This window comes from Ovis canadensis, chromosome 4 (assembly GCF_042477335.2).
Source record: "Ovis canadensis isolate MfBH-ARS-UI-01 breed Bighorn chromosome 4, ARS-UI_OviCan_v2, whole genome shotgun sequence".
Classification (NCBI taxonomy): Eukaryota; Metazoa; Chordata; class Mammalia; order Artiodactyla; family Bovidae; genus Ovis; species Ovis canadensis.
Genome location: NC_091248.1, coordinates 121817582 through 121881794, shown reverse-complemented (window position 1 = coordinate 121881794; position 64213 = coordinate 121817582). Strand labels below are relative to the sequence as shown.

The window sequence follows — 64213 nt, the reverse complement described above, 5'->3', positions numbered from 1 at the left end:
GGAAGGAATGACGCTAAAGCTGAAGCTCCAGTACTTTGGCCACCTTGTGCGAAGAGTTGACTCATTGGAAAAGACTCTGATGCTGGAAGGAACTGGGGGCAGGAGGAGAAGGGGATGACAGAGGATGAGATGGCTGGATGGCATCACGGACTCGATGGACTGAGTCTGAGTGAACTCCGGGAGATGGTGATGGACAGGGAGGCCTGGCGTGCTGCGATGCATGGGGTCGCAAAGAGTCAGACATGACTGAGCGACTGAACTGAACTGAACTGAAACATATATTATGAGAGGTTTGAAAGCCATTATTGGAGAATAACTTTTGGGTCCAGTCATCATAATGAAACATTAATATCCTACTAAAATAAGGAACAGAGAGTGTGTACAGCAACAGATACTGGGTTTTTCCAGTAAGAAATGTCATCTCTTGCCTGAATACATGAGAAATGGGACCTGTTTGGTCAAAAAATATTTTTGAAAGTCCACAAGGGCAGGCAGTCAACACATGGGAAAGGAAGATCAAGCTACTGGCCAGCAAACCACTTACCTCTGCCTTCAGGATTGTTTTATTTGTAGAAAAGGTATTTGACTCACAGGTCTGTGAAGTTCATTGTAGCCCTTGAGCTGGATCATGCACTGCATGGATGATTAGCTGACCCCTCTTCTCTGAAACAGTCATGAGGAAAACCAAGAGACACAACAGCAGGGAGGTGAAGGGGACACAGACATGGGTCTTGGAGGTCAGAGGACTCAAGGCCACACCATGGGGACAGGTAGGGGTCCTTAGAAATGCCCAGGGGATCTTGTAAAAAGGGGCTTTGGGTAAAGATAAGGCATTCAGACCCTTATACCTGGACCAGTCTTTTCCACCTGAAAACGCTTTTCACGACCAATGAACTCTCTAGTCTAGAACACTCTAGAACTCTCTAGAACTCAGAAGTGGAATCTGTGTTCTTCTCTTCAGCATGGCCTTGGAGGACTAGGATAGATTCTCTTCCACGGGGACCTCATCAGGAGGTGAAGCCCAGACACACAGCTCTCAGCAGAGAAGTTTATGATAGACTTGCTTCTGCAAGTCAGGGCTTTTGCCTTCATTTGAATCCAACCTTCCTCCTGCAGACATAAATCACGATCAGGGTATAGAACTGTGTGTATCACCTGGACCGACCCTCTCCCTGGAGATTTTAGTGTTTGTTGTTTCCCTATCGGCGCTTCCCTGGTGGCTCAGAGGGTGAAGCGTGTTTTTCCTATCTGCAGGTGAACCAAGGAATGCATTTCCCATGTTTACTCATTAAGTTCCTTCAGGATACCATGGGAATTGTTGTGTCCAATTGCTTGGGATTTGTGTGTGTTTGTGTTTGGGACTGGGTGAGTCACGATTTCTCTGAACTGTATAACACTCTGGCAAAGAAACTAGAAGATTCAATTTCATATTATAAATTGATTTCTTTCAATACTACTCTAATGGCAAAAAGTGAAGAGGAACTAAAGAGGCTCTTGATGAAGGTGAAAGAAGAGAGTGAAAAAGCTGGCTTAAAACTCAACATTCAAAAAACTAAGATCATGGCATCCTGTCCCATCACTTCATGGTAAATAGATGGGGAAAAAGTGAAAACAGTGACAGATTTTATTTTCTTGGGCTCCAAAGTAACTGTGGACAATGGCTGTAACCACAAAATTAAAAGACAGTTGCTCCTTGAAAGAAAAGCTATGCCAAACCTAGACAGCATGTTAAAAAGCAGAGACATCACTTTGCTGGCAAAGGTCCATATAGTCAAAGCTCTGGTTTTACAGTAGTCATAGATGAATGTGAGAGTTGGACCATATAGCAGGCTGAGCTCCAGAGAATGGATGCTTTTGAATTGTGGTGCCAGAGAAGACTCTTGAGAGTCCCTTGGATAGCAAGGAGTTCAAAGCAATCAATCCTAAAGGAAATCATCCCTCAATACTGATTGGAAGGACTGATGCTGAAGCTTAAGCTCCAATATTTTGGACACCTGATTCATAGAGCTGACTCTGGAAAAGATCCTTGCCGGGAGCCAGTGTGAGGAATCCCGCCCGTGACAAGGTCATGAGGAAGGAAGCTGACATACGCAAGGCGTGCTCAGACTTCAGGGGCCCCTCTGGAAATTCCTAAGCATGTACCCCAACAAAAATCTGCCGGCTTTTGTGCTCTGCTTTTCCACTCTTCTGACATTTTCTGGAAAAAGTCAATTCAGGGCTTTAGTCTTCTGCATTTGAAAGAGTGTTTCAATCCAAAAAACCCTCTGATGGCTTTCTAGCCTGCCTGCAGGACTCCTACAGCTGCGCATGTGATTGTTTGAGGCCTCCTGACTGCAGGAGGCACAGGAAGCTTAAAACATCCTAGGAATGTAGGAGCTTCCGAGGAGTCAAAATCTTTTTAGGACTGATTAAAGGTTTCATTTGTTGAGTCAATATTTGCTGCCAAATTTTCACATCCTTTAGTTGTAGATATAGTTAGAAAAACAAGTAGTAGACCTTGTGTTAGCAACATTAGATCTTTGAGTTAAGTACCTTCTTTGTTATATCCCACTGCACCTTTGTTCTATAGAGATGTAACTTTAATGTTAATGCTTTAAGGAGATGTAGATTAAAGAAAAACACTTCAGGGGAAACAAGATTAACATTCATTAAGGAAGAGAGCCAAAAAGTGTTAACAAGCCTCTTGGCCAGAAGATAATGTAAATCACCTGAGACCTTTTGTATACAAAATGATGTATAGAAAGAGCCTGAGCTGCGAACGCTACATAATCTTGTGTTACCCATTGATCTCCGTGTTTTACCAAAAGTATAAAAGGCCTTCTGAACAATAAAGGAGGGGGCCAGTTTCTGGGGGGCAGCTTCTGGGGCCAGCTTCTTGGACCAGCTTCTCTAACTAGTCTCCCGGCCTGGTTTCTTGGGGCTCTGGCTCCCCCCGTGTCTCTCTCTCTCTTTCTTCTTCTCTCTCTTTCCCTCTCTCTGCTCTTTACTTTAACTTCAGGCTGAATCTCCACCTGGAGCGCGGAGGCTCGCCAGGTCTACTTACTTGCCCCGGCTGTTAAGACCCGCGAGAAAGGGAGCTTAAGGCGAGGCACCCTTAAATATTCAAGCGGGCGCCGGTGGCCCAACGTAGATGGTGCAAATTCCTTGTCTGGAATTTTATTGGCCTTCCGCGTAAACCAAGCTATTCAGCCCTCTTCCTCCACTTAATCTTCTTACTACACTATAGTTTCTTAATCTAATCTTACATTAATAAATAAACAAGTCTTTCCACGCCGTCCACCCTTCGAATTCCCTGGATCCACCGGGGCTGGACCCCAGCAGATCCTGATGCTGGGAAAGACTGAAGGCAAAAGGAGAAAAGGGTGGCAGAAGATGAGATAGTTACATAGCATCACTGACTTAATGAACATGAATTTGAACAAACGCTGGGAGACAGTGAAGGACAGGGTAGCCTAGTGAGCTTCAGGCCTTGGTGTGCCAAAGAGTTGGTCAGGATTTAGTGAACAGCAACAACAACAACACAGGTGTATGTGTGACTGAACCACTTTGCTGCACACCTGAAGCTAACCCAACATTGTTAATCAGCTATACTCCATGGGTAAACCTATGGCTGATTCATGTTGATGTTTGGTAGAAACCAACATAATACGTAAAGCAATTATCCTTCAATTAAAAATAAATAAATTTAAAAAACTACACTCCAACGTACAATTTTTTTTTTTAATAAAAAATATAGGAGACAAAGTTAGTCAGCAAAGATTTCCTGAGGGCCTTGTCTGTACTTAGTTTTGCTCTAGATATGATGAACACAGCAATGAGGAAGGCAAAGTTAATGCTTACCAGTGATCTTTCGTGTTAAAAATAGTAACTTTACAGGGAGGATAACCTCAGTTAGTGTATAATGCTATGGAAAAAAGACACAATGGACTGAAAACTTAGATGTTGTTCAGTCGTGTCCAACTCTTTGCAACCCATGGACTGGGGCCTGCCAGGCTCCTCTGTCCATGGAATTCTCCAGGCAAGAACACTGGAGTAAGTAGCTGTTCCCTTCTCCAAGGGATGTTCCTGACCCAGGGATCAAACCAGGGTCTCCTGCATTGCAGGTGGATTCTTTACCAGCTGAGCTACCATGATGGAAAATTACCTGGTCAAGACAAGTAAGACTCTGAAATACACTGGTTTTTGAGGAAGTGATGTTTGAGACTTGATAAATCAGAATTGTTGAAGACAATTCCATGTCTTCTCATTCTTTTTATGCTCCTTGTTGATTAACATGCATTCTTGATCTATCTAAATCAATCTATTCAAATGTATTAGTGTTTCTCTGGAGACTAACAATTTTGTATATTAATTTAAAAATCTTTCCCTTCCATATTTCCTAAGAGCTTTATAGTTTTGCCTTTGCCATTAGGTCTTAAAAACACTGAGCCTGAGTTTTTCATGCATGAGTATCCGCATGGTTACTCAGTCATGCCAGAGCTGTTTTCTGCAACACCCCTCCCTTTCCCCAGTGGTCTACCAAGCCACACCTTCCATACAGCCAGTTTCTAATCATAGACATCAGCATCTATGCTCTGTTCAGTTTGTTTATTGGTCAACCCAAGGATGAAGACTGCACTATTTTACTTATTGGCACTCTGTAGCAGATATCGTTATCTGCAGAATCAATTCCTCTCACCTTATACTTAATCTTTTTTAAATGTGTTTGGACTAGCCATGGCAGCATGTATGTTAGAATCAGCTTGTCGAATTCTAAAGTGTTCTGCTTATACTCACATATTCCACTGGGATATTGTAAGATACTAACATTAAATATGTTAATCAGCTTGAGGAGGTTGAATCGTTTAAACATTATGTTTCTCAGTCTGAAACCTTGGCATATCTCACATTTCATATCTGTTTAGTTAGCACAGTGCCTCAATAAATTTTTCTAATTGTCTCTTTATAGATTTAGTACTTGGATGGTAAAGAATCCGCCTGCAATGCGGGAGACCTGGGTTTAATCCCTGGGTTGGGAAGATCCCCTGGAGAAGAGCATGGCAACTCACTCCAGAATTCTTGCCTGGAGAGTCCCATGGAAAGAGGAGCCTGGTGGGCTACATCCACAGGGTCGCAGAGTTGGACATGACTGAGTGACCAAGCACACACTCTTAGATTTATTCCTAAACATTTAAAAATTAAGTCCTGCTTTTAGCATTTTGGAAAAAATTTATTTTAATTATTTGTTATATAAATATATAATAGATATTTATATTGATCTTATATCAAGTTATCTTGTTTAAATTTCTCATCATTTCACTAATATACAAAAAGATTCATTTGGATTTCCTACAAATGCCATCACACTATCTGCATATGATCATAATTCATTTGGGCTTCCCTGGTGGCTCAGTGGTAAACAACCCACCTGTCAATGCAGGAGATCCAGGTTCAATCGCTGGGTCAAGAAGATCCCCTGGAGAAGGAAATGGCAATCCACTCCAGTTTTCTTCCCTGGTAAATCTGATGGACAGAGGAGCCTGGAGGGCTACAGTCCATGAGGTCATAAAAGAATTAGACATAAGCTAGCCACACAACAAAAACACATAATTTATCTATTCCTTCTCATGTGGGTATCTCACGTGACAGATACCCACATACACATATATCTCTTCTTTTTGTTTAACTGTACATATTAATATATCTAATAAAAATCTGAAAAATAAGGAAAACAAGTGGTGATGATGTACATCTTATTTTATTTTTTATTTTATGGAGAAAGATACTAGCATTTTACCATTAAGTATAATGTCTGATATGTGAATGTTTATGGTACTGGGGTTTTTAATAAATTTTTTTCTAGGAATGTGTATTGTTATGCTAGGTTGTAAAGAGCTTTATCATGAACTGATGTTAAATTTTATCAAGCACTTGCTTTGATCTACTGACAATGGATACTTTAATTTGTTAATGGGCCAATTTTTTTTCACTCTTTGAAAGTTATACAATTTTTGCATTCTAGAGATAAAAATTTTATCATAATTTAGTATTTTTTATTACTTGATTTACTAATATTTTAAGATATTTGCACCTGTGTTAAAGAATAGGATTAGATTATAATTTTCTTATTTATGATGTTTATTTCAGGTTTGCTATCAATGACTAAATATGAGTATTTATTTTCACAGTTTTTAAAAATTTTGAAGATAAAGGGTGCTAATTTGTTAAATTAATGGTTTCAAAAGAGCATTCAAAGGTCCAGACTCATGAAGACAGGCTTACATAGGACACTCCAAACCATCCCTCACACTGACCTCTTCTTCCCTAGAATTTTCCTCAGGGCACCCTTCACCTCTGTGTTTCTCAAACTATAGATTAAGGGATTCAGCATAGGGTTGAAAAGGCTGTAAAACAACGACAGAATCTTCCTTTGTTCCTGAGAATGGCTGGATCTGGGGGTCATGTACAAGACGATGGCAGTGCCGAAGAAGAGCCCGACCACGCAGAGGTGGGAGGAGCAGGTGGAGAAAGCCTTCCTGCAGCCCTCAGCGGACTGAATCCTCAGGATGGCGTCCAGGATGCGCGCATAGGAGCCCAGCACCAGGCAGAGGGGCCCAACTAAAATGCAAACACAGGATGCAACGATGATAACTTGGTTCAGCCAAGTATCTGCACAAGCCAACTTGAGGACAGACAGGATTTCACAAAAGAAGTGGTTGATTTCATGAGGCCCACAGAAGGGCAGCTTCAGGATGAGAACTAAGTGGACAAGATCCCATAGAAAGCTAAATGCCCAGGAAGCGCTGGCCAGGACAGTGCACACTCTCCAGCTCATGATGAGAGTGTAATGAAGGGGGTGGCAGATGGCCACATACCTGTCATAGGCCATCACCACCAAAATCAGGCACTCTGAAGCAGCAAAAGCCAGGTACAAAAATGTCTGCATAATGCAAGGAACAAAGGAGATGGTTCTTTTCTGACTCACAAGATTTGCCAGCATCTTGGGGACATTGTTGGAGGCATAGGACATGTCGATGATGGCCAAGTGTGAGAGGAAGAAGTACATGGGGGTGTGCAGTCTTGAGTCTAAGCAGATAAGCCCCAGGATGACTGCATTCCCCAGAAGGGTGAGGGTGTAGAAGAGAGAGAAAAGTCCAAAGAGGAAAAACTCCAGTGCTGAATCGACCTGGAATCCCAGGAGGGTGACTTCTGTGATCCGTGTCTGGTTGCCTCCCATGCTCCTGAGCAGAGACAGAGAAGCCCCAAGCTTCAATAGAAGGTCAGAGCTGTAGGGAAATCATGACACAAAATACCTTCTGAGTGTAACAAAGTGAGCATTTGGAAATGTATTACTTTGAGTGGGTTTTCTATAATTTATTAATAGATATACTGTTTACACAAACTTGGTATGATCATACAAGTCAGAAACAAATTCCCCTTGTATCAATGGATAATAAGGTATGGAAAATATATTATAGATAATAAAATATATGATAACAGGAAAAATGCATTATTATATACTCTGTGTAATAGTATACATACAAATACAGACATGCACTGTTTTGTAAAATTCAAGTATCCTGGCTTCCCTTCAAAGGTGTGAGTGTTGATTATTAATGTGCTTAGAAGAGAGACAACCCTGACAGGCCATATGTAGTAAGAGGTAGTTTCATCTCCTAATCTTGCTCATCTTCTTGGTTCAAGAAACAAAATGTTTATGATACTTTGTTATTTACATGTTGCTTATTCCACTTACCTTCTCATATGCTTTTCTATCCACTTATTTCAGATTTGAATTCCCTTATTAAATAACCTCTTAATTTTTTAGTATTTCAAACTTTGCGTAAGACTCCTCTCAACAGTGGACATCTTCTGCCATTTCTTTCCCATCTCCAGAGTTTGCAATTTTATTTTTATTGTCTTATTTACTTTTTTGTCAGCACCTGATCCTGAAATTTAAGCCTAAGTGAAAAATTATTAGAGTAGATGAACACAGGCACACATATTGTCTTAAATTCAGTTAAGCAAGGCAACATTTCTGCACCCTTTTAAAGTATGCAATTCAAAACGTGAAAATGAATTTACATTCTCTGTGGGTGTATTTAAAGATGACTCTTGCCTGTTAATTACATTTTATTCACCTCTTTTCTCTTTTTCCTTTATAACATAACACAGAGGCAAATTTGAGAATCTGTCGTGAAAAGAATCTTTAGTTGTTGCAGTATCTTCCCAGTTATGGCAACTATCATTGCCATCATATCTCCTGAATCCCTTCCTCATCACCTGTTACCATGCTGACCACCTACTGCTGTTCTGTTGGATTCTGAGTCAGTCACAGGGAGTAGGGTCAGCTGGAGCATCCATTGGTTAGTCTCTCTAGGGAGCTTGTCCTGGGCAGTGCCTAGGTCTATCCATAGGAGAGTGGTCATGAAAGGGATGGATGGCAACATCACACTAAGAAGTCTTGTAACCAGGTGCCGTCTCTTTACATTTCCTCACATTTTTTTCCAGAGACAACCTAACATGAAGCAAAGAGATGTCGTGGTTAATTACCACCCCTAAAACACCAAAAGTACAAAAAAACATAAAATAGGTGTTGATGGAAAAGCATTATGATGGAAAAAGAACAGGGAAAAATAATAGAAAGTGACTAGGTTTGGAGAGGCTCCTTTAGCTGGGATTGTTGGGAGAAGTCTTAAAGAGGAGACACATGGGTGGAATCTAAGTGATAAAGTGAGTGCCACCTGACAACAGCCCAAGTGGACTGCTTCCTGCACAGGGAAGAGTAACGGCAGAGTCTTGGGCAGAAAGAGCTTGGTGAGTAATGGGAACAGAAAAAAGTCTAATGTTCACGAAACATAGTGACCAAGAGGTTGGAATTATTCACTGTTATCCAGTTTACAGTTTTGAAAATTTAGAATTGACTTAAAATTTGAAAGCTGGAGATGAACTGAAATTTTGGCTAATTTTATAATATATAAAACCATTTTATAATATATAATACCATTGTATATTTTTATTATATATTATTTATGATATATTGTAATATATGTTATATATTATAATATATAATACCACTGTTGTTTTTTAGTCACCAAGTCATGCATGTCTGACTCTTTGCTACCCCATGGGCTGCAGCATGCCAGGCTTTTCTGTCCCTTACTATTTCCCAGAGTTTGCCCAAGTTCAAGTCCATTGAATTGGTGATGCTATCCAACAATCTCATCTTCCTGTGCAGTCATTAAAAAGGATAATACAGATCTTTATAGGGTGGAAGAAAAATTTTTTCACATAAAGTCAAAGGATATGTAATATGATTATATTTTAAAATACTAACGTATCTATACACAATATGTCTTTGTTGCTAAGTTGCTTCAGTCGTGTCCAACTCTGCGCAGCCCCATAGACGGCAGCCCACCAGGCTCCCCCGTCCCTGGGATTCTCCAGGCAAGAACACTGGAGTGGGCTGCCATTACCTTCTCCAATGCATGAAAGTGAAAAGTGAAAGTGAAGTCACTCAGTCGTGTCCAACTCTTTGCGACCCCATGGACTGCAGCCTACCGGGCTCCTCCGTCCATGGGATTTTCCAGGCAAAAGTACTAGAGAGGGTTGCCATTGCCTTCTCTGAATATGTCTTTAGGGCCTATTTATAAACATGTAGGAAGATTCTTTAAGTTATACATGAGATCTCAATTGATAACTCTAGAGAATAGCATTATGGAGGGTCTTACATTTTGTATGTATTGTTTGTTTACTGTAGTTTTGTTTGTTTTTTTAATAAACCTGTGCATTATCACAGGATAAAATAAGACATTCATTTTTTAAAATCTAGTATTTAATATCAGTTGACTGGTTCTAGGAAGACCTACAAGATCTTCTAGAACTAACACCAAAAAGATGTCCTTTTCATCATAGGGGGTTAGAATACAAAAGTTGAAGTCAGGGGAAACCTAGAGTAACAGGCAAGTTTGGCTTTAGAGTACAAAATGAAGCAGGGCAAAGGCTAACAGAGTTTTGTCAACAGAACACACTGATCATCGTAAACACCCTTTTCCAACAACTCAAGAGAGGACTCTACAAATGGATATCACCAAAAGGTCAATACTGAAATCAGATTGATTATATTATTTGCAGCCTAAGATGGAGAAGCTCTATACAGTCAGCAAAAATAAGAACTGGAGCTGATTGAGGCTCAGACCATGAGCTCCTTATTGAAAAATTCAGGTTTAAATTGAAGAAAGTAGGGAAAACCACTAGACCATTCAGGTATGACCTAAATCAAATCCCTTATGCTTATACATGGTTGTCTGATGAAGCTTTACAAATAGCTGAGAAAAGAAGTGAAAAGCAAGGGAAAAAGAGAAAGATCTACTTAAGTGAATGCACAGTTCCAGAGCATAGCAGAGAGAGGTGTGAAGACCTCCTTAAATGGACAATGCAAAAAAAATAGAGGAAAACAATAGAATAGGAATGGCTAGAGATCTCTTCAAGAAAATTGGAGATATCAAGGGAACATTTCATGTAAGGATGGGCAAGATAAAGGACAGAAACCGTAAGACTTACAGAAGCAGAAGATATTAAAAAGAGGTGGCAAGAATACACAAACTATACTGAAAAGGTCTTAATGACCTGGAAAACCATGATGGTGTAGACACTAACCTAAAGCCAGACATCCTGGAATGTGAAGTCAAGTGGGCCTTAAGAAGCATCACTACGAACAAAGTAATGGAATTCCAGTTGAACTATTTTGTATCCTAAAAGATGATACTGTTGAAATGCTGCACTTAATAGGTCACCAAATTTGGAAAATTCAGCAGTGGCCACAGGACTAGAACAGGTCAGTTTTCATTCCAATCCCAAAGGGCAATGCCAGAGAATGTTCCCATTACCAAACAGTTGCACTCATTTCACATGCTAGCAAGGTTATGCTCAAAATCCTTCAAACTAGGCTTCAGCAATATGTGAACTGAGAAATTCCAGATATACAAGCTGGATTTAGAAAAGGCAGAGGAACCAGAGATCAAATTGCCAACATTTGCCCGATCATAGAAAAAGCAAGGGAATTTCACAAAAACATCTACTTCTGCTTCATTGACTAAGCTAATGCCTTTGCCTATCTGGATCACAACAAACTGCGGAAAGTTCTTAAAGAAATGAGAATACCAGACGATCTTACCTGTCTCCTGATTAATCTGTATGCGGGTCAAGAAGCAACAGTTAGAACCTTACATGAATCAACTGACTGGTTCAAAATTGGGAAAGGAGTACATCAAGGCTATATATTGCTGTCTTGCTTATTTAACATCTATGAGGACTACATCAGGTGAAATGCCAGGCTGGATGACTCACAAGCTGGAATCAAGACTGCTGGGAGAAATATCAACAAGTTCAGATATGCAGATGATATCACTCTAAAAACAGAAAGTGAAGAGAAACTAAAAAGCCTCTTTATGAGGGTAAAGGAGGAGAGTGAAAAAGCTGGCTTAAAGTTTAACACTCAAAAAACTAAGATCAAGGCTTCTGGTCTCATCACTTTATGGCAAGTCGAAGGGAAAAAAGTGGAAGCAGTGACAGATTTTCTCTTCTTGGGTTCCAAAATCTCTGCAGATGGTGACTGCAGCCATGAAGTTAAAGGACGATTGATTGCTCCTTGGAAGGAAAGCTATGACAAATTCAGACAATGTATTAAAAAACAAATTGGGAACACATGTAAGAATTAAAGATTTTAAAATTTAAAAAATAAAAAAAATAAAAATAAAAGTAAAAAATAAATTAAAAAATAACAAAAAAACCCCCCAAATATATCACTTTGCCAATATAGATTGGTATAGTCAAAGCTATGGTTTTTCCAGTAGTCATGTATGTATATGAGAGTTGGATCAAAAAGAAGGCTGAGTACTGAAGAATGGATGCTTTTGAACTGTGATGCTGGAGAAGACTCTTGAGAGTCCCTTGGACAGCAAGGGAATCAAACCAGTCCATCCTAAAGGAAATCAACCCTGAATATTCTTTGGAAGAACTGATGCTGAAGCGGAAGCTCTAACACTTTGGCCACCTGATGTGAATAACTTACTCGTTGGAAAAGATCCTGATGCTGAGAAAGTTTGAAGGAAAAGGAGAAGGCAGAAGAGGATGAGATAGATAGCATCACCGATGCAACGGACATGAATTTGAGCCACCTCTGGAAGATAATGAACACAGAGGAGCCTGGCGTGCTGTAGTCCATAGGGTCACAAAGAGTCAGACATGACAGCGACTGAGCAACAACAATAATAATATAAGGCATTATATTCCTGCTGAAAACAACTAATACCAAGTATAACCAAAATCTCAAGTTTGAGCTGATTTTCTTAGAGCTTCAAATGGGAGGAATAAGTCATGACATTATGATATAGTTAACTTTTGGCAAGAAAGGAGAAATTGAAAACCTCAATCTCATTTTTCTTTAGAGACATTTTTTTCCTGAATTGTCCAAACAGAGAAAAAGATCAAGATCTTCTATTGAATAAAAGGGGAAACAGATTATAAATCAGCTTGAAAATTATTGCAACATCAACCAAATTGCGAGGAGGAGCACAGACAAAGCTAAGTTTTATTGTTGCACAGATCAAAGAAAGTGACCTTTGTCATGCAAAGTATATTTCAATGCTCTTTTTATCTGTAAGGTAGCTTCTGGGGATTTCAGATTTAAAAACCAAAACACTGAAAACAATAATAAAACCAATACATGTAAATTCAGAATGAGAAGTTACAGGGAATTTAGCAGTCCTCTAGTCCAGGAATTTTTATATCAATTACTTAGAAAAAGTCACTTAGTATCAAACTGCTTCCTAGAAGGACTGTGTATCTAAGATGGACTCATGAAAGCCTCCACTTTCCCTGCATAGAACTCGAATGACACAGGCCAGTGTTTGCCTCTGTGAATGCCTCTTATTTATATTCCTGGGATTGACCAATATGCTCACTAGAAGACACATGTGATCAGAGTGCTATGAAACTGCAGATTTCAGAGACATTTACCCTCCTGCATGTGAACTTCTGTGTCTATGCCTACACGGATTTGGTGTTTCTCTTTCACTAATTTCCAAAGTTATGAGTATTCACTTCACTAGAGTTTCCCAAATAGCAGCAAATTATGGTCAATAAAATATCTTACCAAGTCACTGAACTGTTATCTGATTTGAGCTGAGAGAAATTGTTTGGCTTCTTCTTAACTGATTTATTTTAAAATTCACACATACGGAGCATAATTAAAGGATATATATCCTAGTTGAATTAGTCCCATTAGCAAATATGAAATGGGAAACTGCCAATTTCCAGGACAATACAAATTTTAAAAATCTCTGGACTGCTCTGTGCAGCCTTGCAGGATGTGGTATCTTAGTTCCCTGACTAGGGATTGAACCTGGGGCCCCTGCAGTAGAAATGCAGAGTCTTAACCACTGGACTGCCAGGGAAGTCCCTGGACAATACAAATTTAATGACAGGATGGAATATGGCACTTTGGGGAGACACCAAGTACTGTGTGGATTGCTCTCACTGGTTCAAGCTGAATAGGAGGGTTTCAGAGCTCTTAATCTCTGGGATACCTACAGGATGAACTTCTTGTGATATTTTTTTTAAAGTTCATTTTTAATAAGAAAGAACAAAAGTAATAACCAAAATTTTTAAAATAACTTCAGAAATAGTCTCATATTCTAGTATTAGGGCTAATATATACACAGGAAACTGTGTATTTCTTTCCAAGGAGAGTGTTTGAATGAGTCATAGGAGACCTCCGGCAGGGGAAGTGTGAGCAAGAACCTGAAGGACAGACACGATAAGTCAGGATTTGGGCCAGGAAGCCTGTGTGGGCCTGAGATGGATCCTGGGAGAGCAACAAGGGAAAAGCCCAGTGGGCTCAGCTGTGTTGTAAGCATCTGTGCTCCTACTGTACCCAGACCAGGGACCCAGGGTAGCAGGCACAGGGATAGGCAAGTCATTAGCCTCCCTTTCCCAAATGATTAGAATTGTTGGACAAATCCAAGTTGGTCATTCAAACAATCTGAAATTATAGTTTTACATGCAATATTTTTGGCAAGAAAAATTTTAAAGAAACTATTATCTTAGAAGAAACCTATTTTCAAGAGGCAGCAACAAATAAGGAGACAAATCCCAGGGATGGGGGAGCCTAGTGGGCTGCCGTCTCTGGGGTCGCACAGAATCAGACACGACTGAAGTGACTTAGCAGCAGCAGCAGCAGCAGCAGAACGAATTATGACACAACATTTTTCATCAGGTGTGAAATTCAGGCAGACCACTGATGTCAAGTGCACTTCTCACGGTTTTGTAGGAAAGTCATGAGGCGACAGCTCTACCATGGTGGCTGTCTATACATAATAGTTGTTTATCAACTCGTTTGTCAGGACAAGAAAAGTACAAAAATGTAGTGTAAGGTGAAATTGATTTTTTTCCCTTTAAATATTGGTATGGTTTTGCATTTTGAATTTCACAGTTCAAGAAGCTAGAGTTTTTTTCCTATGAGAGAAAGGCTGTGACAGATACAATAGAGATACAAATACCTGAAATGAAGATGCCTTTAAGGGTCCATCTTGCTGCCCTGAAGGAAAAGTCTTCAATGCACAGAATTATGCAAAAGGTCTCATGGATACATCTCTCTGTTCTTCCATAGCATGAAAATCAGCAGGAACTGAAAAGAGCAAAATCCCTGAAAAGGGGTGAAAAGAGCCGGGCCAGCAGCACTGCCAGCAGCCCACCACTGCCCTCTCTGCAGGGGGACCAGTGACCCTGAGCCACTGATTCTCAGCATCATTGTTTTCATCTGGAAGATGGTGACAGCAAGGTCTAAGGGACTGATATAAGAAAAAATACCATTAAACAGGTACACAGTAGGAGTTAAATAAATGTTGGGTGATGGTGGTTTAGGTCATTTCTGATTCTTTTGTGACCCCAAGGACTGTAGCTGACCAGGCTCCCTTGTCCTTGGGATTTGCCATGCAAGAATACTGGAGTGGGTTACCGTTTCCTTCTCCAGGGGATCTTCCCTTCGACCCAGGGATCAAACCTGTGTCTCCTGCGTTGCAGGTGGATTCTTACCCACTGAGTCACCAGGGAAGCCAGAAATAAATGTTAGCTTTTACTAATTGTATTAAAGGGACCACAGTTCCAAGAGAATATAAATCACTGGGAATGTAAATCAATTATAAGGGGGCAACAAAATTATGGTATGTACATTCTTTCACACTTACCTTGCTTGTTTTGGTTACTTTTTATTTTAAATAGAAAACACACCACTTTATTCTCATTTCTATTAATTTTTTATATTATGATTTTTATAATTAAACTTAGAATAGAATTTTAAAAAATAAAAGAATCCTGGAAAGTAATCTCACTTCTGGATTGAAGAAGAACATGCAGGTTTTAATAGTTATATTGCAGTTCTGCTATGCCAAAATACCAATGTGAGAGAAAGTAAATCTTACGAAAGAAAACAGGGCATAATTTAGAATACCACACTGACTCCAATTAAATGTTTCTGTAGATCACTCTCTCGGAATACAGGTTGTCAAAGCCGAAGCACCGAGGAAGTACAGATCTGTCCAATTTTCACAATTACTCAGATTTAGTTATTCTCTCTGTTAGTAGCTTCAACATAGCTTAATCTTCATGAGTTGCTAATTTAAAAAAATAAAAAGCAGACATGGTCTCCGGTCCTGACCGCATGGGTTCAAGTCCTGGCTTTGTTGTAGGCTAGGCTGGTGATCTCTTTGTTCCTCTCTGTCCTTTCATTTCTGCAGCTGCAAATTGGGGTGGATAAACCTTAACTCATAGGATGTTTGAAAAGTTAAATGAGTTAACTCACATAAGCCACCTTAGAATTTAAATATTTACTATAAGGAGTGGAAGTCAATACTGGAGAGCAAATTCTGGATCTAATTTCATAAAGAGGCAGGTTAGAGGTCATAACATTTCTCTGCTAAAATAAGGAACAGAATCTGTATGCCAGGAGACACCGGGTAAGCGGACCACGGGCCTCTGCCTTCAGGAATTTTTCTGTGGAGAAGAGGCGCATGGGCCATGTGTCCTCTGATGTTCTCTGTAGCCCTTTAGCCAGATCCTGTCCTACATGGAGCTTACCCCTCTTGTCTGACACAGTCGTGACAAACCCAAGAGTGGCCTCAGAAGGATGATGAAAGGGACATGGACAGGAGTCCTGGGAGGTCAGAGGCATCAAGGCCACAGCACGGTGCTAGGTAAAGTGAAGCGAAAGTGAAAGTCGCTCAGTCGTGTCCGAGTCTTTGCAACCCTGTGGACTGTACAGTCCATGGAATTCTCCAGGCCAGAATACTGGAGTGGGGAGCCTTTCCCTTCTCCAGGGCATCTTCCCAACCCAGGGATTGAACCCAGGTCCCTGCATTGTGGGCGGATTCTTTACCAGCTGAGCACAAAGGAAGCACAATGGCGCTAGGTAGAGGTCCCTAGAAATACCCTCAGGATCACAGTCTAAAGTTAGGCTTAGGGCACGGGGAAGACTTTGAGTCTCTAACACCTGAAGGCAGTGGTTTCATTCACTCCCCCTTTCCTGTTTCCACCTGCCAAGCTTTCTCATGACTAATGAACCCTCTTACCGTGTGGAATCTGTGCTGTCCTTTTCAACGTGGCATCTGGTTGAGAGGAAACTTCACACGGAGGGCGGGTGACAATTGATTCTCCTCACAGAGGCCTCATAGAGGGGTGAAGCCCAGACACAGAATTCTATGATAGAGTGAAGGCTTTTTCTATCATTTGGACCCAACCCCCTCCCTAAAGACATGAAAAATGATCAGGGGACAGAAGCCTGTGTTTCAGCTCTACTCATGTCCTCCCCAAAGAGAATTAAAGTGTCTGCTGCTTCCCCATTAGTGAGTGAGCCAGTGAATGCATTTCCCATGGTTATTCACTTAGTTTTTTCAGTATGCCATTGGAATTATTATAGGCATTTGTTTGGGATTTGTTTGTGTGTATTTGTATTTTCCTGAGACTGAGTGAGGCTGTTACTCTACTATGTTAGACTCAGCTCAGAAAACTAAAAAAAAAAAAATCAAGATCATGTCATAAATTAATTTGTCTCAATGCTTATGTTATTAGACTCAAAGTTGTTCTACTTCTAACTCCCCTTGTTCGTAAAGGAGAAGCTGTGATTTCTTGATCTCTCATGGGAGGAGTGCTATGGACCCTGTTAAGACATCATCTCAGGGAGACAGGCACCGCCAATGTAGAAAATATTGCCAAGTAATCACTGCACTTTTATCACTTTCAAATATTTCTGACTTGGCCATTTAGCTATACCTCTCCTTAACCTTCTTTAGTTGGTCCTCCTTTCCAAACATCTCTAGATTTCAGAGCTACATTTTTATTTCTTCATTGCAGATTAAGGCCACACAGTTGAAATTTACACCTTTCTTTTAATCTCTGTCTCTTTCAATTGTCCTCCTTCTGACACTCTAAGTGATACTGTTTGATGATTACAAAGCCCTTATAGTTCTGTCTTCCTAGGTTTTGATCTTAATTTAGTTTTCTAGAGTGTCTTAGTTCTTAAACTGAGTTGGAAGCAGTACTTTAACATAGAAGATATATATTTAATGTAATACAGAGCAGACAAAAAAATATTTAAGAGGAGGTAAATTGTTTTTTTTTTCTTCTGGTAATCTTGTGTGTCCAGTAGAGCCTCAGTCTACTTACTTCCTTATTCTCTAATGCACACTCTGTTCATTCAAGCACTACTCCCCAGTGAAAGTGAAAGTGTTAGTCACTCAGTCGTGTCTGACTTTTTGTGAACCCATGGTCTGTAGACTTCCAGGTTCCTCTGTCCATGGATTCTCCAGCAAGAATACAAAAGTGGGTTGCCATCTCCTACTCCAGGGGATCTTCCTGACCCAGGAACTGAACCCCAGTCTTCTGCATTGCAGGCAGATTCTTTACAATCTGAGCTACCAAGGAGGCCCCAGGAAATTCCCCAGTACTTCTCTCGAATTCTTATTCCTTGTTTCAAGTCAATTTTATCCTTGTATTACCCACTTGACTCCAAACACAATACTAATCCTTCAAAACACTCATGGAGCCTCTTCAACTATTTCAGACCAAATTGGACTCCCTTCTTCGGGTCTACTAAAAACACTGATTGCATCCTTTAAGGTTGTGTTTAATTTCTTTTTACATTTTAGTAATTTTACTATCTTTCCTATATTTTATAAGTGAAGCCAGATTATTACAGAAAAATCAATTTTCTTCGCCAGAAGAAACAGTCAGATAGAGCCTCTGAATTTAGGGCCTCCCAGGTGGCGCTAGTGGTTTAGAATCTGCCTGCCAATATAGGAGACAATGATAAGTTTGATCCACAGGTTGGGAAGATCCCCTGGAGGAGGGAAATGGCAACCTGCTCTAGTATTCTTGCCTGAAAAATAACATGGACAAGAGGGGCCTGGTGGGCTACAGTCCATAGGGTTGCAAAAAGTTGGACATGACTGAGCACAATTATAATGTTATTTCTTTTGATGAAGATAGTATGGTGACAGGCATTGTAGCTTTGTGGATACAAAAAGGTATAACCATCTGTCTCCATTTTTTTTTTTGACTTTTAATGTTTGAATTGGCTAGGGCAAAAATATTTATTCTGAAAAGTCTTAGACTTCATGTACTTATTTAATATTTATGTTCATCAATATTTTATATTTTAGTAGGAATAAATATTATAAGGCATACTTGGCTCAATCATTAATGGACACCTATTAAATGAAAGTCAATTTAGAGATAGAAGTGTTTTCAGATTACAGGTAGATACATATCTACAACTGCACCTAAATATCATTTTATTGTTTTGCTATCTCTGAGACAGAAATTCTCCCTACACAGGATTGAGTTCTTTCTTATTTTTTTAAGTCCTTTTAGCATGTACTGTTTCAATGGGGTATTTGAAAAAAGATAAATGTTATAAGAAATGATGAGAAATTATAAGTGTTGATAACTCTTTTTTACCATAACTTCTGTCATGCAACACCTTTTTAACTAGAGGAACCTATTGTAGGATGTGCTTCACCAAAACAAAGGAATAAACCTGGAAAGAGAAATATATGAGATTAAAATACTAAGGCGTACAACACATAGTAAAGGCAGATGAAGTGCCTAGAAAGCATCCAATCCAGACAGAAGGAAAACGGAATCTCTGCAGAGATCGGTATATCATCAGAGGTGGCTGAGGAGGTTTGTAAAGTGTAGAAAGTCTTAGCCATTGGCACAAACAATCCAAGCAGAGGGGCAAAAAGTAGGGAACTGGTTAACATCACCTTTATTACTTGCAGCTGTAAGCCTTTAATCCCTCCGTACTTCTGGCTTAGGAAATCATGTGACAGAAAATATTGCTAATAAAAGGCTTTCTATTCAAACTTGCTGTCATGGCTGATGTGCTGTGGGTGAATGGGCTTCAAGTGGGGGTGCTGCTTCCCACTCCAACAACCATGGATGTCTTCAGGGATTTCTCCTCCTTCACTGGGCTGATTAATGGGAACACACACTGTTGCACTTTACTCAGAAGCTGAAGAGTTGGTGCTAACCCTTATCAAGTGTTTATCATGTGCCATTAACATCAGGCACCCTTTAGGTTAAGGTATTAAGGGACATCACTGATCCAGAGAGCCAAAACCTGCATTCCTCTGACTCACATCCTAGGGGAGAAGGCGATGGTACCCCGCTCCATACTCTTGCCTGGAAAATCCCATAGGCTGCAGTCCATGGAGTCGCGAAGAGTTGGACAGGACTGAGCGACTTCACTTTCACTTTTCACTTTCATGCACTGGAGAAGGAAATGGCAACCCACTCCAGTGTTCTTGCCTGGAGAATCCCAAGGACAGGGGAGCCTGGAAGGCTATGGTCCATGGGGTCCGCTGAGGGTCAGACACGACTTCACTTTCACTTTCACTTTTCACTTTCCTGCATTGGAGAAGGAAATGGCAACCCACTCCAGTGTTCTTGCCTGGAGAATCCCAGAGATGGGGGAGCCTGGTGGGCTGCCATCTATGGGGTCACACAGAGTCGGACACGACTGAAGTGACTTAGCAGCAGCAGCAGCAGCAGCAGCACATCCTAGGAGTAAACAGGAAAGCTGCATTCAAGTTGCCTTTTTTCTTTAAATTCGCCACCATTCTTTACCTTTCTCTCTCTCCACCCACTTTTAGGGGAAAAAAAATGTAGTGTTTTTATTGTAAAAAGGACATAAGCTCCATAATACAAAATAAAGCAATTCTGAAAAATTCTAAGGAAAAATCTATAAGTGTTCCATATCAGATCAGCTAAACTATCCATTATGATTAACAGCTCAGCATCTCAGTGATTTCTTCATGAATATGTACAGACTCCAGGCTAATAGGACAGATGGATGAATAATTTAACACCATGTAATCATAGGATATTTTAGAACAGTAATTTGACATTTTTATGTGTAAAGGGAATATTTTCCCAATATGAAAATAAGCAATTCAGAGAATTACAACCGTATCACTCACACATTGGGTTACTAGAATCCTACATTTCTTTCGCTCTTAGAAAAATATAGACAGAAAAAGGTAAACAGATAATGAGAAATATTTTTATAAAAATTGATTCATGTTCCTCATCCTTTGTTAATATATATGTATGTATATATATATTTTTTAATATAGCAGAAGGAAAAATATCTATTATGAAACTAAAATGCTTAATTTACTTCAGAATCCTTTAACTACAAAAATTCTTAACTCAATCTTCTTGATATAAGTATAATTCTTCATTGTATTCAGATTGTAGCCGTTAGGTCTCTTACCATACTGCCTTATTTTGAGAGTATCAGCTGGATCTCTAAAACTGAAAGATGAGAACGTTAGCATATTTCAATTTTCTACTCAAGATTTAAGAAAGTTTGCTTCAGAACTGAAACTGGTTAGCAGATACTGCCAGTTGTCTGCCCTATGGCAATTATCCCCTTTTGCTGTCCTAGCAATGATCTTCCTCAGGTATTCGATGGTGAAATTATCAGAGAAAGGGGCCTCAATGAGTCACAAGCCTGCCTGTGCTTAGTTGTTAAGTCCTGTCTGACACTGCATGTAGCCCACCAAGTTCCCTCTGTCCATGGGATTCTCCAGGCAAGAATACTGGAGTGGGTTGCCATTTCCTTCTCCAGGAGAGCTTCCCGACCCAGTGATTGAAGCCAGGTCTCCTGCATTGCAGGCGGATTTTTTACCATCTGAGCCAAGGAAACCCCTGAGTCACAGGGAACTGATCTAAATTAAGCTCTCAATTTCATCCTCTTTTTCAGCGATTTGTTTAGAGATAGCTATTTGACCCAACTTGGCCAATGGAATACAATGAAAAATCTGCTGAGAAGAAATAGTTCTGGAAAATTCTTTCCTGATGAGAAGAGAAAGACATACAAAAAGACTTTCTCTTTCAATTCAGTTCAGTCACTCAGTTGTGTCTGACTCTTTGCAACCCCATGGACTGCAGCATGCCAGGCTTCCCTATCCATCACCAACTCCCCGGAGCTTGCTCAAACTCATGTCTATCGAGTTGCTGATGCCATTCAACCATCTCATCCTCTGTCATTCCCTTTTCCTTCTACATTCAATCTTTCCCGGCATCAGGGTCTTCTCCAAGGAGTCAGTTTCTCACCTCAGGTGGCCAAAGTATTGGAGCTTCAGCTTCAACATCAGTTCTTCCAATGAATGTTCAGGACTGATTTCCTTTAGGATGGGCTGGTTGGATCTCCTTGCAGTCCAAGGGACTCTCAAGAGTCTTCTCCAATACCACAGTTCAAAAGCATCAATTCTTTGGTGCTCACCTTTCTTTATAGTCCAACTCTCACATCCATACATGACTACTGGAAAAACTATTGCTTTGACCAGACAGACCTTTGTCGGCCAAGTGATGTCTCTTCTTTTAAATATAATGCCTAGGTTGGTCATAGGTTTTCTTCCAAGGAGCAAGTATCTTTTAATTTCATGGCTGCAGTCACCATTTGCAGTGATTTTGGAGCCCCCCAAAATAGTCTGTCACTGTTTCCATTGTTTCCCCATCTATTTGCCATGAACTGATGGGACCAGATGCCGTGATCATAGTTTTCTGAATGTTGAGTTTTAAGCTAGGTTTTCCACTCTCTTCTTTTACTTTCATCAAGAGGCTCTTCATTTCCTCTTCACTTTCTATCACAAGGGTAGTGTCATCTGCATATCTGAAGTTATTGATATTTCCCCTGGCAATCTTGATTTCAGCTTGTGCTTCATCCAGCCTAGCATTTCACATGGTGTACTCTGCATAGAAGTTAAATAAGCAGGGTGACAATATACAGCCTTGATATACTCCTTTTCCTATTTGGAACCAGTTTGTTGTTCCATGTCCAGTTCTAACTGTTGCTTCTTGACCTGCATACAGTTTTCTCAGGAGGCAGGTCAGGTGGTCTGGTATTCCCACCTCTTTCAGAATTTTCCACAGTTTGTTGTGATCCACACCGTCAAAGATTTTGGTGTAGTCAATAAAGCAAAAGTAGATGTTTTCCTGGAACTCTCTTGCTTTTTTGATGATCCATCGGATGTTGGCAATTTGATCTCTGGTTCCTCTGCAGTTTATCAGTCCAGATTGAACATCTGAAAGTTAACAGTTCATGCACTGTTGAAGCCTGGCTTGGAGAATTTTGAGCATTACTTTGTTAGTGTGTGAGATGAGTTTAGTTGTGCAGTAGTTTGAACATTCTTTGGCATTGCCTTTCTTTGGGAGTGGAATGAAAACCGACCTTTTCCAGTCCTGCTGCCACTGTTGAGTTTTCCAGATTTGCTGGCATATTGAGTGCAGCACTTTAACAGCATCATCTTTGGGCATTTGAAATACCTCAACTGGAATTCCATCAGCTCCACTAACTTTGTTTGTGGTCATGCTTCCTAAGGCCCACTTGACTTTACATTCCAGTATGTCTGGCTCTAGGTGAGTGATCACATCATCATGGTTATCTGAGTCACGAGGATGTTTTTTGTACAGTTCTCCTGTGTATTCTTGCCACCTCTTCTTAATATCTTCTGCTTCTTCTAGTTCCATACCATTTATTTCCTTTATTGTGCCCATCTTTGCATGAAATGTTCCCTTGATATCTCTAACTTTCTTGGGGAGATCTCTAGTCTTTCCCATTCTACTGTTTTCCTCTATTTCTTTCTTTCTCTTTGCTTCTTTATAAATTCTAAATATTGTTATGCCAGAAAAGTTCTACCACCAAAACATCTGAAAATAGTTTATCAACCATATTGCTCCCCTAAACAAATATTCATACTGCTTTCTTTCTTGAAGATTGTTTTGGGAATTAAATATCTCATTTTCTTTCTACTTTTGTCTTATCTTTATTCTCCTTTGGTAATTTTTGCTAACTTTTTCTCCTTGGGACAGAGGAGAGAAATATCTATGTATTGTGTGGAATCATTGGATTCTTGGTATAAACTACACCTGCATATATAATTAGATTAAGAATACAGGCTCTGGATCTAGATTACCCATGTTTTAGTGAGGGAGGAAAGGAACAGGCTGAGCTGACTCCATCTTGAAAAAGAAGGAAACTCCATCTTGCACTTTCAGTGAGCTTTGGACCATGTGCCTGGTAGCCATGGGGATAACATACCTACAGCCAAACTGGCCTCCCAGACTGATAAAAACCAGATGCCACACCAAGATTTCCCATCACCAAAAAGAATGCAATAATCCCCTATGTAGTCAGTCACCTTTGTAATCTTTATGGCACCCATTGGTGTATGCTACAGTGTATAGCCAGCTGACCCTTCTGATTATGAATCGTGGCTGTAACCTGATTGTATCTCCCTTTAACACTTTCCAGGCTAGGTTCAAGGAATTTGGGGATGTGGGCATAAGCAGTACACTTAAGGTACATAAGGTTTTCACAAAAGTCGGTCGGGGTCCTTGACTAAGAGGAGACTCCGCCTTGGGCCCACCAGTGTAATAAGCTGCACTCCACTATCTGGATTGTCCCTCTGAGGGGATTTGTCTCCTGGAACAGGTGGCTACAACATTTGGTGCACTGACCAGAAAACTCCTCACTTTGAGGAGACAAGTCTCATTTGGGACTACTCTGAGGCCTTGTGACTTGAATCTTCTGGAGAGGGGAAGGCACCTAGCCCTTCTGGAAGGATTCTGCTTCTCAATGCCCAGACCTTTCACGTTAGCAGTTAGTGGACGTCAGCAGGGGAACTAAGCACTCAGGTGAGGAGGAACCCACCCAGCAGGGTGAAAGAAGGGGCCTGATCACCCCCCTGGGAGGGACTAAAAGGGGCACGGACCTGCAGGAGACTGGAATAGGCAGGTGGTGGCAATTGCTTGGTACACAGGTTGACGAGTGTGTTAGGGCTTAGGAAGGAAATTTGTGAATGTCATTTAGGAGGTGGTGTCCATGCCATCTTGGGGACAATTATTACCAAGCAATCGCCAGGGGGTTGTTAGAAGAAACTTGGTCTTCTGCCATCCCCTAGGAAGTGTCCCATCTGCCATGAAATTCCTCAGAATTGTCAGGCTAGAAGGAGGGGAGGGGAACATATAAGTGGGTATAAATTGGCTTTTCTGGAGACAGCCTGGGACGAGGGCTATTTAACCCATCTGTGTTTTCATCTGCACCTGATCAAGACCACCAAGGCAGAACGGACTTTAAAAGTTAAGGGAGAAACAGTCTTGGATCATGTGGTGTTCTGGTTTGCCCATGCCAACAGGCAGGTGAAGACACGCTGATTCCCCTTCTCTCTCTGGGATCTGGCAGGTAAGGCTCTTCTCACCCCAATTAGGAAAGAGGTGATATGGCAATTTAAGTGTTTCATTGAGTGGAAATATCAGAAGTGCATAGGGTACCGAGAACTTCGTAGACAGAACGAGAAGGAAAAGTAGAAGAAGGTCCGAGAAGGTAAGCAAGATGGGAGGAAATCAATCTAAGGCAACCGTACTGGAGTGCATGATTAAAAATTTAAATAAGGAATTTGGAGGAGACTATGGGGTGAATATGATGCCTAACCGCCTCCACATACTCTGTGAGGTCAAATGGCCCCCTGCGGGTGTAGGATGGCTGCCAGGAGACACTGTGAACTTAAAAAGCAGTCTATACAGTAGTCAGAGAAGAGCTGGGACACCTGGATCAATATCCATATATTGACTCATGGCTAGGGTTAGCTCAAGACCCTCCCACTTGGACAAGGTTTTGTATGCAGAGGGAAAGGGAAAAATATAAATGGCATAAAAATTGACTGATGATAAAAAAGAAATTCTAGAGCATTTGGATGGGGATGATCTCCCCCATACTGGATGATTACACGCCCACGGCCCAGTGCACCACCAGGACCGGAGGCCACCTTACTGACCGATCCAGGGCCAGGTGAAGTTCCTGCAGCAGCCGCTGCTCCTCCGCCAGCTCTCGGGGAGAGCGTAGAGCCACAGTTTCGGCAGGCTCCGATCTCAGCGATGGAGACCTCTGGTCAATGCCCCCAGGATTCCACCTCAGCCGGATCACCTAATTGTATCCACCCCTCCTGGAGAGTACTGATGGGAAGGGGGAAGAAAACACAGGAATTAGAGGCTGCGCTCCATCAAGGAACAGGGGGAAAGAACCCCACTACAGGTGCCCCTCAGAGAGCTACAACAGCCTCCGGTTCAGGACGCATGGGGCACTACCATCAGCCCCCTGTAGCCTATTATTACCAGCCATTTTCCTGTACAGATATATTAAACTGGCAGAGACACACTCCACTGTACTCGGGGGAGCCACAAGCCATGATTAGCCTAATGGAGACTATTTTTCAAGCCCACCACCCTACATGGGATGACATAATCCAACTACTAGTCTCCCTTTTCAGCACTGAGGAAAGACACAGGCTCCTAACAGAGGCCAGAAAATGGTTAAGAGAAACGGCACCTGAGGGTACTGCACACCCGCAGCCGTGGGCAGAACCAGCCACCTCGATGAGAGGCCCGGTGGGAACTGTAACACGGAGGAAGGGAGGGGCACCTGGAGAGGTATCGGGTGGCTATTTTACAAGGTCTCAAGAGCGGGGCCTGAAAACCTATGAGTATGGCAAAACCCTCTGAAGTGATTCAAAGGGAAAGTGAATCACCCTCTGACTTCTACAAAAGACTGTGCAAGACCTATAGACTTTATAGATCCAGAGGCTGCTGGGTCTCAGATGGTGATAAATGCAGCCTTTGTGTCTCTAGCCTACCCCGAGAATGTCAGATGGGGAGACACCAAGGGATTCATGAATTTTTATACATCCCTGAATGCCCCATACCTTAGTTTGGAAGAGACTTACTGTCTAAATGGGGGACATGAGTGACCTTTCCCCCCACGAAAGACCCACTCTTCAAGTGGGCTCAACCACCTATTTACTCTTCCTCTCAGTAACCCCTCAAGATGAATGGAGATTGCACGATCTCCCAGAAAGGAAACCGAACAGGCTAAACAGTCAAGAGAGAGAGTTAACTCAACAATTCCCTGAGGTCTGGGCGGAAACCCCCCAGGCTTGCAAAACAAGTCTCACTGGTAATAGAACTCAAACCTGGTACAATGATGTCCGCACCCGCCTTGGGCCTGCCAGACCTTGCTAAGCCGTTGACTCTTTATGTAACTGAAAAGGACAAGGTGGATATGGGAGTGTTGTCCCAGAATATGGGGACATGGGACAGACCCATGACTTATCTCTCAAATCGGCTGGACAATGTTGCCCCAGGGTGGCTGGGATGCTTACAGACAGTTGCTGCGGTTGCCTTACTGGTCCAGGAGGCAATCAAGCTGACTTTGGGCCAAGATTTGATCATAAAAGTCCCGCATGAGGTCAACACTCTCCTGTGAGGGGACCCCCATAAATGGCTGTTGACATCCCGGATTACTCAATACCAGGGACTGTTATGTGAGAATCCCCAGGTTACTACTGAGCCTTGTCAGGCCCTGAATCCGGCCACTCTCCTTCCTGTGGGAGAAGGTGGGCCCTCACACGATTGCAAGGAAATCCTAGAAGAGTTTTTGCCAGCAGACCTGACTTGAGAGACCAGCCAATCCCAGACCCAGAGTGGGGCCTGTACACAAAGGCCCCAGCCTGGCGAAACAAGGACAACGACTGTTGGGATGCGCAGTCGTCACGGAAGAAGCCATCGCTGAGGCCAGCTCTCTGCCATCACACTGATCTGCTCAACAGGCCGAACTATGTGCTCTAATCCGGGCCCTCCAGCTCTCAAAAGGCAAGAAGACAAACATTTACACAGACTCCACGTATGCTTTTGCTACTTTACATGTACACGGGGCTTTATATAAAGAGCGAGGTCTCCTGACAGCCAACAGAAGGATATTAAAAACAAGAAATCTCCACTCTATTAGATGCTGTATGGGAACCTGAAAAGGTAGCAGTGATGCATTGTTGGGGTCACCAATAGGAAGACACCCACAAACAGGGGGAAACCAACAAGCAGATAAAGCCTCAAAACAAGTGGCTGAGAAATGTGGGCCTGCTGGTGGGGGATCTATCAGAACCTGTGTACTCTCAAAAATGCCTGAGTTAACTTTAATTCTCCCACAGTATACCCTGGCCCAAGACCAGCTGGCTGAAGCAGAAAGGGCCACCAAAAATGAGGAAGGGCAATGCTGCCCCTGGACATAAACAAAAACCTCCAGGAATACAGTTAAAAGGCAGTCTAAGTGGACTTTAAACCTGCTGACACTCATGGTATGTACCTTCTCAGGATGGGTGGAGGCCTTCCCCACCCCAGCTGAAAGAGCAAATGAAGTGGCTTGCTGTCTGCTTTGAGAAATAATCCCCAGCTTGGGTTTCCAACCAGTATAGGATCAGACAATGGCCCTGTCTTTGTAGCCGACTTAATTCAACAAGTATGTAAAGCTCTAAATATCAAGTGGAAATTACATACAGCATATAGGCCCCAGAGTTCTGGAATGGTGGAATGAACCAACTGGACTCTTAAAAGAGACCCTCTCCAAGTGGATCATAGAGACTGACTGCTCCTGGGGGGACTTCCTTCCAAAGGCTCTGCTCAGACTCAGGATGACCCCACGGTCACATGGCTATTCTCCATACAAAGTTGTGTATTGGAGGCCCCCTCCCATTGTAAAAGCTTCCCTGGTGACTCAGATGGTAAAGCGTCTGCCTGCAATGTGGGAGACCCGGGTTCAATCCCTGGGTTGGGAAGATCTCCTGGAGAAGGAAACAGTAACCCACTCCAGTACTCTTGCCTGGAGAATCCCACGGACGAAGGAGCCTGGTAGGCTCTAGTCCATGGGGTCACAAAGAGTCAGACACAGACTGAGCGACTTCACTTTCACTTTCTTTCACTTTTCCATTGTAAAACAGGTGTCAACAAATTTGCCTCGGGTAAGGGGAGATGAGATTTCACAGCAGATGGAACAACTGGGTAAGGTAATAAGTCAGGTAACTAAGTTTGTACAAGAAAGGGTGCTGTTCCCCCTTGGGGAGCAGATTCACGAATTTGTGCCCAGGAATCTGGTGTGGGTCAAGGGCTGGAAACACGGCTCCTTGGCCCCACATTGGAAGGGTCCATATACTGTTGTTCTGACCCCTCCTATTGCAGTTAAAGTTGCAGGTGTCACTCTCTGGATCCACCACACGAGGCTGAAGAGAGCGTACGATGCAGACCCAGAGGACACCAAGTGGACTACACAAAAGGACCCCACTGATCCCCATGAAACCAAGATTATCTTAAAGAAGAAACAGAGATGAAGCTCTACAAGCAACTGCTGCTACAAGGACTTGCTGGTATCATCTTGAGACTGACCATAGCGTCAGCACAAGGAGGGACCTGTGCTATAATTAAAGTTGAATGTTGTGTATATATTCCTGATTTATCTGGCAATGGTAAATAGACAACATGAAAGGTCAGGTGAAAGCTATGTCTGATGATAATCTCCCTTTTCGGACTTCTATTCTATCATGGGTAAAGGGTGATTGGTGAAAACTATATTAACCATTGTTATAGTTGTTCTGTTGATTCTGTTATGTGGACCTTGTATTCTCCAATGTGTCCTTAACTCTATCACAGAGGCTAAATTCATTTACCCAAATATATACCAGGAAACCTAAAATGCAGTACATCCTGATGAGTGATGCTCACACTGGAAGTTGAGAGCATCAAGAGGGCGGGGAATGAGGGAGGAAAGAAACAGGCTGAGCTGACTCCATCTTGAAAAAGAAGGAAACTCCATCTTGCACTTTCAGTGAGCTTTGGACCATGTGTCTGGTAGCCATAGGGATAACATACCTACGGCCAAACTGGACTCCCAGACTGATAAAAACCAGATGCCATACCAAGACTTCGCATCGCCAAAAAGAATCTAATAATCCCCTATGTAGTCAATCACCTTTGTAATCTTTATGGCACCCATTGGTGTACGCTATAGTGTATAACCAGCTGACCCTTCTGATTATGAATCGTGGCTGTAACCTGATTGTATCTCCCTTTAACACTTTCCAGGCTAGGTTCAAGGAATTTGGGGATGTGGGCTTGAGCAGTACACTTAAGGTTTTCACAAAAGTTGGTCAGGGTCCTTGGCTAAGAGAAGACTCTGCCTTGCCCGCTGGTGTAATAAACTGCACTCCACTATCTGCTCTGTCCTTCTGAGTGAGTTTATTTCCCAGAACACGTGGCTACAACATTAGCACCAACTTTTTCATATGCTACCTCAACAATGACTCTGGGTCAAATTGTTGACTCTCTGAGTCAAATTACTAGGCCTCTCTATTCCTTGGTCTTCTCATGTTTAAAAAATGAGAATTAAAAGTATAAAATAACAGCCACTATGGACAACAGTGTGGAGATTCCTTAAAAACTGAAAATAGAACTGCCTTATGAACCAGCAATCCCACTGCTGGGCATACACACCAAGGAAACCAGAATTGAAAGAGACACGTGTTCCCCAGTGTTCATCGCAGCACTGTTTATAATAGCCAGGACATGGAAGCAACCTAGATGTCCATCGGCAGATGAATGGATAAGAAAGCTGTGGTACATATACACAATGGAGTATTACTCAGCCGTTAAAAAGAATACATTTGAATCAGTTCTAATGAGGTGGATGAAACTGGAGCCGATTATACAGAGTGAAATAAGCCAGAAAGAAAAACATCAATACAGTATACTAATACATATATATGGAATTTAGAAAGATGGTAATGATAACCCTGTATGCAAGACAGCAAAAGAGACACAGATATATAGACCAGACTTTTGGACTCTGTGGGAGAGGGAGAGGGTGGGATGATTTGGTAGAATGGCATTGAAACATGTATACTATCATGTAAGAAACAAATTGCCTGTCTAGGTTCTATATAGGATACAGGATGCTTGGAGCTGGTGCACTGGGATGACCCAGAGAGATGATATGGGGAGGGTGGTGGGAGGGGGGTTCAGGATTGGGAACTCATGTACACCCGTGGCGGATTCATGTCAACGTATGGCAAAACCAATACAGTATTGTAAAGTAAAAAAAAAAAATAAAAAATGGCAAAAAAAAGAAATACATAAATAAAAATATTTTAAACAAATAAAAATAAAAAAGTAGATTGAACTAGTTTTAATTCAAAATACTAACAATAGGCATATTTTAATGCTATCTTAATCAGAACTATTTGTTATAAAAAACTATTAATGAATGAATTTATAGAACTATTTATTAAATGTTTATTTCATATGCAGTTCATCCTTTTAAATTTTCCTTTGATTGCAACTCAAGTATTTTTATTGTTTGGGTGCTTTATAAGAAGTTTGGGGTCATTGCTGTAGAATTCAGGGATTTATTTTTAATTTCTTTCTTTTTAACTGGAGGATAACTGCTTAGAATGTTGTGTTGGTTTCTGCCATACAAAAATGTGAATCAGTCACAACTATCTCTATATATATATATCCTCTCCCCCGTGAGCCCTCCCACTCCTCCCATCTCATCCCTCTAGGTTGTCACCTACAAACCTTGGACAATCTTATTAGAATTCTCTTGTAGGAATTCTGAACCAGATATAAGAAGAGATTGTTGTAGAAAAGGAGGAGAGAGGAGAGGTGTCAGAGAGGAAAGAGAAAGACTTTTGTTCTAATATGACTTTCAAGTTTTTCTAATTATCAAGAACAACACTGTACAGTAGAGAAGAACATGCTCTGTAGCTGTGCTGTCTGACACAGTAGCCACTGTGTGTGTACTTGAGATATGGCTTACTAATGCATGTATATGGAATTTAGAAAGATGGTAATGATAACCCTGTATGCGAGACAGCAAAAGAGACACAGATGTATAGAACAGTCTTTTGGACTCTGTGGGAGAGGGAGAGGGTGGGATGATTTGGGAGAATGGCATTGAAACATGTATAATATCATATAAGAAACGAATCGCCAGTCCAGGTTTGATGCAGGATACAGGATGCTTGGGGCTGGTGCACTGGGATGACCCAGAGAGATGGTATGGGGAGGGAGGTGGGAGGGGGGTTCAGGATAGGGAACACGTGTACACCCGTGGTGGATTCATGTTGATATATGGCAAAACCAATACAATATTGTAAAGTAAAAAAAAAAGAATAATAATAAATAATAAATTTAATTTTTTTAAAAAAGTATAAAATAAAAATTTATCTGTCTCTACCCTAACTTGAGTGCTCCTTGGTTTCAAGAAGAAAACTTAGGGATGCCTTTTGGTCAGTTTGTCTACAGAGATTTAAGGAGGGCTTTCTCTGTGTCTTGTCCTGCTCTAGCTGCTACAGGCACAGCTATGAGGAAGACAAAGTGGATACTTCTGGTGGTAGTGATTTTGTTTGTTAGAGATTGTAAACTGTAAATAAACCTATGAACAAATACAGAGGAGGAAAACTTCAGATAGTTTAAAATGCCATGACAAAGAGACACTTCAGAGATATGTGATAGAAACTCACTTAGTTCTGACAAGTGGGGCTCTGAAATATGCTGGTCTTTGAGGAAGCAATTTGAAGTCTATGATGTTTGAGACCTGATGAATTAGAAGATCCAGTAAAATAGGAATCTCTGTCTTGTCTTCTCAGTCTTTTTAAGCTCTTTGTTGGTTGATAGATATTTTTAATTCCCACCTAGTCAAATTTATCAATGTTTTCTCTGGTGGCTCATTTGTACATTGGTTTAAAAATCCTTCCCTTTCATACTTTCAAAAGCTTTATAGTTTTGCCTTTGACACTTAGGACTTGAAAATGCTAGGAATGGTTTTTTAGCATGCTTGAGTATCTACATGGTTACTCAATAGTACCAAAAGTATTTCCTGCAAAGCCCTTCCTTTCCGCAGTGATCTTCCATGCCATATATGGACTCATAGAGCAACTGTTTATAAAGTCATGAGTCAGCTTCCTTACTTTTTTTTTTTTCAGTTTGTTTATTGGTGAATCCCTGGGTAAAGACTACACTGTTTTACTTATTTGCACTTTATAGTACATTTTGTAAAATCCTCTCACCTTGTACTTCATCCTTTTAAATGGTGCTTGGTCTACCTGTTGCTCTTCATATTTTAGAATCAGCTTTTCAAGTTCTTCAGATACCCACACATTTCTGAGATATTGTAAGATAGTTATTAGAATTACACTTAATATATTCATCAGTTTGGAGATACTAAATATTTGCAATATTATGTCTCTCAATTCAAGAGCCTGATATATCTCATATCATATATATGTATATTTAGTTACCATAGTGCCTCAGTAATTTTTCTAATTGTCTCTTTATAGTTTTGTACATCCTTTGTTAGATTTATTTCTAAGCATTTCAAATTTGTTATTTATGGTGACGTTTTATAAATTTTCATTTTAATTATGGATTATATTAAGAAGTTAATTTATTATTCTTATTGTTTTATTTACATTTTGGAAGTAAATCTTCTTTAGGTTGAAAGGAGTTTTACCATTAATTGATGTTAAATTTTTTCAAACAATTTCTTCATTGCATATTTTGTTAACGTGACAATTTTTTTTTTCATTGTTTGAAAGTTAAACAATTATTGACGTTTCACAATTATTGACTTTATCATAATTTACTTTTATTTTTATGGACTTGTTTAACTAATATTTTAAGATATTTGCATTTGTATTCATGAATAGGATTAGACTGTGTTTTCTATTTTGCAATGTTTAACTCAGAGCTACTATCAAGAGCTTAAACAGTAAAGGTATTTATTTTTTCATTTTATAAGAATTCCAAAGATAGAGAGTACAGGGTTTGTGAAATTAAAGGACTCAAAAAGACATTCAAGGTTTCAGAGTCATGAAGACAGGCTCACACACCACACTTCAAACCGTCTCTCACAATGATCTCCTCTTCTCCAGAAATCTCCTCAGGGCACCCTTCACCTCTGCACTCCTCAAACTGTAGATTAAAGGATTCAGCATAGGGTTGAAAAGGCTCTACAACAGTGACAGAATCTTCCTTTGTTCCTGAGGATGGCTGGACTTGGGCGCCAAGTACACGAGGACGGCAGTGCCGAAGAAGAGCCGGACCACGCAGAGGTGGGAGGAGCAGGTGGGCTGGATCTCGGCGGGCTGGATCCTCAGGACTGCGGCCAGGATGCGCGCGCAGGAGCCCAGCACCAGGCAGAGGGGCCCGACTAAGACAAACACCCAGCCGACAGAGAGGACGATTTGGTTGAGCCTGGTGTCGGCACAGGCCAATCTGAATACTGATATGATCTGACAGAAAAAGTGGTTTATTTTTTGTGGCCCACAGAAGGGTAGCCTCAGAATGAGAGAAATGTGGACCAGAGCCAAGAGGAAGCTGAAAATCCAGCACGTGGCAGCCAGGACTGTGCACACTCTCCAGCTCATGATGACCGAGTAGTACAGGGGGTGGCAGACGGCCATGTACCGATCGTAGGACATCACCACCAGAATCAGACACTCTGTGACGGCAAATGCCAGATACAGAAACGTCTGAAGTATGCATGGAGCAAAAGAGATGGTTTTCTTCTGCATTATAAGATTCGCCAGCATCTTAGGGACAGTGCTTGAGGCATAGGCCATGTAGGCGATGGCCAGGTGTGACAGGAAGAAGTACATGGGGGTGTGCAGTCTGGGGTCCAGGCAGATGAGCCCCAGGATGACCGAGTTCCCCAGCAGCATGAGGCTGTAGAATAACGAGAAGAGGCCAAAGAGGAAAACTTCAAGTTCTGGGTCAACTTGGAATCCCAGCAGGATGACTTCTGAGATCCATGTCTGATTGCTTCCCATGCTCTTTTGACAGATAAATAAAATGCTGCACTTGGGACAGAAATTTTAGAGCTGAGGGGCAGAGAAGGAAAAAAGTTGATATGCTCATACAAAGTGAGAGGTCACAAATCAGTAATTCCTGGATCCAATCAGCCCAAAGTCCTGTGATATTGATTAGACAGTTTGCTTTTTATTGACATTTTAAAAATTTTAGTTATTGATCAATTTTTAAAATTAGTAGATTTTGCATAAAAATTGGGATCTCTGTCTTCTTTTCAAAAAATAAAATATTTGTCATTTCTTAAAATTCGTTAGCTGAAGCTAATGAGAAGATAGCGGCAGATTGTTTCATTTACCACTATTTTCACTAATCTCTATTTTCTCACAGAAAATGAAGTTTAATGATGCTGAACAATTTTATCAGTATACTTAAACTATTGATTTATATTTTATTAAGGAGAAAGTAAATATTCATCCTTAAGATGAGTTCTTAGGTTCTCCTGTACTTCAAACACATAGAAATAAAAAATAAAATGAAACCCTCCAAATACACAACCAGAGTTTAAAGCGAGACAATTCTTCAAACAAATTAATCAGAAACACGATATGGTCCAAATATGAAATCAGAGAATCATACCTGGAACTCAGCTGGTATGTGGTCAGGATAGGTTTTGGGATATGGGGTATGAATATGGTTGATTGAAACTACAGGCTTGGGTTGGGCCCATAAAATGAGATAAAAACAAAGCAAAACAAAACACACTGCTGTTGGGCTGCTAGATACAGTGATTCTAAGGAAGCCAGTATGCTTGCTGGCTCTGGCACTAGATCATTAGCGCCTGAGACACTATTATGTAGGACCTGATTCTATGTAAAGGGCCCATGAAGTCATCTGAAGAGCAAAAAAAGCGTAAAACCACAAGAGAGGAAGAAAGAAAAGGTGGAAAGACCAAATCAAAATAAAAATACTGGCAAAAACAAAAAGACTTTTACTCAAAATATGTGCCTAAAAAGCATACCAAAAAATTTCATGCTAAAGAGGAAAACAAGGCAAATGATTGAAATTTGATTTATTCAAGATGAAACTAACTTTATAGAAGAATCTTCATAAAACTCTGATATAATTAAGGATGGTTAAGATGTTCAGTACATTAATAAAGGGTATGCTATTTATTCAAATGTTTAATAAGTTAAAAATAAATAAGGAAGGCAGGAAAACACAATCAGTGTGTAAAAGCAGATCAACTATGGACCTCTGAAATAAGAAATATAGCCATATAATTTTTAAAAATCGATAAAGAAAATGATTTCCAAACCTAATGTTAAGGAGGAAAATAGAGTCTTGCAAGGTCACATTAAGAATCCACTCAGACTTGAATACAGAAAGAGGGGTAATACTTTGAAAGTGGAGTTTAGAGACATGAATAATAGATGACAGGCTGCACTTAGAAAAGATAAAGTTTCCAGAGCAAAAAAGAATGAAGAAAATGGTGAAGAAATAGTATTTGAAGAGATTTCACCATAAACATTCCAGCATTAAAAATAGACCTAAGTCCTTAAACTGCAAATACTTATTATACTTAATGATTGCAATACATAAACATAAATGTACACTCAAGCAGTTTTTCATAACTGAAGGTGATATAATCTTTAGAAAAAATGTCCTCAGAGAACAGAATAGGATAAATAAAAAATAAATTCTCAAAAACATGTAAATTCTTAACAATCACCTCTTTGACTGTTGTCCTTTCTTCATGCTCTGCGTTTCACTGTGTATTGACCTTCTGGAATTTCTATTCAATCAATGTTGCAGTCTATCAACCTATCTCAAGAGTCTTAATTATCCTCTTAGATTTCTTTTTACTCTTATCATCATGTTTTATACATTTTATAACTATAATTCAATTGCACATTTCTTCTGTGAAAGATGCCAGGTTACCATCTATCCCCTCTACCTAGTTTTTTCAAAGCATTTATAATTTGAAAAAATGATATTGATTAGTTTTGTAACCTATAGATTATAAAATGATGATTTGGCATTTTAAAAGGGGACATTACATTTCTGAAAATGAGTAAACAGAGAAAAGGACATTAGATAGAGAAAGTTAATATTAATATTCTTGATAAGAATTGAATCTTGAACACTTGAAATTTGTTAGAGTACTTGATTATATTTAGATACTATCAATTAATGGGAATCATTTTTAAAAGGTATTACATAAAATCTATGGATCCCCAAATTACAAGACAAATGAAAAGAAAGTAAAAGCATTATGAATCCACAGCAGGCAGAAGGAAGAAAAGGAGAAATAAAGGAACAAATAAATTTATAATGAACAGAAAACACAGTTTAAGCTGATAGTAATCAATCTATGTATATAAATAAAACATTATGCATAAATGGAAGACATTAAAAGATAGATGAAGGCGAAGTCACCCAGTCATGTCTGACTCCTTATGACCTCATGGACTATAGCCTGCCAGGCTCCTCCATCCATGGGATTTTACAGGCAAGAATACTGGAGTGGGTTGCCATTTCCTTCTCCATTAAAAGATATAGTTAATCATAATAAAAGGAGAAAAGAAAATCCAGTCACAAAATCCTTTCAAGAGTCATACCTAAACTACCTATACGTAAATACAAACATACAAACTCTCTGTCATTGTCCTTGTCTCTGTCTCTCTCTGTCTCTCTCACACACAGACCAAGGTTAAAGCTCAAATAATGGAAAAACATGTTTGAGCCCGATAGAGTCCAGTAGTTGCAATACTGAGATAACTTCAAAGCATTTAAGACACACAGGAGCTACTACAGAACATAATGAAAACGTAAATCCACCAAAATGATAACATTCAGAATCTATTCCCTACAAAGACTTAGCAAACATCAGATAGGAAGAAACATCTTTAATCTGAGAAAAATATCTCCAAAACTCACAGAAAAATTATATTTAATGGTAAAATGATAAAAAGCTTTTATGAGTTAGAAAATAAATCTAATATGCTTCACTGAAAACACTTCTATTTAACATTGACTCATAACTAGTCAGCAACAGGCAAAAAGAATAATAAAGGGCACATTAAAATGGAAAATACAAAATACAAATTGTGTATGAAGAAAAAAACTATAGATGAACTGTTGAAATTAAGTGTAATTATAAATATTGGATTAAAAGTCAATGCAAAAAATGAAAATACATGGATGTTTAAAAATTGGAAAATTTGTACAGATTCTAAACTTTTCCAAATTCATTTATACTTTCAATGAAATCAAAATCAGAATTCTAGGAAATTTTCTTTATTTGTGGAAATTAATAATCTTATTCTAAATTTTGTATACAAAAATGTCAAAGATCAAGGATAGCCAAAATATCTGAGAATAAAAAATGAAATAAAAGGAATTTATTGATTATAATCATGTACTATAAAACTACAACTATTAGTCAAAGTGGTATTGAGGCAAGGGTGAACAAATAAGCCAACAAAACAGCTTGGTTAACTCAGAAATTCAGAAATACATGCACATAAGCACACACACATACACGCTTGATCTAAGAGAAAGGTGGCACTGGTATTTTCAATAAACAGTGCTGAGTAGGATGGCTACCCATGAGGAAGAAAACTAAGACATGAACCTTACCATATGTAATACAGAAAATAAATTCCAGGTAGGTTTTAGAACTAAGCATAAAAGATACAAGCAAATCTTCCAGAATGTAAATTAGAGGATCTAAGAGTAGCAATATTTCTTAAACAGAATCCAAAAGAAGATTGTCTCATATCAATAGTATACATTCTGACTGGATTTCCTTTTCTTCTTGGATTTCTAAATTTAAGAACAACACATTTTCATTTAGGTTAATACTTTTAACAACCATTTCTTAAAAGTGATTAAGAAAAAGAGAAGGCGGCATTTAAATTTTTAAAGTTTTTATAAAGCAAATGTTTTTACTGAACATGATGCCAGATACAGAACAGAGGTGAAATGGAGAAACAGCTTTCATAGCAGAATGTTCTACCATATTTCCAACAGCAAATACTTTCCTCTAAACATAAGTGACAGTGGAGCCACATAATCCCACTCTAGGATCCGATTAAGGGTTTCCCTGGGATCGGAACCACCAACCCTGGAGAATACAGCTAGAACCCTGTGACCTGGGAGGGACTAGTCAGAGGAATGAGGAACCTATGGTTAGACAGTGTGGGTATCAGATGTGACTCTGAGACCCCAGCACAGAGCAAGAAAGGGGTCTTCACAAAAGCGCCATTTTTGTCTTCCTAAACCTGATGATTTCTGCCAGCCTTCTGTCCTCATCTGTAAACCATTGAAAGTGAAAAGTGAAAGTGAAGTCACTCAGTCGTGTCCGACTCTTTGCGACCCTGTGGACTGTAGCCTACCAGGCTTCTCCGTCCATGGGATTCTCCAGGCAAGAATACTGGAGTGGGTTACCATTTCCTTCTCCAGGGGAATCTTCCCGACCCAGGATCAAACCATTGACTAGTATATAAATAATTATTTGTGCAACTGTGGACTGGTATTACCTCTGATCTTTTCCTCAACTTGGGCTTGAATGTAGAGGAAAACTCACAGAGATGGGAATGGCTGGAGCTGAGTCATCTGCTCCCTGGAGTGAGTGCAGTGGATGGGGAGTCCCAGACACCTTTTCTGTCCTGATGGAAGGATAGGACTCAGGGTGCTCGGGAGCTTTGAGGTGTGAGGGTTTTAGAGTCTGATCACCTAAAACCAGCCCATTCCCCAGAGACATTCCTGTCGAGCCCAGGGAACAAATTACTAGGCGTCTTCTCACTATTCTATGTCTTCCCTACAGAGTAGAGCAAAACCTACCCCTCCCCGCTTTGCTCTCCAGGTTTGCCATCCATGAGTGTGTGTGTGTGTGTGTGTGTGTGTGTGTGTGTAACTACTTAAGCAGAGAAATAAGAACTCAGGAGAATGGCTGGGGTAATCCTACTCAGAGGGATCTTGGTATGAAAATTTAACAAGTCTAAGTCATATATTATGGATTATGTCACATAGAACAATCTCCAAGTAATTAGACTTATTATGTATTTGATCTTCAAGTCATGCTTTCCTCCATACCCTCTTTTGGAATGATTTAAATGTCATGATGTGATACTTGTGGACCCCATGGAGCTTGTTAAGACAGCACCTCAAAGGACCAAATCCTCCCTGGAGAGTGTACGATCTTTGTCTGCTGAAAAGTGTTATTATGAAATGAACTACCAAAATCTTCCATTACAAATAATTGTTTTTACTCAGAAACTCATGAAGATTGAACTCTATTCTCTTATAGTTAAGGCAAGTTTGTGACTTTAAGAATACTGGACTTACTCTCTTGAGATAGAAAGTCATCAGGCACTACTGTTTCAGGCTGGTGTGCAGCAGGCAAACATCTGTTCTGGACCACTGCATTTTGGGAAGAGAACTGGATTGAGATATTAATTTATGGGTTAGCAGCATATGTAATGGGCTTCCCTGGTGGCTCAGACAGTAAAGAAATCACCTGCAATGCAGAAGACCTAGGTTTGATCCCTGGCTTGGGAAGATCCCCTGGGGGAGGGCATGGCAACCCACTTCAATATTCTTGCCTGGAGAATCATGGACAGAGGAGCCTGGCAGGCTACATACAGTCCATGGGGTCGCAAAGAATTGGACACAACTGAGCGACAAAGCGCAACAGCACAAGCGTATATAATGTGTTGTAATCACTGAGACAGATGAGGTCCATAGAAAGTAGATAGAAAATAGATATGAAGAATCAACCCTGAAAAATGCCAGTGTTTTTAGATAAGGGAAATGAGCAGGAGCAACCAGGAAAGCAGAAGGGCCACCAGGAGAGCAAAATCAGTGCTCAGGCGGGCAGTTCATCTCCCCACACAAGTCTTCACTTCTTGTACTTGTACAGACCCCTAAGGTCAGGTAGAGGGTGAGAGTTCAGAACCTTCTCGCTTTTTCCTTGTAGTTATCCGAGTCCTGGACATGCAGGCATCCATACGCATGCGCATGGTCCTCTATAGTCCCAGGAAGATGCTGCAGCCTTTCGGAGCCACCTGTATCCGTCTCATTGCTCAGCTCTTCCTCTGAAGTTTTTTGGTCAGACAGTCTGGCACCATATCTTCGTGTGTAATGCCTGTTATCAGTACCTCCGACAGCTGTGATGCTTAATAAGTGCCTCTCACTATTTTCCAGAAACACTCTATTCTATGAATACACAATGAGCGGGGTGAGCCAGGTCAAACACAGTCTTGCAAGTAGATGTTATAAGTAATCTAGAGATGATTTAAAGCCAACAGTAGGATGTCCTTAGGTTCTCTGCTAACATTCATTTGAGTCTTGTAACTCTGAGCTAATGGCCTAGTTTTCTAGGATTTCCAAAACCTAACCCCCACATAAATAATAGAAGTTTATTTTCTCACAATCCTAGGGTTTTGTAGGCAAAGACAAAGGTGTTGACAGGTTTGGTTCTTCTGAGGCCACTCTTCCTGATTTCTGGGTGACTGTCTTCTCCCTTTGTCTTCACAAGGTCTTCCCTCTGTTTATGTCTATATTCTCTCTCCTTTCAAGGACATTGGTCACTTCGAATTAGGGCCACTATAAATACCTCACATTAATATAACTACCTCCATAAATCTTATCTCTGAAAAGTCACATTTATGTGTACTCCAGGGCCCTGGTTTCTATATGTTAACTTTGAAGGGACACAACTCAGTATAAAGTAGCTAATTACTCACTCTTCAGACAATGAAATGTTATCACATGGTGGGCATGATTAATAGCTACAAGTCAGCTTGCTGAATATTGGCTTTTAGGTATGTGACCTGACATTTAGGAATTATCATCTCTTTTGGAATATGGCTAAGGATTGTGTTGCCCCAGTTTTTACCTTCCTACTAATAAAGACCTCATTGTAAGAATAAAAACATTAACTGGAACAGATTGGCATTTGCGTAAACTATGTATACATACTCTTGCCAAACCCTTTCCAAGGGATTTCAGGCTGCCTTAATCATTAATGAAATCAACGAAAATTTGTTACATGCTGAAGATTAATTCTTCGAAAAATTCGTTAATAATATTTAATGATTATTTGAGCAAGTTATCAAGATAATTGTTGGTGAACTTAGGCTTCAAATGAGTCAATAGTATAACCTGTGATCCTTGAGAAAAAGGACATGCCAGTTGAGTTCACTTTCCCAGAGGCCTAGTTCCTAGAGGCATTTTCTAAATGATGACCATATAAATGGAATCTGAGCAGAAAGCTACAGTCTTATTGGAAGGAAGTATTCGAAAACAGAGATACGGAGTATAAGAGGGTTAGGATTTGAGTTGTGGAGGTATTTGGAAAAGGAAAGATCTGTAGATAAGAAGCCCCCAAAATCTGTGCAAGAGTTTTTTTGAGGTATTTCTTAATCCTAAAGCACATGAATGTTAAAACCTAACAGGGAACAGCTGTTGAGGGACTGAGAGGTGAGATGAGCTGAGCATAACCGAACAGATATTTCAGACGTTGCAAAATGTCTAGAAGAAGTTGGAGTTATAATCTAGCCAACCTGGAGAGATCTTCATAAAGATTTTGATCTAGGTGCAAAAATGACATCCAGGGAGTAAGAGTAACAATAAAATAGACCCATATTAACAAACCTAAAATCAAGGCCAAAGAGAAACAAGGTGATCTCCAACAAATGTAATTGTTCAGGGGAAAAGCACAAAAAATAAATAATCTCTATAGAAGTATAAGGGCTTCCCTGGTGGCTCAGACGGTAAAGTGTCTGCCTGCAATGCGGGAGACCTAGGTTCCATCCCTGGGTCAGGAAGATTCCCTGGAGAAGGAAATGGCAACCCATTCCAGTAGTCTTGCCTGGAAAATTCCATGGGTGGAGGAGCCTGGTGGGCTATAGTCCATGGGTCTCAAAGAGTCGGACATGACTGAGTGACTTCACTTTCACTTTCATAGAAGTATAATATAATTGATAGCTTCTACAATGTATCATTTAGCCATTGAAAATCAGGAAGAAATGATCAATGCTCAAGAGATACATCAGTGGACAGTAGAGGTCCCAGACATAATACAGATAGTGGTTACAAATAAAGTTACCAGATAACTAAAATATATTGAAGAAATGGGAAACAAAGATAGCAAAAATGAAAAATATAATATTTCACTGAAGTATTAGAGTCTACAAAAAGAATCAAATATCTATTCTGAAAGAGCAACATGTATCATCTTAAATTAAGAAAACGTTGGCTAGGATTTAACAGATGACTGCCCCCAACAGCAAGCAGGACCAATGAACCTATCTGAAGATTAATAATAAACTAACAAGCAATAGCATTAAAAGTAATGAAAAATGGAGCTGAGTCTGAAAGACATATGGGAATATGGTAAAAATTCGAATATATACTACAGAAAAAGATAAAATAGGAATAAAAAAATTTTGAAGATATTATTTCTGAGAATTGTGATTCTATATTCCAATTTCTCCACTTAAGTATTATTTCATGGTATTTTCACCATTTCCTTTTTCCAGTTTCTTTCATTTACCCATCAGATTCTTGTATTCCCCAATTTTTCCAGCCCATAATTTTTCTTGCCTCTACGTGATCAGATTGTTTATAAACCTTAATTTAACTGTTTCATATTATAGATTTTCTATTTTTAAAACTACACTTTCAAAAACTTTCTCTTTCTTCAATATATAGTTAAAATATGCTCATCATGCGGCTGCTAAGTCACTTCAGTTGTGTCCGACTCTGCGTGACCCCATAGATGGCAGCCCACCAGGCTCCCCATCCCTGGGATTCTCCAGGCAATACTTGGACATAAAAATTCAGATTAAGAAAATATTTCCTTTATGTGAATTTACTCTCAAAAATGCATGTTATATGAATGGCATTAGTGATTTTTTCATTTAATGTGAATTTAACAAAAATATTACAAGTCAATACATATATGATAAAGGTTGATTTTTAAGAATATATTCTTTTGAATGCATGTTCCATACAAGTACATGTTTTATCAATCTTCTAATAGTAGAAACCTTGGATGTTTCCAACCTTTTAGCTACTATAAGTACCACTACAATGAGGCACCCTTGCTCACATAATTATATCTTCAGATAAATTCTTTAAATTGGAATTACTGGATTAAAACTAACAGTATTCATCTCTTTGTATCAAATTTCCCTGAAGAAAGATATAGAGCTTTAGGCTTCTATGAACACACAATAGTATTACTTATTTTCTTAAGGCCTTGCCATAAAGAGAGAATAAAATTGAAAAAGTCATCAATATTAATTACAAATAATTGTATCTCTTTTTAACTTCAACATTTATTTATTATTTATATTTTCATATGAATGATGATAATTGGGGAAATTAATTTTAAAGTGTTCTGAAAATGCTTAAAGAACAGCCTAAATTTTGTGTTCTATGCAAGTTTTTGTTTTTCTACTTCAAACTCTTGAAACATTTCAAAAACTTAACTGTTAAACAGCTTTAACTTAGTTGCTAAAAAGCTTTATTTATTTATAACAGAGACAATTAAAAACTAAAAGCTTGATAATGAACACAGAAATTTAACTGAAAGGCAGTTTGCTTTATAAGAAAGTTTTCTTACCTTCCTTCTTTTTCTTTCTTTTTCTTATCATTGTAAATACATTATCATGTAGTTTTACTGAATTTCTTTGCTGCTAGATAATTGTGATGCTGTGTTTGGACTACTGATTCACAAAAATGAACACAAATTCCTCCAAAAAGCTCTAAATTGATAAATTCATCAATATAGTTTTTATTAACTTATTGTAACTTAATATTTAAACACACAAGTACATTCTATACAAACTATAATGGACAAGTCTCAGTCACATTCTCAATCATTCCATATTCTTATTTTGACAGCTAGAATAAAGGTTTTGAATCCATACCAATATAGCAATCATAAAAAAAAATAGCCAAAAAAGTAGTCAAAAAAAAGTCCATACCAATAGAAAAGTCAGAAAACATAGTAGACTCTGTCTAAATTCATTGTGTTTCATGGATAAATCAAGACTTAGTTCCCTAGGACTTAACCCTTGTGGCAGATATCACCCTCTCACTTCCTTACATCTCTCAGTCTGAGCTATCTGGAATCTTCATCCCAGATGAAGATCTTATCCCATCTCAGCCATCCATGTGACTAACTCTGGTTAACCTGGTTGGCTTCACTGAGTAAAACACAATAGCACCTCATCTCATGTAACTCTGCATGCCTCTTGCTTCCTGGGCCAAGGTTTCCTTTACCCCTGGAGAAAGTCACGCTGGACTCCTTGGCGGCCATGATGTGCATATAACCTATAAGGTAGGCTATAAGGTAAAGTAATACCCCATGGAGTGGGGTATTCTCTCACTCATTTATCAGTGAGAGGGTCAAGCAATTAAATTATTCGCTTATCTATTCTTGGATGGACTGTTCCAGGAGACATATTTCATAAGACTTCTCATAAGACAATCCCATGAAGTAGGATGTTTAGTTGTTTCTAAAGCTAAGAAGTAATGCCAGCATCAGTAAAGCACCCTTGAACTTCCTCTCCCAACTCTTTTGTCTCACTCCTCTTTTTCCTTATTTATCATTAAATGTTGGTGCTTGCCTGGTGGCTCAGATGTAAGGAATTTGTCTGCAATGTGGAGACCTGGGTTTGATCCCTGGGTTGGGAAGATCTCATGGAGAAGGGGATGGCTATCCACTGCAGTATTCTTGCCTGGAGAATTCCACGGACAGAGGAGCCTGGTGGGCTACAGTCCATGGGGTCACAGAGTGGGAAATGACTGAGTGACGGTAAGCGTCTGTCTACAATGTGGGAGACCTGGGTTTGATCCCTGGGTGGGGAAGATCCGCTGGAGAAGGAAACGGCAATCCACTCCAGTACTATTGCCTGGAAAATCCCATGGACAGATAAGCCTGATAAGTTACAGTCCATGGGGTTGCAAAGAGTCGGACACGACTGAGCAACCTCACTTTCACTTTCAGGATAATGGAGCCACTGAAGTTGCAAAAATCTAGTGGCAGAGAGAATCCAGCCTAAGATGTAGGGGTATTCTCTGTTTTCAGAGAGGCAGAAACTCTATTCTTCTGGTCCCATTGAAATAGAAAAAGGAAGACAAGTAAGAAAACATTGTTGGTCAGATGCATATATGTACTGAGTTTCCCGTTCTGGCTTGAAATCACAGACAGGGGGCTGTTGGATACAATGAGAATAAATCTTAAAATATATGAATATTTCCCTAACATTTCCCATCAGTATGTCTGGCTGGAGAACAATGTGCAAAGCAACTGCATAAAAATATCACATAAGGTTGAGCAAGGAGAGATGAGCGCTCAAGAACTGTTGTGTCTGGATCCAGGAGCAGTGAGACAGCTCTCCTGGACCCTTGCTGCCTCTGGCAGGGACTTAAACAATCCTACCTGCCTCCTGAGAAATCTGTATGCAGGTCAAGAAGCAAGTTAGAACTAGACATGGAACAACAGACTGGTTCCAAATTGGGAAAGGAGTACGTCAAGACTACATTTTGTCACCCTGCTTATTTAACCTATATGCAGAGTACATCATGTGAAATGCTGGACTGGATAGAGCACAAACTGGATCAAGATTGCTGGAAGAAATACCAGTAACCTCAGATATGCAGATGACACCAACCTTAGGGCAGAAAGCGAAGAGGGAACTGAAGAGTCTCTTAATGAAAGTGAAAGAGGAGAGTAAAAACGCTGGCTTAAAACTCAACATTCAAAAAACAAAGATCATGGCATCTAGTCCCATCACTTCATGGCAAATAGATGGGGAAACAATGGAAACAGTGGCAGACCAAAATGGCTCAAAAATCACTGCAGCCATGAAATTAAAAGACGCTTGCTCTTTGGAAGAAAAGCTATGACCAACCTAGGCAGCATATTAAAAAGCAGAAAAAGTCTGCTTTGCTGACAAAGGTCCATCTAGTCAAAGCTATGGTTTTTCCAGTAGTCATGTCTGGATGTGAGAGTTGGACCATAAAGAAAGCTGAGTACCTAAGAATTAATGCTTTTGAATTCTGGTGCTGGAGAAGACTCTGAAGAGTCCCTTGGACAGCAAGGAGATCAAACCAGTCAATCCAAAGGAAATCAGCCATGAATATTGATTGGAAGGACTGATGCTGGAACTGAAGCTCCCATATTTTTGGCCACCTGATGTGAAGAGCTGACTCAATGGAAAAGACCCTGCTGCTGGGAAAGATTGAAGGCACGAGGAGAAGGCAGTGAGAGAGCATGAGATGGCTGGATGGCATCATCAGTCCAATGGACATGAGTGTGAGCAAACCCCAGGAGATAGTGAAGGACAGGGAAGCCTGGTGTGCTGCAGTTCATGTGGTTGCAGAGAGTTGGACACGACTGAGCAACTGAACAACATTTTCCCTTCTTATCTCTCAGGTCCATCACTACCGCTCTAACCTATGTGTATTTCTCCAGGCCATCATCTAGCCAGCAATTCTTGCCTGGACTGGTAGTAGCTTTTAAGTTGATTTCTCTGATATCGGCTTGGATACTTCAAATCCTCGCTCCACACAGCCCTAGAACCAGCCTAAATTAAGGTCTGTCTACTTGATATTTTCATACTTACAACCCTCTAATGGCTTCACATTTCACACAGGACATCTATCTGGACCAGTAGCTTGGAATATGAGTGTTTCCATGCTGCTTTCTCTCCAACCTTGCTTCTCATTAATCCTTGCTTCGTGTTTTTCTGTCAAAAAACCCTGAGCTTTGTAGTTTCCCCCCACCCCATACATGTCGCTTACTCCCTTTGGGCTTTTGCTCCTTCCACTGATTAGACAGAATATGTAGTTGTGCCATGCCACCTCATACTTCTGGTTAACTCTCACTCATCCTTTAAGATGATCTTCTCCTGAAAGTCTTTCTTAGCCACTCTCACTCTAAGTGAGTTATACTTTCCTGAGCTATATTAGCACTACACTCTGCAGAGCCCAGTAACTAACTTGGTGTGTGGCAAGGTTAATTTCATTTATTCATCTGCTGTTATTCCCGCTAGAGAGTGAATAAAGTCGTAGTAGAAAATGTATCCTTTTCATTTTTTCATTTCCAGACCTAACAGCACAAAATGTGTGTGTGAGTGTACATACATGTGAATGAATTTTAGCAATTTTGACTTGTATTTATTCATGTATTTTTAACTATTCATTATCTCTTTAGAAAATTAAGATTGCAAAGTAAAGACATTATGAGTCATGGACTTCATAAATTATTTTGCATCAGGTAAAAGGCTAAATTTTATAATATTCCTGGTTCTTTCTAGTACAGTGGGAAGTCTAATTTGCTACTGTCTTATTTATAGGTTATAGGTCTTGTTGTTTAAAGATATGCTAAGTTTATGTTGTATGTGATATTAATACCATTTGTTGAGCTCTTACTATGAGTCATGGATTCTGGCAAGCATTTTGCATATAGGTATTTTCTCTTCACAACAAACCTGTGAGCTTAGTATCAGTGAAATTTTTACACATACTATAACTAAATTTTAAAGAATTTAGGTAAGTTGCACACATAGCTACTGAAAGACCTTTGTAAAAACCAAGCTCTAGCTGAACTCAAAACATGCATATTTTTAAACCTTTTTTTTGGCAATGGATAAAATGCCTTCATAATGGAAATCCTTAAAAAGGGCTGTTTTATAAGAGAGAAGTTCATATGTTTTCATCTTCAAAAACACTTCTTCACAACAGATCTCATTTTAAAATTTGAATAATTCCTTTATATACAGTTTAAATATTTAGAAGGTTTAATTATGTAATTTGAGAAGAGAGGTAAAAAACAAAAAAAGCCTCTCTCTATATCCTTTTCCATTACTTCTTAACTATTTTCTATCACTTCATAATTGTTAGCATTTCATGCTTGATTCAGTTCAGCTCAGTCGCTCAGTCATGTCTGACTCTTTGTGACCCCATGAATCACAGCACACCAGGCCTGCTTGTCCATCACCAACTCCCAGAGCTCACTCAAACTCACGTCCATCGAGTCAGTGATGCCATCCAGACATCTCATTCTCTGTCGTCCCCTTCTCCTCCTGCCCCCAATCCCTCCCAGCATCAGGGTCTGTTCCAGTGAGTCAACTCTTCCCATGAGGTGGCCAGCGTATTGGAGTTTCAGCCTCAGCACTATCCTTCCAATGAACACCCAGGACTGATCTCCTTTAGAATGGACTGGTTGAATCTCTTTGCAGTCCAAGGGAAAGCATCAGTTCTTCAGCGCTCAGCTTTCTTCACAGTCCAACTCTCACATCCATACATGACCACTGGAAAAACCATAGCCTTGACTAGATGGACCTTTGTTGGCAAAGTAATGTCTCTGATTTTCAACATGCTATCTAGGTTGGTCATAACTTTCCTTCCAAGGACTAAGCATCTTAATTTCATGGCTGCAATCACCATCTGCAATGATTTTGGAGCCCAGAAAAATAAAGTCTGACACTATTTCCACTGTTTCCCCATCTATTTGCCATGAAGTGATGGGACCAGATGCCATGATCTTCGTTTTCTGAATGTTGAGCTTTAAGCCAACTTTTTCACTCTCCACTTTCACTTTCATCAAGAGACTCTTTAGTTCCTCTTCACTTTCTGCCATATTAAACTTACTCAAATATCAATTTAAAATCAAATGATTTCTGACAGGTTGTAGCTCTTGTATCCCTGGTCAAATAATCTTCACAATTACAGTGTGTTCTTATTTGCTAGGGTGTTTTCTCCAAATTTTGATCATTTCCCATAAGAGACAAGGTCATTTGGTCATTTCCCATGATCAAGCCAATGAGGAAAAAAAGAGAGTTCTTTGAAGGACTATGCTACTTCCATTCTGCTCTCTTCTCTCACCTCCACAATCCATGGATTGCCACCCACACTCCACAAGTAGAGAAAAAACTGACTGAGAAAGCTCTGGTATGTCTATATATTTATTAGCATGACATCGTTTGGTGTTTTCCTGTTGCTGTTAATTGCATCACAGTTATATTCTTAATTCTCTTTCCCTTGAAGCCATGGCTCATGCTCTTACTTCATTTAAGCTGGTTATGCCTTAGGAAACATCACTATCATGGGAATGTAAAGAAATATTTCAAGTGTAAACCAATTTTTGAAAGAGACGATAGTGGCTGAATTTAAAATATTGAACTACTATGTTATTAATCTCTCCCAACTCCTTTACCTTAAATATTCTACAAATACCTTGCTTTATTCCAAAACATTTTGCCTATATGTTCTGATAACAGAGGAAAAAATATACGCACTTATTTCTTCTTATTCAGAATATTTCACATAACCACATTAAAAGCATACACTCTGTGCAGCTATTTGGAAGCTGTTTGCATTTTCCTGTGCAGCACTAGCTTCACTACCAGAGCCAGAAATGTGGACTGGGCTTTCTTGGAAGACAACCTTAGGAGACTTTGAAGAAGATGAAGAAAATGCCTGCTCAGGAGAGATCCTTTGGGCTCTTTTATCAGTATAAGTTCAGTCACGGCTGGCTCTTTGCGACCCCATGAACCACAAGACACCAGGCCTCCCTGTCCATCACCAGCTCCCGGAGTTCACCCAAACTCATGTCCATTGAGTCGGTGATGCCATCCAACCACCTCATCCTCCGTCATCCCCTTCTCCTCCTGCCATCAATCTTTCCCAGCATCAGGGTCTTTTCAAATGAGTCAGCTCTTTGCATCAGATGACCAAATTATGGCACAGCCATTATCATGTATTTTGGGCCCCAATCTCAGGACTTTTTGATATCTTTGTAGTTTGATGTCTGTGTAGATCATGTTTTGATATCTGTGTAGTTGTTGGACAAGATGACCTCTTAGGTCCCTTTAAACTTAGTCACTTTATTATTCTTTAAGTTTTTTGTCAACTTCTCTCTTTATCAAGCATTCTCTTCAGAGCAGCTTTGACCTCTTTATTCCTCAGACTATAGATCAGGGGGTTGAGCATGGGATTGAAAAGGCTATGAAACAGCAAAAGGTATTTTTTCCCTTCCTTAGAGTGCCCATATTGAGGCCCAACATACATGATAATGGCTGTGCCATAAAAGAGCCCAAAAACACAGAGGTGGGATGAGCAGGTGGAGAAGGCTTTCTGGCGCCCTTCTCCTGACCGGATCTTTAGGATGGCACATAGAATATGAATATAAGACACCACAATCAAGGAGAAAGGTCCCACCAGCACAGACACTGCCCCAGCCAAAACCATGGTCTCATTAATGTGGGTGTCTGCACAGGCCAGCTTGAGAACAGCTATGATTTCACAGAAAAAGTGATTAATTTGATGCGGCCCACAGAAGGGTAATGGTAGGAGTAACACCAGGTGGACTAGGGCTAGGAGGACTCCGAAAACCCAAGATGTCACTGTCAGCGTGATGCAGACTCTCCAGCTCATGATGACCGAATAATGGAGGGGGTGGCAGATGGCCACATACCGATCATAGGACATCACCACCAGGAGCAGACACTCAGTGTGAGCGAAACTCAGAAAGAGAAAGGTCTGTGTGATGCAGCCAGCAAAGGGGATGGGCTTGGCTGGACTCAGGAGGTTGACCAGCATCTGGGGCACCGTGCTGCAGGCGTAGGCCATGTCAACAATGGCCAGATGTGACAGGAAGAAGTACATGGGGGTGTGCAGTCTGGAGTCCAGTAAGATGAGCCCCAGGATGACCCCATTCCCCAGTAGGGTGAGGACATAGAACAGGGAGAAGAGCCCAAAGAGGAGCATCTGAGTCCTTGTGTTAAGGGGGAATCCCAATAGGATGAACTCTGTGACAGAGGTCTGATTTCCCTCCATTTCCCTGTGACACAGACAATGAATCTTGCCAAACTGGAATGTCCAAGAGAAGAGCTTTAACATGCTGAATCTTTGTCAGTCACTGCTTATTCCCTAATAAAACATCTTCAATGATATTTTTGTCCTGTTAGTCATTTAATAAATGAAAACTAGGCATGCCACATGAGACAGAAGGAACATTTTCACTGCGGTATGCTAAATGCTAATATTTGGAAGGCCTAGTATTCAATAAATCTTTACTCCCAAACCAACTTTTATCACAGCTCAAAATATATTAATACTTAAATTGCCTTCCTAGCAGTGGAGTTTTTCTCAGCCTGTGCTGATTTTATCAGAGGTTTGCCCGCGTGTACTCCTGTGCTGCTGTGTACATATATACATGTATGTAAATTTGCACTACTGTCTTTACATCTATATATGAAGGAAGGAGAAGAATGAGGAACACGTCAGTGATTCATCTATCAGGCTGTCTCACAAATGTGTGCCTTTCATAAGTGACTTACTTGTGGGCTTGTGATCTCTACTGATAGCATAACACAACTAATTCAAGAGCATGGCAAGCAGTTTGTTACAACTTCAGTTAGGTTTAAAGTAGAGACCTTTGTCTTTTGATTTTTGTACCCACAATGGGTATTCTGATCACGCTGTCTCACGATCATTACATTACCCCTGTTGCCCCTCTTATATTCTACATGAATATTTATACTCTATATCTTTAAGTATGTTTACACATATACACATATATACACAGAGATATCTACCACATTCATATGTTTATATATATACACATACATATATCTATATTTATCTATGCTTGAGTTTTCCCAATAGTTTTACTATATCATACAGTAAAACATCTTCTGGGAACATATATACATGAATATATATATATGTGTGTATATATATATATATATAAACACACATATATATTTTTTGAATCCCCACTCTGTGCCATGTATTTGGTATTTTCTTTTCTATATTATTTCACTCTATTTCATTAGTAAAAATGCTGGCTGAATGATTTCGTGATGGGTCATCACCTGGGATTTAAAAAATATTGATTTATATCCAAGATTAGAGCTAAAGCCCTAACTGTAGAGTCGTTGTCACAGAATCTTTTATATATTTTATATCTTCAACTCTAATGTAAAAGTTACTATTTATCATGAATCTTTAGTTTGTTGTGGCTTATCACATTTTTAAAAATCATTCTATAGTAGAGTAGGTTTGAACCATTGTAACTTTTAAACCACTGTCTGTTTTCTTGCCTGTCTGACGCTATAGCCTTCATCAGTCCAGAATCCATCTGAATTTCACTAAAATATCAATCTAAAAAAATTCCTAATTCAGTTCTTCTCTGTAAGTCCCCATTAAATTTTTCTGATAAGTTAATATTTGAAAGGCTTCCTAAACAAAAGTTGATAAACTTTCACCCTACTTCAAAGGATGAATCAAATTCATAGTAGAAATTGCTAGGAGGTGATGATTTTGTCTTATTAAGAAATAACTTTATAACAATTATAATCACCTCTTTGAAAACTGGTTGATGTATTAGGACTTAACTTTATGCCAGCCAGTTTTAAATCAAAGATTGATTAATCATCTATTCAAGATGGGATTCCTTGTGTTATGCTAAGGTCTTTTCCAACTATAGGATTCATCAGCCTTCAATGTATAGAGAAGTGTTAACCATTTTCACTTCAACTTCCTTGTAATACCTGGGGCCACTTAAGTTAGCAATGTTATTTATAAAATGCCACATACTGAAGCACACAAGAAACTCAAGTAGAAGAATCACCAAGTGGGCACCTCATCTTCCTCCTATCTGCAAGTAGCTAAAACACAAAACATAAAATCTACAGATATTTACTGAACACATTCTGTGTCTTGCTACATGTTTCACCTAAGTATATACAAGATAGTCCCTGTCTGCTGATGTGTACAACCTGCTTGGAATGATAAGACTGTTAAAAGAACTCACAGAGATGAAATTTCTCATATTTAACGACTCAACAAAAGAAAGTTCATGTTAAAAATAAAACCTTCAGGACACGCCTCTGTAACAAACTCTTTTTGCAGTCAATTTGGCCCATTAGTTCATGAAGACATTACTTAACTTCATGAGGTAATAGAAAGGTTTGTAAGGAAATCTCTCAAACAGCTATTTATCCTATACTTTAAATAAGAAATTCAATACTAAATGCATCAATGTAATAACCTATATTAGTTGTTTCTGAAACAGATGATGACTTTGAAAATTTTCCTATTAGCTATCCATAAATAGAAGAAATTTGCTATTAGCAGATAATAACAACTACATTTAACACCGTGATTTTTCATTACAATCTATCAGAAATTATATAACGAAAAAAGGCTAGATGATATAACAAACTTACTTCAAATTCACAGCTAAATATGAGAAGATAAGATGAGCATGAATTGGGTAAAGGGACAGTACACCCATAAAGTATAATAAATAGCACCTGTAAATCAGTGTTGAAATTCTTTTCATCCAAGGATTATCTGAGAAAAGAAATTGTCTCCATAAAGGCAACAAGATAGCTCTCAAAAGAGATGATTCTCTCCTAGCTCAACTACCTTTAAATACACTTCTGAGAGTTTGATGTAAGGGAGGGATAAAGATCCACTGCACACCACTGCCTGTTTCTTCGAGGGAAAGGGGGCTCTCGAGAGCTATACTTGTTTCTGGTTTCAAGAACTCTGACATTTCCCCCTTCTTTAACCCACCAAATACATTAAGTAGTATTCAGGGCACGTGAGACCCACATATTATTCGCATCGTCTCTAGTACTGTTTGAGTTTTATATTACACCTCACCTGAACAGGTATCCCATATATTTTTTCCATCGTCACCACAAGGAATGCAATTCATAGAGTGAGACCAGGTAGCAGGATCTACAGAAGCTATAGAGAATATGTAGAGAAGTCAGGAAAGAGGATAAGCTATCCCAGAGGGACTTGTTAAATCCTGTTCTTTAGCTTCCAGAGATTCTGACCCCAGGGGGTTGTGGGAAGAAAGACCAAGGTTCCCCCTAGGTCTGTAACTACTATTATTTTCTCTTCTTCCTGAAATGGAAATTAACTGATTTCACGTCACTATGGGCTACCCAGGTGGCACAGCAGTAAAAAAAAAAATCCACCTGCAATGGAGACCTGGGTTCGATCCCTGAGTAGGAAAGATGCCCTGGAGTAGGAGCAACCCACTCCAGTATTCATGCCTAGAAAATCCCAAGGACAGAAGAGACTGGCAAGCTACAGTCCATGGGGTGGCAAAGAGTCAGACACGACTTAGCAACTGAACAACAAAAATACCATTCCTATATTCAAATAATAGAGTAGGTAGAATATAGTTTCCTAAATTAGAGTTGTTTCAGTGTACACAGCAACAAATTAAGAAAATAATAGGGCAATTACCTTTTACTCTGAGAGTGATGACCTGCAAGAGGTCTGATATAGGATTTTCCTCATCAAATTTGTTTGGTTAAAGGCTTATTGGTGGCAAGTGTCTAAATTATACCCTCACATACTGGAAAGAAATTGCTCCCTATATTGATATTATCATTTAAAAATTTTTTATTTGGGATCATATTACATTTTATTACTAATATTGTATATATAGAACTTTTCCCTCTTTTGTCATCAGTCTTATCTATTTTAGTGGCATTTGTAAAAAGAACTAGGTTTTTATTCTAATGATGTTTATAATTCCTTACTTTACAAGTAAGTTCAGTTCAGTTCAGTCGCTCAGTCGTGTCTGACTCTTTGCGACCCCATGAATCGCAGCACGCCAGGCCTCCCTGTCCATCACCAACTCCCAGAGTTCACTCAGACTCACGTCCATTGAGTCTGTGATGCCATCTAGCCATTTCATCCTAGGTCGTCCCCTTCTCCTCCTGCCCCCAATCCCTCCCAGCATTAGAGTCTTTTCCAATGAGTCAACTCTTCGCATGAGGTGGCCAAAGTACTGGAGCTTCAGCTTTAGCATCATTCCTTCCAGAGAAATCCCAGGGTTGATCTCCTTCAGAATGGACTGGTTGGATCTCTTTGCAGTCCAAGGGACTCTCAAGAGTCTTCTCCAACACCATGATTCAAAAGCATCAATTCTTTGGTGCTCAGCCTTCTTCACAGTCCAACTCTCACATCCATACATGACCACAGGAAAAACCATTGCCTTGACTAGATGGACCTTAGTCAGCAAAGTAATATCTCTGATTTTCAACATGCTATCTAGGTTGGTCATAACTTTCCTTCCAAGGACTAAGCGTCTTTTAATTTCATGGCTGCAATCACCATCTGCAGTGATTTTGGAGCCCAAAAATATAAAGTCTGACATTGTTTCCACTGTTTCTCCATCTATTTCCCATGGAGTGATGGGACCAGATGCCATGATCTTCGTTTTCTGAATGCTGAGCTTTAAGCCAACTTTTTCGCTCTCCTCTTTCACATTCATCAAGAGGCTTTTTAGCTCCTCTTCACTTTCTGCCATAAGGGTGGTGTCATCTGCATATCTGAGGTTATTGATATTTCTCCTGGCAATCTTGATTCCAGCTTGTGTTTCTTCCAGTCCAGCGTTTCTCATGATGTACTCTGCATATAAGTTAAATAAGCAGGGTGACAATATACAGCCTTGACAAACTCCTTTTCCTATTTGGAACCAGTCTGTTGTTCCATGTCCAGTTCTAACTGTTGCTTCCTGACCTGAATACAGATTTCTCAAGTGGCAGGTCAGGTGGTCTGGTATTCCCATCTCTTTCTGAATTTTCCACAGTTTCTTATGATCCACACAGTCAAAGGCTTTGGCATAGTCAATAAAGCAGAAATAGATGTTTTTCTGGAACTCTCTTGCTTTTTCCATGATCCAGCGGATGTTGGCAATTTGATCTCTGGTTCCTCTGCCTTTTCCAAAACCAGCTTGAACATCAGGGAGTTCACAGTTCACGTATTGCTGAAGCCTGGCTTGGAGAATTTTGAGCACTGCTTTAGTAGCCTGTGAGATGAGTGCAATTGTGGGGTAGTTTGAGCATTCTTTGGCATTGCCTTCCTTTGGAATTGGAATGAAAACTGATCTTTTCCAGTCCTGTGGCCACTGCTGAGTTTTCCACATTTGCTGGCATATTGAGTGCAGCCCTTTCACAGCATCATATTTCAGGATTTGAAACAGCTCAACTGGAATTCCATCACCTCCACTAGCTTTGCTCATAGTGATGCTTTCTAAGGCCCACTTGACTTCACATTCCAAGATGTCTGACTCTAGATGAGTGATCACATCATCATGATTATCCGGGTGGTGAAGATCTTTTTTGTAAGTGCTTCCATGTATTCTTGCCACCTCTTCTGTCTGGTCTTAAATAAATTATACTCTCTCATTATTTTAATTCTTGGTCATTGTATATTCCTGAGCTGATTATTAAGTGTGTTTTTTAAAAATAATTGGCACTTTATAATACCATTTTAGTTATACATCTTGCTTGTTATCCAGAAATGTTATCATTAACATTGTCAATAAAACATAAATTATGCAGAAGTATATTTTTGGTTTCCAAATATTTGTATTATCTCTTTGTTAATTTTAAATGTATTGTGGTAAAATAATGAGTCCTAGTGATGTTGATTCTTTGAAAATCTAAAGGGTTTTTTAATACAGTTGATTTTTGCAATGTTTATATTGATTTTAATGTGATATATATTCATTAGAGTCATGGTTCTAAAATCTTGTACCAGGGGAGCCTTAAAAATTACTGACACTTAAGACTCATCACCAGAAACTGATTTATTTAGTCTGTGGGTGCCCACAGGTTTTCCAGAGTTTCTAGGTGATTCAAAGTTCAGCCAAGGGCAAGAATTCCTTTCATGTTTTTTATTCTCTTCCGTTTTTCTTTTCCTCATTTTTTGCCTTCTTTTATATTCTTCAGAAATCTTCATTTCAACACCTGCTTTCCAGTAACTATATTTTCTGTAGGTTCATGGGCTACACTGACAGATTTTGTTGCATATCTAACAGGTTAATGAGAGCAACATATTTCATTTTAGGATTATAAATTTCACTGTATTTGGGCTCGTTTTCCTTGAAGGGTTTTGATGACATTAACTGGGTTGTTATCCATTCAAGGCAAGAGATGAATGCTGTCATGATCATCGCTCTCATCGTCAACAAAATCAATCCCCTAATGAAAGGCAAAAGCCTCCATCACGAATTAATGCCTTCAAAAGAAAAGTAGAATTCCTCAAAACTACTTATTCTGCCTTCTTGATAAGGTTCATCCCATTGGACCTCCTCACTACTATGAAAGTGAAGTGTTAGTTGCTCAGTCATGTCTGACTTTTTGCAACCCCATGGACTGTAGGCCACCAGGCTCCTCCGTCTATGGGATTTCCCAAGCAAGAATTCTGGAGTGGGTTTCCATTCCCTTCTCCAGGGGATCTTCCTGACCCAGAGATCAAACCCAGGTCTCCTGCATTGCAGGTGTATTCTTCACTGTTTGAACCACCATGGAAGCCCCTTCACTGCCATACTCTGTGATAAAGTTAATTTGTGTATCAAGACCCACAGAATGTAGGCTACCCCAGTGGCCTGATACACACCACAAAATAAACCTAATTCAGCCTATACTTCTGGGAAGCACTTGTCAAGGAGACATACATTAATCACAGTCCTACAACTCAGCTTTAGCTGGCATACCTTACCCTAGGAAATAGGACCTGCCAGCTTTATAAAGAAATCCCCAGCCTCCTGGCCAATCAAGAGACACAGATGTATAGAACAGACATTTGGACTCTGTGGGAGAGGGAGAGGGTGGGATGATTTGGGAGAATGGCATTGAAACATGTATAATATCATGTAAGAAACAAATCACCAGTCTAGGTTCAAAGCAGGATACAGGATGCTTGGGGTTGGTGCACTGGGATGACCCAGAGAGATGGTATGGGGAGGGAGGTGGGAGGGGGGTTCAGGATTGGGAACTGATGTACACCTATGGTGGATTCATGTTGATGTATGGCAAAACCAATACAGTATTGTAAGGTAAAATAAAGTAAAAAAAAAAAAAGTCGTACTCCTATATGACCTCTTGGATGTGAGTCTGAGTGAACTCCAGGAGATGGTGATGGACAGGGAGGCCTGGCATGCTGCAATTCATGGGGTCGCAAAGAGTTGGACACGACTGAGCGACTGAACTGAACTGAACACTTTATGAAATTTGCTCTTGTCCAAAATCCTTTGGGAACAGTGCTCCACTGCTTATGAGGCACTGCATTCCTCCAATCCATGGGTTGTTTTCCCTTAAATAAAGTACATCAAAATCACTATTCAATTGTTCAAGTTTCATTTGACACACAATTCGACATTTCCCTCATAATTTTGAAAAATCTCTTCTGCCATCTGTTTTGCTGAGGAGAAGTCTGCTATTAATTTCATTGTTATTGTTTGTAGCTATTATTTCCTCTGAAACTTTAGTAAGTTTTCTCCTTCTCCTTAATGTTCTGAGCTTCAGTTGTGCATAATATGTCTAGACATGGATTTATTTTTCTTCACCATTGTTTGATACTCAGAGTACTCTCTTGATTTGAGAATTCACACATTCATCAATCAGAAAAAAAAGAAATCTCAAGAGTGATATATTCAACTAGTGTCCTGCCCCATTTTGTCCTTGCTTCTGGAATTCCTATAAGATAAATGAATATTGCATTTCAGTCTAGCTTGTATGTGATTTTTATTCAATTTTCTTAAAAACTAATATGTTACATTTTTAGTAAATTGTTCACTAGTATCCTCTATTTTGGGCTTCCCTGGTGGCTCAGATGGTAAGGAATCTGCCTGCAATGCAGGAGACCCAGGTTCAGTCTCTGGGTTGCGAAGATCTCCTGGAGAAGGGAATGGTTACCAACTACAGTATTTTTGCCTGGAGAATTCCATGGACAGAGGAGCCTGGTAGGTTACAGTCCACAGGGTTACAAAGAGTCAGACGTTACTGAGTATCTAATACTTTTCCTTCACATCCGCTATTTCACAAACCCTTTCTTTTAGTGTGCTCAGTCTAGAATCCATCCTGTTTGTTGATTTTTTTTTTTTTTTGGTGTGTTCTATTTCAGGGATGATAGTTTTATTTCTAAGATTTTTAAATGGTTCTCTTTGAAATCTACTTGCTATTTTCTAATCTTTTTAATTCCCTGGTCATTTAAAACAGTTGTCATGGCTTTAAAAAGTCAGTTTATGCATTTGAAACATACGAATATAAAGTGTTTGTCAAATTGCTCATTCCTTATGTCACAAAATAAATATCATCAAAAGTGAGTTTGTGTTACAGTTGATGTTTTAAACTGTTTTTCTCGGCACTGATTTCCTCAAGTCATGAAAATAGATTCATCAGACCAGTTTCTTCCTTTCTTTCTTCCTCTCTTCCTTTTTTTTCCTTTCCTCTCTTCTTCCCTCTTTCCTTTTCTTCCTCCCTTCCTTCCTCTCTCTCTCTCTCTCATATAGAAAATTACAGACTGTCTGAGCTTAATTTATGAGCCATCATATACAGATTTAGAACCTATATATTAACGGTTTAGGATTATTTCCCTAGGTGATAGTCAGTATATCAGAGATCCAGCATAGACAGAGTGGATGGCTGGGTTCCAAGTCAGGCTGTAGTGTTATGCCTGGAGGTTCTGACTGTTATCCTGCAATTCTCCTAAGGCTGTATTGTGAAGCTGTTTTTGGAAGAAAAGATTTTTGAGCTCCATTAACAAACAAAGGGAGTCCCTTCTGCCCTTCTCTACCTTTTTTTCAAGGAAGGAGCCAACCCAAGTTCCTCATTATCACATGGAGTGCTTCAGTATCTTTTGTTTCTAAGAGAAAAGATATTGCCTCTCCTGACAGCTTTCAGACTCAGCCAGCAAACCCATGGTGTCAGCATCACTTACAGGTCATTTAAGCTTTCTTTCTGGTTCACACAGATGTCTATCTTGCCTTGCAAGCTGATTTTGTCTTTTCAATTTTCTCTTTTCATACTTTATCTGTTGCTGCTCTGTGTTTGAAGTAAAAGTCTTTGAGCTACTATGATTGGAGTGTGAGTTAGTATTTTAAAATGTGAAGCTACCTATGTTCAGAAATAAAGTATGGTGGCAGTGTAAAATTTAAAGTAAGAGAACCACCAGTATGGAGCTTATACAACCATTCTTTCCCACTTCAATATTTTCTTTTGATGAACTGGCTCAATAATTGAAAGAATGAGGTAGTTTGGACTTTGACATGGAAAAATTCTGGTACCATTTAAAAATCTCTAGTGGTTGTTTAAAATCAATTTGAGCTTTCCCACAGTGAAAAATAAAATTAAAAAGTTTATTGTGAAATAACACAATAGCTTATTGTAAAATAATGTCAATGTATGGCAAAACCAATACAGTATTGTAAAGTAAAATAAAGTAAAAATAAAAATTAAAAAAAATTAAATTAAAAAATAAAAATTAAAAATAAAATTTAAAAGCTTATCGTGAAATAACACAATAGCTTATTGTGAAATAATGTCAATGTATGGCAAAACCAATACAGTATTGTAAAGTAAAATAAAGTAAAAATAAAAATTAAAAAAATGAAATAACAAATTTTTTTAAGAAGAGGCATTGGAGAGAATATATTCCAAATATCCATTCAATCCAGGTATATTCATTCAGCCTCTGCTTGTATATTTATAGGAAGACTGCACACCAGTTAACAAGATATAATTGCTGGGTAACTTGCAATGCTAGAAAACATTTTGTCACATGGATTTTTATTCCATCTCCTTATATACCTACTTATTGATCCTAGTTTTTCCCTCTGTGCTTAGTTGCTCAGCTGTGTTCAACTCTTCGTGACCCCATGGACTGTACCCCGCCAGGCACCTCTGTCCATGGGGATTCTCAAGGCAAGAATACCAGAATGGGTTTCCATGCCCTCCTAGGGGGATTTTCCCAATTAGGGATCAAACTGGGGTTTCCTGAATTGCAGGTGGATTCTTTACTAGCTGAGCTACCAGGGAAGCAATAAACTACCACTTTTACATCTTAAAGGATATTCTGTGGGACATTTGAAAATAGCTCTTCTATTTTTTTTTCCAGCCTAAACACGGATAGTATGTTTTTAAAATGTATCTCTTCATTTGTTTATTTGCTCATCTATTTATTTTTCTTCTAATCTCACTACAATTTTTGGCAGGCAATCTTAAGGACAGAGAAAGCTATACAATGAGCAAACCTCTAAAAGTGCTGAAATGTCAACCAGCATGCAAGTTACAGCAACACTGAATTTATATTTCCACATGTAGAACCTGAAACTCCCTAGTAGAGCTATTCTAGATATATGGCTGGTGAGAAGTCTTAGTTGTGGGTAGGGAAGTGAATGTAACAAAACTTCGGACTACAGAGACGATTTTTGTATGTATTTCCTGTCCTAGACGCTATCTCATGAATCCTTCTGCAAATGCCGCTACATAGAGTGTATAGTCTATGTAGAATTCTTCTTACAGTTTCACCTCCTTCCAGCAGTTAAAAAGCAAAGACATCACTTTGCTGACAACGATCTGTATACTCAAAGCTATGGTCTTTCCAATAGTCATGTACGGATGGGACAGCTGGACCATAAAGAAGCCAGAGAACCGAAGAATTAATGTTTTGGAACTGTGGTGCTGGAGAAGACTCTTGAGAGTCCCTTGGACAGCAAGGTGATTAAACCAGCAAATCTTTAAGGAAATCAACTCTGAATACCCTTCCTCTGTCCTTAACATTGGAAGGACTGATGCTGTAGCTGAAGTTCCAATACTTTGGTCACCTGATGAGAAGAGCTAACTCATCTGAAAAGACCCTGATGCTGGGAAAGATTGAAGGCGGGAGAAGGAGACCCTAGAGGATGAGATGTTTGGGTGGCATTATCAACTCAATGGACATGAACTTGGGCAAACTCTGAGAGATGGTGAGGGACAGGGAAGCCTGGCGTACTGCAGTCTATGGAGTCATGAAGTGTTGGACATGACTTGGCAACTGAACAACAACAATGAAAACCATTTTAGATCCAGGCTCCTATGCACTGTTCTTCAATCTCATTTGAATGAGACTTTCTCCAAAACAACGTAGATTTTAAATCATGAGTTTTACCAGCATATAATCTTACTGTGTGATCACTTAGATTTCCATTCTACTCTTTTTATAATATATTTCTTTCCCATACTGCTGTCATGCAGATGCCAAGCCTAAGACAGGTTCAGGTAAAATCGGTGCTGTTTCAGGAAGAAAACTAATAAGCAGTGTGGGTTGAAATCAGTACAGTGATATTAAACTCCCAACTCTGTCCTATTATTGGCTGTGAGGTGTAGAGAAAGTTACTAAATCACTCCAAACTTTAGAAAATAATAACTTCTTTACACGTCTGTGTCTCTATTTCTACTCTGCAAATAGGTTCACTGTGCCATTTTTCTAGAGAACAAATACATGGACACTGAGAAGGGGATGAGAGGGGGGATGAACTGGGAGACTAAGGTTGACATATACACACTAATGATACTGTGTGTAAAATAGGGAACTAATGAGAACCTACTGTGCTGCACAGGGAACTGTACTCAGCCCTCTGTGGTAACCTAAATGGGAAGGAAATCCAAAAAAGAGGGGATATATATATATATACACACACACATATATCTGATTCACTTTTCTGCACAGCAGAAACTAAGACAACATTGTAAAGCAAATATTCTCCAATAAATTTTTTAAACCTACTTTATAGTATTAAGGGTGAAAGGTGAGTAGGACAACATTGGGAAACATCCAGAAGAATCCTAAGCATCAAGTAAATGTATCCTTTTTTCCTCTTGCCCTCAGCCTTTTCAAAACTATGGCAAGTGTTAAAATATATATAATGGATCACAACAAAATATAATTTGTTTATTAAAATCTCATAACACAAATATTGAAACAATTCATAGTAATCTCTCATTTATTTAAGTGTTTTATGCAATTTATTAACAAAATATAGTTTTGTTGTATTTTTTTTGTTTTTTAGTCAGAGCCACTCCTCAGACCTGTTACAGGATATTTCTTCATAATTCATCTACCCCAGTTACCTTCATACAGCACTGGTCTTTTTGGTCAATTCTTTCTCAAGTGTTTTTGAACTGACACAAGAGTGAATACAATCCCTTGATTTTTCTAATGAGCCCTTGTAGAAAAATTCTGAGTTCAAACCAATGGTTTATGTTTTGTATGAGGCAAATTATCCCATATTTTCCTCTTCCTCTTCTTTTAATATAAGGTATACATATTTGGGGGCTTCCCAGGTGGCACCAGTGGTAAAGAACCCACCTGCCAATGCAGGAGACTTGAGACTTGGGTTCGATATCTGGGTTGGGATGATCTCCTGGAGGAGGGTATGGCAACCCATGCCGGTATTCTTGCCTAGAGAATCCCATGGACAGAGGAGCCTGGTGGGCTACAGTCCATGGGGTTGCAAAGACTAGGACATGACGGAGCGCTCACACACACATTTCAGAGAACATAATTTTTCTAGTTTTACTTAAAAAGTCATTTTTATGAAAATATTACCTGCTTTTTCCTACCTTTGAAAGAGGATACACAATAATTACATAGTGCTTTAAAAGTTACGTTTAGAGCTAATATTTATCTCTTTATTCACATCATTCTTTTTGGGTGGGGAGGGAACTGGAGTAATTGTGGATTTCTGGGGGCTGGCAATTTCCTGATACTGCTGGGGTAAGAAGACGAAGATAATGGCCAGAGACAAAATGATTTGTCCAAATTAATTAATGAACAGAATAGTCAATAAAAAGAAGAGTCGGTAAGTGAGCTTTCTGGGAACCAAGTGGAAAACAGTGCTTTAGGAGAAAGGGTGGAAGGGAAAAGTTTCCTCTTTGATTCTTTAATTTCATAGGAGAAGAAAGATATACAATGGAAAAGACACAAGAAAGAATCGGGGTGAAAACATAGATCTACAGAAAGATAATCATACTGTCATCATATATCACACACTCGAGTGTCATGTGAGGCCACAAGAGAAGAGAAGAGAAGAGAATTCAAAAGGTAGCGTTCCTTCTGTGTTGAACAAATCACCATTGCCTTACTGTGTTGGCCA

The 64213-nt window shown here is 39.6% G+C and overlaps 3 protein-coding genes and 1 non-coding gene across 4 annotated transcripts; all 4 read right to left on the bottom strand.

Annotated features, from left to right (window-relative positions):
- Positions 1 to 6283: 6283 nt before the first annotated feature.
- Positions 6284 to 7216, bottom strand: LOC138439767 (olfactory receptor 2A12-like). Its single transcript, XM_069588861.1, has one exon. It carries the CDS (start codon positions 7214 to 7216, stop codon positions 6284 to 6286), a length of 933 nt encoding a protein of 310 aa, XP_069444962.1.
- Positions 7217 to 13363: 6147 nt separating this feature from the next.
- TRNAR-UCU (transfer RNA arginine (anticodon UCU)) lies at positions 13364 to 13436 on the bottom strand. Its single transcript has one exon. It is a non-coding gene; the product is annotated as a tRNA-Arg (tRNA).
- Positions 13437 to 33434: 19998 nt separating this feature from the next.
- LOC138439766 (olfactory receptor 2A12-like) lies at positions 33435 to 34253 on the bottom strand. Its single transcript, XM_069588859.1, has one exon. The coding sequence runs from the start codon at positions 34251 to 34253 to the stop codon at positions 33435 to 33437; it is 819 nt and encodes a 272-aa protein (XP_069444960.1).
- A 15910-nt stretch (positions 34254 to 50163) lies between these two features.
- LOC138439765 (olfactory receptor 2A25-like) lies at positions 50164 to 51093 on the bottom strand. The gene has a single exon (XM_069588858.1). The coding sequence runs from the start codon at positions 51091 to 51093 to the stop codon at positions 50164 to 50166; it is 930 nt and encodes a 309-aa protein (XP_069444959.1).
- Positions 51094 to 64213: the final 13120 nt, after the last annotated feature.

Excerpts from the sequence above, each read along its gene's own strand:
- LOC138439767 (XM_069588861.1), bottom strand. The coding sequence starts at position 7,216 with ATGGGAGGCAACCAGACACGGATCACAGAAGTCACCCTCCTGGGATTC.
- LOC138439765 (XM_069588858.1), bottom strand. The coding sequence starts at position 51,093 with ATGGAGGGAAATCAGACCTCTGTCACAGAGTTCATCCTATTGGGATTC.
- LOC138439766 (XM_069588859.1), bottom strand. The coding sequence starts at position 34,253 with ATGGGAAGCAATCAGACATGGATCTCAGAAGTCATCCTGCTGGGATTC.